The sequence below is a fragment of the Antedon mediterranea genome, chromosome 4, assembly GCF_964355755.1.
Source record: "Antedon mediterranea chromosome 4, ecAntMedi1.1, whole genome shotgun sequence".
NCBI lineage: Eukaryota > Metazoa > Echinodermata > Crinoidea > Comatulida > Antedonidae > Antedon > Antedon mediterranea.
In genome coordinates, this window is record NC_092673.1 from 17575816 (window position 1) to 17647904 (window position 72089).

At 32.1% G+C, this 72089-nt stretch overlaps 4 protein-coding genes and 1 long non-coding RNA gene across 5 annotated transcripts; 2 read left to right on the plus strand and 3 right to left on the minus strand.

Annotated features, from left to right (window-relative positions):
* The first annotated feature begins 17836 nt into the window (after positions 1-17836).
* Positions 17837-29103, plus strand: LOC140047627 (uncharacterized). The gene is made up of 11 exons (XM_072092664.1): positions 17837-17870; positions 18003-18095; positions 20756-20833; positions 21765-22291; positions 22894-23028; positions 23902-24043; positions 24184-24213; positions 24455-24484; positions 25735-26264; positions 26351-27622; positions 28419-29103. Exons 1-10 carry the CDS (start codon positions 17837-17839, stop codon positions 26366-26368), a joined length of 1617 nt encoding a protein of 538 aa, XP_071948765.1. The 3' UTR covers positions 26369-27622; positions 28419-29103.
* A 2503-nt stretch (positions 29104-31606) lies between these two features.
* On the minus strand, positions 31607-32668 carry LOC140047628 (uncharacterized). The gene has a single exon (XM_072092665.1). It carries the CDS (start codon positions 32666-32668, stop codon positions 31607-31609), a length of 1062 nt encoding a protein of 353 aa, XP_071948766.1.
* Positions 32669-40071: 7403 nt separating this feature from the next.
* Positions 40072-42292, minus strand: LOC140048056 (uncharacterized). The gene is made up of 3 exons (XR_011845043.1): positions 41724-42292; positions 41336-41387; positions 40072-40942 (listed from the first exon to the last, which is right to left on the minus strand). It is a non-coding gene; the product is annotated as an uncharacterized lncRNA (long non-coding RNA).
* Positions 42293-55757: 13465 nt separating this feature from the next.
* LOC140048057 (uncharacterized) lies at positions 55758-62425 on the plus strand. Its single transcript, XM_072093061.1, has 5 exons — positions 55758-55873; positions 56679-56786; positions 57334-57441; positions 58044-58128; positions 60649-62425. The coding sequence occupies exons 1-5, from the start codon at positions 55862-55864 to the stop codon at positions 60702-60704; spliced, it is 369 nt and encodes a 122-aa protein (XP_071949162.1). The 5' UTR covers positions 55758-55861; the 3' UTR covers positions 60705-62425.
* A 1548-nt stretch (positions 62426-63973) lies between these two features.
* LOC140047629 (uncharacterized) lies at positions 63974-69257 on the minus strand. The gene is made up of 2 exons (XM_072092666.1): positions 67714-69257; positions 63974-64025 (listed from the first exon to the last, which is right to left on the minus strand). The coding sequence occupies exons 1-2, from the start codon at positions 69255-69257 to the stop codon at positions 63974-63976; spliced, it is 1596 nt and encodes a 531-aa protein (XP_071948767.1).
* Between the last annotated feature and the right edge of the window lie 2832 nt (positions 69258-72089).

The following is a 72089-nucleotide window of genomic DNA, read 5'->3' on the forward strand; positions in this document are numbered from 1 at the left end:
TATTGGATCATGCATCAATAAGGCTAAACAAACATTGTGATGTCATCGTATGGCCACACGAATGTAAAATATAGGATTTTTATCTTTTTCGTTATTGCTCATCACATTCAATGGAGCGCATCACGCTTATCCGTATTCCATTTTCTCCAAGATTTTAAAATTGTTTAGGTCAATCAACTATCTTTCGCATGAGTTAAAAATATTTTAATTTTTATGACGTCATCATGTCTAAAAATGTAAATAACGTGGGTCACTTTGATTAAAACATTTTCTGGAAGCTATTGGATTGTAGATACAAAATCATGAGAACATTTTGCCAATTGGATATTGTGACATCATCATATGACCAGTTAAATAAAAAAAGTTGTGTTTTCGTCTTTTGCGTCATAGTTCACTACATTTCAAAGAGTGCGTATCAATATTTCACGTATTCAAATTTCTTCTACACCTTAATATGTTGTTGCTAAGATAATTTCCTTCCGAAATTGCTACCTTCGTGTTTCATTTTGAAACCGTCAACATGTTAAAAATTTGAATAAATAGCGGGTCCCGTAATTTCACCTATTCTACAGTGTATGTGATATGTATACAGATTATACTGTGTATAATATGACACAACATAACAGAATTCAGCAATAAAAACATATCATATTCTTCAGTTCAGGTCATAATAATTTTGATATTGAAAATGTGTGTAGTTGGTTGCTTTCTTGTCGATGCTTTTATTGTAGAACGTAATTTATTTATTTTTCTCTGTTCTGGGTTGACCAACTAGCATGGTCTTTCCGTGCCTCCTTTTATAATTGTTTTGTCTTTTTTGTTATGTATATGGCTGAAATTGAATAGATAAAAAATAAAAAAAATTAAAAAATAAATAATGCGGATAACTAACTCTTCAAAGTGACGAGTTTCATGTCTAGTTTTTTTATTCATATTCATTAAATCAGCCATCATAAATAGGCTAAGTGTAGTTTCATTTACAACATAATAATGATATTTAAACCTATTTTAATGAAATATCCACTTTGGTAATATTTATTATTTTTCAAAAAATCTTAGATATCAAAAATATCCTATAATTTGTTTTATTACATATAGTCTATGTAAATACATGAACGTGATTGGTTGAAACTGCATCACATGACTACCGCTGCGAGGATCGTAAATCGTATATATCCTCGAGTACGATGATATTGACTGAGTAATTTTCACGTAATTATCGTGTCCCTGTCATTAAACATATAAAACCCAGCAAATTCTCGAGTACGATGATATTGACTGTAATTTTTGTGTGGCAACACTCGCGTCATCTACTGGGTCTTGAACTCGCGATGAAATTGTCATTCCATCGCAAGACAACGCCTCATGTACTGCGCCACGGAACTTGCTTGAAGAAATTAATCAACTAAACTATTTAAACTATGCATACATAGCGCCTTCATTTGTTATTAGTCCTCCCTAGATGTGATGAAAGACCATTTGTGATTGATTAATACTCACAGTAGTAACTCAGTATGCGCGTGACGCGGTGAACATCCGGTGATTCGACACTAAGAAGACGAATTATTATTTATTCGGCCTACCTGATTATAATATTAATGTATAGGCTTATTGGTGGAAATTCTTCTGTTATTATTTAAACGACCTAGGCTAGTGATTATTTTATTGCCAAGGAATCAGTAATTAGTAATTACTGTATATATTATTCTTCGCAAGGTAAGGTGTCTAGGCAGCTTGTTTACATACAATAAAAAAAGGAGGCCTAGCCTAGCTACCAGACCCAGCAGATATTCTACTTGTTGTTGGCTATGTAATATAACAGATATCGCCTTTTATATCGGTAAAATATAAGATTTGACATCCATCGGGAATGATATTATGTTCTCGGGGAATTATATATTTCCCTCAGCTGGTGCTTCAGGAAATATATATTCCCTCGAACATAATATCATTCCCTCTTATATGTTACCTCTAAGCAGGCAATATCTGTATAATAATGAGTTACAAATTATTATATTATTATTATTGCTTTTAACTTTGATGAAACTGAAAAAAAAATGAAAATATTATGAGGATAATTACAGCATGATTGACAAAGCTAATATGCACACGCACTTTTATCAATCATACTTTGACTTTTGACAAGATCGCCTACATTTTTAGTATTACTTTACAATACTTGGTGTTGTATATTCTGGAACAGCCGCTCCATAATCTATTCTTCCTTATATCTTTACTCTTATTTTAAAAGTTAATACTAACAAATTTAATTAAATGAATGTATCTAATGATCAAATAACTGTTTTCTCATCGTAATTTATTTACAAAATGTAAAAAACCATCAACAATTTTTAATAAACATAATGTACATTATACATCGTACATTCCTATCATAACAAACTATTCAAAACTTTCTATTATTTAAAAATCAAAGAAAATCGGGTCTCAGATCCATCCTATATGTGTTTCTCGGAGACTTGGTTATCGGAGGGAAAGTCGGATGAACGTTTTGAGATTTGTGGGTTCCAGTTATTTCGAGGAATTCCCTGCTACAATTGTAAATAATAGTGCAATGGTTTTGCACAATAATAAAGTTAAATAGCCTAATTAAATTGCACAAGAGAAGCTTTTGCACAATTTGATACCACAACAACCTAATGAGGAACATACAGTACATAGCCAATCCAATCACTCACTGCACAGCCAATCCCATAACTCACTGCACAGCCAATCCCATAACTCACTGCACAGCCAATCCCATCATTCACTGCACAGCCAATCCCATAACTCACTGCACAGCCAATCCCATAACTCACTGCACAGCCAATCCCATCACTCACTGCACAGCCAATCCCATAACTCACTGCACAGCCAATCCCATCACTCACTGAACAGCCGACCACTTTTCTATCCAAAATTCTCCTCCACAATATTAGTTTGTGTGTGATTTGTATTTATTTCTTCTAGGTTGCATTTGCTATGTATTATTTGTATGGCATTTGATAGACTTGCCCCAAGTCTGTATTATCTTTTTTTTTTAATTTTTTGTTTTTATTTCAACCGCGATTTTTGTCTGAAAATACAGACTTGTGAAACACGTATAGAAATCGATTTGCAGACCGCAAACATACGATAAGAATGACGTAGGTTATCATACCGTATTTGGCTATATGGGGCGGGCGGTATGTAAATATGGATTTCGAATCAACCAATGATCATTTTGTTTCAAAATGAAAGAGATCGAGTACGTAGGCCTACCAGTGCTTAATGTACGATCGAGACTGTTGAAATATAAAATAGTAATGCTAAGTTGTTTTGTTTATTAATTGTTTAGTCCTTGGCCTAGGCCTCTTTCGTAGGTCCTACTCAACTCGCACGTATGACCTGCCAAATAAAACGCCAATGAAGTAGGCCTACATACCACCGGCACACAACAGGGCTACACCACCACACAGAACAAGACAGGGTCTGGGTGGGAATTAAATCAAAATTATCTCCGCGTAATAAATGATCCATTCAATGTTTGATTTGCGGAGAAGCTAGCCTATCATATATCAAGACGAGTTTTCATGTTTCAAAGATCCCATCAAATGTTTACCAGACTACTAGGCATATAAAATAATTTCTAGCCTTCAGAACTTTCATAAATGTACCCAAGTACACATTGTCTAAACGTAACATAGCGCATGCGCATCATCTTATTTGTTGAGTCTTTGAAATTCTTAAATATGAATATTTAAACGGTGTACGAGAGAGTAGCCAATCGCATGCAGCTGAAACTAGTCAACCGGATAATCGTATGCACCAAGAATTCTTGGTGTCAAACCACGTGACTTGTGCGTGTTTCCCCAGACGGAGTATCCAAAATCAAGTAGTATACGTATGAACGCCATATGTGCCAAAATATTTATCTTTTAACTAATATTAAGACAAAACTCCGTCTGGAACCCAGACTAGGCATTTGATTGAATAAATGTATGTTGAATTGAATTGAAGTCCTGGGTGGGCTATTGCACCATTGGTGACCTCTTAAGATCTAAAACTTTGGCATTTCTACTATACTAGTGGTACAGTAACTCACTGACACTGACAGACTATAGTAATCTACAGTTTAAATTCTGCAGACACAAGTTTGGACTGAAATATTGGAATCTAACAATGAGTAATCTAACCAGGCAGTTTTCTTGGGTGGTTTATAAGTTGTATTAAAGTCCAGTAATTGTTGTTACAAATAACTACATATCAATATCAATCTATGTGTTATTACAAAATAGAAAGAATGTTGTAAACATTTTAAAATAAAGATTATAGATCCAATATGTGCTTCTACATGTTCACAAGTATTCCTTACATCATTGACAATCAATTTAATCATTATCATCGTCAAATTGACCTTTCACCTGCATTTAGATTAATATTTTTTCAAATTTTAATTTTTCATTTTTTCTTCATGTCAAGCAATTTCAGTTGTTATAAACTGCTGTGTGTTCTATTTATTATCTTTGTTTAACATTAGAATACAATGTTAATATTAAATCTATGGTAAAGATTATCTGATAACAAATTGTATTAACAGGAACTCAATAAAACAAAACAAACTAATCAATTAATTTTTTTAAATAACAATTTTTACCCTGGATTTCTGTATAAATGTTATAATGAACTTTGACTTGTATTAATTGAGAATACCTGTTTTTAATCCCACTATCAGAAAGGATTACATAATTGCAGCCAATAAAAATCTAATTCAAACCAAATTAATAATAATATGTCTGAGAACTTACTTACAGTAGACAGATTAATTAACAATTGCAAAATGATTTTTTAAGCATTTTATAGCAATTATTTATAATAAAAACTAGATTTGAACTTATCATGGTAATGAGTTAGGCTATTGCACAACGCATTGTAACACACACATACTATTATGTGCAATTGTACGAACAGCATAGCCATAGGCCTAATCCATTTCAGTCGATCAAAGGGGTATTTCTACCGTTCAACAAGCGTCAACATTTGACTGTAATAGCATTGTAAACAGTTTAGTTGATGGTTAGTTTTTATTTTACGCAACTCGCGTTTATATAAACATTTGAATATGATGACTTTTTCAAAATGAAAAATAAATTCATATGTCTGAAAGATACTTGTTTGAGTAAATTGGAAGAAAACTGATAAAAATTAAGTAAGGCAATAAGATGATGTAGCTGCTCACAATTAAAATAGTGAGATAGATAGTAGTTTTTGTTTCATTATGCAATGATAAATAAAAAAATAAAATTAATGTGATGTGAAGTAGGATTGCCCTCCCCATGGATATCTTTTTTCCTTCTTGATATACCTTACCAATAATTAACCAGTATATAGGCCAATAAATAATATTATCAATACTAATCACAATATAAAATGGCATAGTAGGCCTCTACTAACCAAACAGAGTCTCCCTAATTAGCCTTTAGTGAAAATTGTTTTTTATACCTAAACAATTCCTTCAAAATACACATTATTATCCTAAAGCACAAAATATTATTAATTTGCACTTTTTTTTATAAAGCTAACATTATTATTATTGGTAATTTGTGAATCTTTATTTTACAGTTGCAATTCTACATGTTATCCTATTTCTTATAGAATTACTTTACATTTACCTACTCAACATGCAAGGTGTCCTTTAAATTGAGTAAATGGCTCAGCCCAGAGATATATAAAGAGTTACAACATTGAATGATTACATTTACCTAATCAACGTGCAAGGCGTCCTTTAAATTGAGTAAATGGCTCAGCCCAGAGATATATAAAGAGTTACAACATTGAATGATTAGAAGCCATTTTTGTGTCAAAGAATTTGCACGCTCCATGCACACTTGTTTATTTTGTATAGTGTTTTCCTGTAGTTCATGCATTATTTTTAGATCTATGAAATAATGCTTAGATTCTGTTTATATTTTAGTAATTTATTTTATTAATGGTCTTGATTCGGTAGCCTATATGTATTTTTTATAATGAACAAAAAAATAAATTCTACATGCAAGTTGGGATAAATCAAAGCTATAACACACATATTCATCCCTCTTTATGGCTCTGTGTTTTTAACACAAACTGCTCCACCAACTTTATTAAAGATGTATTGTCCCTTGAAACACAAAAAAATGAAGGTCAAAATATTCTAAATTTAAATTGGCCATATCAAAGTAATATTAAAGTTATACACTTTAAGTCGAAAATTTTAGCCAAAAACAACAATTTTGCGTAATTAACAGGTAAATTAATTTGATTACATTTCGTCTGGAAGATCGTCGCGAGCGAAAGATAAACAAAGATTTCAAACCATTATGCATGATGCTAATTAGGATTGTTTACAACTCGTCACGGTTGAGAAGGTGTTCTCACACAGATCGCGAGGAAGTTTTATGATTATGCATACAGAGTAGCCAAACATGCGCGTTGCATTATAAGATGTGTTTTGATCGAAAACTTTGACTGGAAGTCAAAGTTATTTTTTTAACAAAAAAACGTCTGTATTTCAGTTAAATGATTGAATTTTTTCCGACTAATTTTTGGTGAAAGTTTAATAACTATTATGATACTTCAAAATGAACCACTTTTTTTGGAAATCTTTTTTTAAATATTTTTTTGGAATTGGTCAAAGGGAGAATACATCTTTAAATTTCCAAGACTCGTTCATCATTTCATTTGTAATAATTTGCCTTTATTATTTTAATATTGTTTATACCCTTTTCAGTATATTAACCAATATATCCACGACACTTTATTATTTTATTTAGTCATCAAAGCATGCATTATGAATTAAAAAATATTACATAGTTATGTTCCAAAATCAATAAATCTTATAATGTACTAGCCCAATTATTTATTCTTTGCCGCAAGTACTTCCAGTGTTCTCCCCAGGATTCACATCAAGCATCACGCTTCCGCCCCCCCCCCCCCGATTTTTGGTAATTGACACCCTAGATGGCCGGAAATTATCATATAAATTATTAAAATTGTCTAGAAACATAATCAAGGGTTACATTTAAAATCACTTGAAATAAAAAAGGGCTACACATTTATATTAAAACTTATACAGCATATGTCACACAAATATAAAATACAATTGTAAATCGTAGGGAGAGAGATCTCCAGCACATATATATTTTAATTATTCAATAAGTCAAATATCTTGTCTTTACTATTTTTCCATTTCTGATCAGCAGTATAAAAGTCATACGAATACTCATTATTTATGAGGTTTATAATTTCATTTTTAAATAGACCCCAAATATTTGCAAATTCTTTTTTTTCTGTCGTTTCTAGTTCTTTATATATTATGGAGGATTTATATATATACAAAATGTAAAAACTGAAATTAATTCGTTTACAAGTTTGTTTGTTGTTCCCAAAATTACATTAACCCACTTTGGGAAGTCTTGCTGTACTGTAACCTCATTTGGAAGACACTGAAACTTTTTCCAGACTGGTTCAATAGTTTTACATGCAATTAATAAGTGTTCTTCATTTTCTATATGATTTTTACACTTATTACATTTGTCTGTTGTGGATAATTTCCACCTTTTTAGTATTTTTTTACATATAAGGATTCGATGTAACAACTTAAAATTAAATTGAGCTACTTTTACCATGTGTTTCATTCTACATACTTTTCTATTCCATATTTCATTCCTGTCAATAATTTCATCTCTAAATTCTATTTCCCATTTCATTTGAGGAAAGGACACTTCATAGCGCGCTAGCAAACAGCAGAACAATCGTAGCCTTCTTGATTGGAATGCAAATGTATGATCGATTCAGCTAGCAAATGAATTGCGCCTAGCAATTTAAGTTTTTTTTATGGTGTGTGCATACGTAACCGACGAAAGAGTAATTAAATTTTACCAATCCATAGAGAGTCAATTAATTCAGTGTGGTATTGAAAATATCATTAATAATTTATTTGTTAATGCACATAACATTTTTACAAGAAAATATAAATACAATCATTATTTTAACTTTATTTACAATATACAAGTTACTGCATTTTAAACGATTCAGGCAACAGCCAATACTAGAGATCAAAAGAGAAACATCTCTCGGTGGTGGCCGATGAAAGTGCGTCTCAGTCGCAGTAACACTTTGTTACGCAGTCTTTTGTTTTTCGTAGTGGTCATGTCACGTGTCTCGTATGCATTAGGCACTTTATGCATGCCTCAGCTCTAGAAAGTACCTGCCTGTTATTAATCTATTTTTAGAAAGGTTGTGGTTGATATTTTGAAGCGTCACGGATAAGGTTTTAAGCGTCACAGCCGACCGTAAAGCGTCACGGCAGAGAACCCAAGCGTCACGATACGGTGACGCTTCAAGGGCCAGGGGAGAACACTGAATTACATTTTTTTAAATATAAGAAAACGTTTAAAATATTTTGTTGCTCCTAATCTATACTTTACATGGGTTAATGGAGATAATTTTGACACAATTTGATCTGTATATCACATGACTTTTAAGTTTAACCCAATGTCGTAACTCTTTGTATGGCACTGGCTCTGCCCATAATTTGTTCGTTTACATTGGTTAATAGGAATTATGATATCTTCCTAACACTATCTTTGTTTATATGAAGATAGATAGGTAAACACGATTTATATTTTCTATTTAATAGGCTAGCATGCAAGACTGATTGGGAAGTCATGTGACTCACAGAAGCAGTGACAATTATAAACACCCTATAGTCAAGTAGCGTCTGTTGATGTAGAGCTGTTCAGTTGGACTGATTTACCAGTGGATGGAGGATTGTTTCCAGGGTAGGGTACCAACAATTCTGTTGTTCAGATTCAGTTGTAGTGTGAGTTTTTATATTATTTATTTAATATTTAATTTGACTTACAGAATTGTGCTTTGTTTTATGACAATTACAGGAATAGCAATACTTTGTTTGGAAATGTTGGTTTATGGCAACCCAGTTGCATCCATTGAAGTGTTTCTCAACTATTTTATTTTTACAGCAAAAATTGCAATACAATAAAATTACAGATTTTAATTCGAAATTCAGAGGCTTAAAAGGTAATCTTGGTGAACACTACAAGGGTGATCACTATCTTTTGCTCAAATTCTGCCTATGTTATCACTTACCTTTTAGGATTTTCATTTAATAGCACATAAATTGTTCAATAAACTTGTGTTAAAATGTTAATATCAAACGTACTAATGTCTGTTGTTGGAGAGTACAAAGGTCACAGAAGTTAGGCTGCTGAATATCTTGTAGTACTAAGTATATATTGAACGAAACATGTCTGACATGAAAATAAAAAAAGGTGTATTAGCCTGATAGTACAGTGATACGCCCGTATTCTTAAACCGGACTTTAGTCGTAGTTTGAACTTTGACTTCAAAAAGTGTTAGTTCGAGCTACAGGCTCTAGACCCCTTGATTTCTATGCTACAATTTACCCGATAAATATAGGCATATTTTGAACTTTAAAGGTCACTTTTTAAAATTGAAAAAATGGATTGACACAGTTATTGTGCATCGGTTTTTTGCACGCAGTATTTTATTTATGCATTATGAAAAATGGAAAAAGTGGCTACCCTAAATCTGATTAAAATTGCCTCAAATGACGCTAGAACGCGTTGCTTCCAGGGGCTTCGCCATCTGGACCCCCACCGGGGGCCCTTGGCGGCCCCTCCCTGACACCCAGCATAGAGAGAGATTAACCAAATTATTAACCAAATAACTGATACGTTTTTCTGATACTCACAATTGCCTAGAGGGATGTTTTTGCTGTTTTTTTAGGGTATAAAGTATAGCGGCCAAACTGAATGGCAGCCATTTGTTGTGTATTAATTAAAGAAAAGTCATAATTGCCGTTTGGGAAAATGAATCCACAAAACAATGTTTCCAGTTGTTGATCTTTCAATCAATTATTATGAACAAAACAATAATCTTCATTCAGTAACGCCAGCATACAAGTCATCTTCATTCAGTAACACCAGCATACAGGTCGTCTTCATTCAGTAACGCCAGCATACAGGTCATCTTCATGTAGTAACACCAGCATACAGGTTGTCTTCATTCAGTAACGCCAGCACACAGGTCATCTTCATTCAGTAAAACCAGCATACAGGAGTCATCTGCATGCAGTAACACCAGCATACATCTCATCTTCATTCAGTAACACCAGCATTTATACAGGTCATCTTCATTTAGTAATATGCAGACATACAGGAGTCATCTTCATGCAGTAACACCAGCATACAGGTCATCTTTCATTCATTTAATGCAAAGGTTTCTGTCTGATGGAATTATGTTTTACATTCATATTTTCAGAAGAGAATGTGTAGTCTTACTTTTACACTAGAAGCTATCGGCATTAAGAATTGTTAAATGAAGACACTGTATTTTTGCAATGGAAAGGTACGTTTTTAACAATTATTTCAAACAAAAATAACCAGCTCCAATATGTGTTGATATTATTGAAATATGTAACTATTAAAAACAAATTAAAATGTTTGAATAGTTATATTGACATACATATATATAACATACTTTATAATCAGAATTTATAGTTCAAACAAAAAGAAAACACTTTGATTTTAAGATATTCTTTTGAGAAAAATACTTCAAACTTTCTTAAAAGATTATAAAATCCAAAATTATTTCTTTCTTTCTTTAAAAATTATGAAATCATAAATATACAATTAAAGCGCTTATTCTCATTAAATATAATAATAATAATATTTCCATCAATCATCATTCTCAATAAATACACGGGTATAAATGGATTATTTCTTACATTTTGACAGGAAACATTTGGTAGAAGCTTGGTCAAGGAATGATTTGAAAACAATTAAACAAATCTGTAAGACGCAACCAGGTCTTCTGAAATCTATCAATGAGGTATAAAAACAGATATATTTTTATAATATTATCAAAGAAGAAATTCTTTTCATTAAAGTTTAAAATTATAGAGGATGTAATTTTATTTAATAGTTTAAAGCTTTTTTACTTAATGAATTACAATTCTTTTGCATTATCACACTGATGATGGAGGTATAACCTGCATATACTGATTAACCACATTAGGCTAAAAATAATAATATAGATACACACTGATGATGGAGGTATAACCTGCATGTACTGATTAACCACATTAGGCTAAAAATAATAATATAAATACACACTGATGATGGAGGTATAACCTGCATATACTGATTAACCACATTATACACACTGATGATGGAGGTATAAACCTGCATGTACTGATTAACCACATTAGGCTAAAAATAATAATATAAATACACACTGATGATAGGGGTATAACCTGCATGCACTGATTAACCACATTAGGCTAAAAATAATAATATAAATACACACTGATGGGTATGGCAAGCCTCAGCTGTCTGGAGTATTCGAAATATTATATTATTAATAATGTGGTAAACCATTCTATTTTGTTCTACTCATTTATTAATAATGATAATTATGATTATTTACCACAATATTTAGCAGCAATTGTTGTTGTTTGTATTGACAAAAAACAAACAATTTCACATAATGTCTGTTGTCAATATTTATAAACTTTATTGTGATTCCTTTCCAGGATGGTGAAACTCCATTACATATATATCTGTGGAGTGGATATCCACCTAACTTAGAAATAGTGACGTGTCTCATTCAGCATGGGGCACCAGTAGCATTGCAAAATAAGGTAATGTACAGGGATTTGCTGGTGTAATAGGCTAACATTCTATAGATATGCTGTGGTAAACCATTCTATTTTGTTCTACTTATTTATTAATAATAATAATTATGATTATTTACCACTTTATTTAGTAGCAATTGTTGTTGTTTGTATTGACAAAAAACAAACAATTTCACATAATGTCTGTTGTCAGTATTTATAAACTTCATTATGATTCCTTTCCAGTATGGTGAAACTCCATTACATTCATATCTGAGGAGTAGATATACACCTACCTTAGAAATAGTGACTTGTCTCATTCAGCATGGGGCACCAGTAGCATTGCAAAATAAGGTATTGTACAGGGATTTGCTAGTGTAATAGGCTAACATTCTATAGATATGCTGTGGTAAACCATTCTATTTTGTTCTACTCATTTATTAATAATGATAATTATGATTATTTACCACAACATTTAGCAGTAATTGTTGTTGTTTGTATTAACAAAAAACAAACAATTTTACATAATGTCTGTTGTCAGTATTTATAAACTTCATTATGATTCCTTTCCAGAATGGTGACACTCTATTACATTCATATCTGTGGAGTGTACGTACACCTACCTTAGAAATAGTGACTTGTCTCATTCAGCATGGGGCACCAGTAGCATTGCAAAATAAGGTATTGTACAGGGATTTGCTAGTGTAATAGGCTAACATTATATAGATCTGCTGAAGTAAACCATTCAGCAGTAATTGTTGTTGTTTGTATTTACCAAAAAAAAAACAATTTTACATAATGTCTGTTGTCAGTATTTATAAACTTCATTATGATTCCTTTCCAGAATGGTGACACTCTATTACATTCATATCTGTGGAGTGTACGTACACCTACCTTAGAAATAGTGACTTGTCTCATTCAGCATGGGGCACCAGTAGCATTGCAAAATAAGGTATTGTACAGGGATTTGCTAGTGTAATAGGCTAACATTATATAGATCTGCTGAAGTAAACCATTCAGCAGTAATTGTTGTTGTTTGTATTTACCAAAAAAAAAACAATTTTACATAATGTCTGTTGTCAGTATTTATAAACTTCATTATGATTCCTTTCCAGAATGGTGACACTCTATTACATTCATATCTGTGGAGTGTACGTACACCTACCTTAGAAATAGTGACTTGTCTCATTCAGCATGGGGCACCAGTAGCATTGCAAAATAAGGTATTGTACAGGGATTTGCTAGTGTAATAGGCTAACATTATATAGATCTGCTGAAGTAAACCATTCAGCAGTAATTGTTGTTGTTTGTATTTACCAAAAAAAAAACAATTTTACATAATGTCTGTTGTCAGTATTTATAAACTTCATTATGATTCCTTTCCAGAATGGTGACACTCTATTACATTCATATCTGTGGAGTGTACGTACACCTACCTTAGAAATAGTGACTTGTCTCATTCAGCATGGGGCACCAGTAGCATTGCAAAATAAGGTATTGTACAGGGATTTGCTAGTGTAATAGGCTAACATTATTTTCTATTTTGTTCTGGTTTACCACATTATTTAGCAGTAATTTTTACTGTATTGTCTCATATTATGGTATATCTGCAGCACTGCAAAATAGGGTAATGTAGGCTTACAAAGAATTGTCAGGACAATTTCACATTTTATTGTTATCAGTATTTATAAACTTCAACTTCAGTATCAATTAGCCTCCATATTAATCAATAGTATTACTACCTCAAAGAGTAGTATTATTTAATCAGACTTACAGATATAGAATTCTCAAGTGTTTGATTTTTTTCACATTTTTCTCTTTTTACACATAGCACATTCTAACAAGTTTGTTTTGATTTAGATATTCATTTATAAGTCAACTATAATTGTAATGTGTTGTTGTTGTTTTAATATTTCATTTGTATCTGGATAGTATCCAAATATTATTTTCTTTGAAAGTTTATAGTAAAACTATTTGTTGTTTTATATTATGGCTCAAACATTTTAACACATTTACCTACTGTTCCAAAGTAAACTTTTATTCAATTTATCTCTCTCTCTCTCAATGTTGAAGGCGGTAGACTATAAACGGCAGCGCTTAAGTTTTGGTTTGGATACAGGAGTTATAGGTGGCGCACTGTACAAGTTGATGTCATTTATTGGCAAATAGTAATTTCTATTCACGTCCTAATTTACAACCAATGTTAAAAAATAGTAAATCTACGTGTTATCACATGATGCTCTTTCATCCAATCTCTAGATGGTAAATGTTTGAGCCATGACTGTATGTATGTGATGCGTATTAAAGTGTGTTATATTGTATATCAATAATTTCTCAAAAACTACTAAGTAACTACACCCATTTTTTAATAGGATGGAAATACACCTGTCTCTGTTTTAGAAAGTAACAGGTGGATAGGGTACCAGAGAAAAATTGAAATTTTAAACTTCTTTAAAAGTAAGTGAAGTTTTAATTATTAAAATTTTGGAATCAACTAGTTTTCATTACAAACGATAAAGATTTGATTTTTTGTCCCAAATGAAGAAGACTGTCCAGATAAAGAAAATTAACATTTATGATATCATTCACAGGTTCAGATGGCAATAGATTAAATAATCCACTGGGATTGTAGTAAACATGGAAGTTGTGATATGTTGCAAGATGTAAAAACCTTATTTTTTATGATTTGAAAATTGCAAATAAATTAGAAAAATTATTTTGCCATTACGATAAAAATACACAAAAATGCAAACTTTAAAATTCCTTTGAATTAACAATATTGAATAAATTTGGCCACACTTTTTTTTTATGGAACGTCATTTTTCACATCAAATCAATCTCTTTATTCATCAATACATCAAAACAATTATACATAAACAAATTAAAGATGTGAAGATGAAAGGGACCTCCAAGAAACCCAAAGGGACTTGTGATAAAAGGACCACTATAAGCTAGTTACAAAAAAAACATACAAAAAATAAATTAATAAAATTAATAAAAATCCTGTATAGACAAATACACGGGATGCGCATTGTTAAGGAATATTTGAACTTTATTAATTGCATATAAATGTAAATGTAGAATATTTTTTTTTTAAATGTAATCTATTTTATATATAATGGTATTATTTAAAATATGTATTCGCAATCGAGGCAAACAATTTACGATAGGAGGAGATAAATATTGAATTTAACAAGGCCATATAGATGTCTGCAGTCGCTTGCTCAAGTTAGTGTTTACCAACCGACCGACATAGTGAGTTGTAGAGTGGCGTTGCACGTGACTAAAAATCTAATTTTCTTGTTAATCCCATTTTTTGTTTCCACAATGAATGAATTTTCTTCACATACTTTAAGCCAGCTTAAGAATTCTATTTCTCTGTATGTAAAATTAAGCATCATACATAATGTATTTTACCTTGGCTCCTACAATTGTATTATCTTGCAACTTCTTATGCAAATAGGCACAAAATAATAAGTAATATTTGAGCATAAACGCTTAAATAATTGTAAAAGTTGTTATAAATTAATGAGCTTTCAGTAGAGTACTTATACACAGAATAATAGAATATTGCATTCATATTTTGTTTCTTTTTCTTCCCAACTTGTTGTTACTTTTTTCTGGGAGCCTAGGCTTAAAGTTTTATACTTTTAAGGTTTCCTTCCACACATACTATGTTTTATTAATTATTATCTTACATGTTTATATAATTATTATTTTATGTATTTTTAATATGTGTGAAGAATATTTATTCAATATCTATTGAATATTGCATAAACGAATTAAATTTCAAATATTTATCCTTGGCTTGGTGTAGGCCTACTAAAAAAGGTTGAGAATACAGAACCAAAACTGATAGTAATGTATGACAAAGTGAACAAACTTTTATAGTCTAAGGAACTTTCTTAGTCAATACATACAAGATTAAACCATTAGGTAAGAGTTCAAAATCTATTTCAAAGACCCTTTCCTTACAATTTTCGACGTTTTGTAAAAATAATGGAATATTACTTTAAAAACATTAAACCAGGTTATTCCTTGTCTTAGATGTACGTTTTATGGTAATTTATGATAAAATGAGAGAAAAAATGCACTACCTAAGTAGCTCGCAGTTTATTTATTATTATAAAGTTTATTAAAATCATTAATAAACTTATATTATATATTTGATACTTTCTGATCGTACCAGACGTAACCATAGCCAGTGGAACAAAGCAATGATTTTTAACCAATAACGAATAATAAAAATAAAGCAATCAATGTTTAAGGATAGTCTGCCTAATTCTGATCCGACAGCCACGCTGGGTGTGCTGTTTCCAATGCCTAAAATGAATCTTGAAAAACGTGTCTGTAAATGATCAATTGGTGATAAATTCGAAAAGCCCCATGTCTCACTCCCGTAAATTAAAATTTGTAAAACTTTGTCAAAAATGTGTTTCCATATATTCTCTGGTAGGTATTGTGTTTTGCTAATAATTGATTGTAAATAGTACGTACGTTATTTGTTTTTTGACAATTGTGTTCAATTGTGTTATTCCACTGACCATTTGAATTGAAAACCACTTCCAAGTAAGTATACGATTTAACAACTTCCATTTTAATGTTTATGTAATACCATTTTTCATATTTTCTTAATTTTTCATCTTTTTTAAATACCATTATTTTTATTTGTTTACATTACACTAAGACGTGTCACAAAATATTTCCAATATAATTATTAAATGTTGTAAGCCTTTACTGTGTCTGCGAATAGTAATAAATCAGCAGCATTATTACTTTCGTTATTTTGATTTAGCTAGTAATTCATAAATATATTAAATAGAGATGATGGCAGGGGTGACCCTTGTTGTATTCCAATTGAACATTCAAATAGGAGCGTTAATGAGTTTCCTATTTTTACATGTGCTAATAATTGGAAACTAAATAATAATATATATGACGTCATATAATATTATTGACGCCTATTCTTAATTTTAATAATAGAAAATTATGCTTTATACTGTCAAGTGCACGTTTTAGATGAACGAAGCAACAAAATAGTCTACCCCTTTTTTTACGTAGATATTTTTTAATTATCCTGTTAAGAATGAAAATATTATCTAATGTGCGGAATCCCTTGCGAAAACTTGATTGTTCTTATTAAATAATGTTATTGTTTTCAGTTAGTTATTCTAGTGTTAAGGATGTTTAAAAATATTTTGCCAAGAATTGGAATTAGAGAAATGCCCCTATATTAAATACTAGGCTAGACTTACCAAATATTTATTTTGTTTTCAAATTTAGCGCCAGCTGAACCGCTGCTTCAATAGGCTAAAATAGTCCTTGGCTGTACTGCTAATAACTAATTGTACTGTATATTCATTACATTGGTGGGGGGCGGGGGGCGGTGTTCTTCTAAACACCAAGCCCTTCAAAGTATAACTAAGCTCTACCAAGTGTATAAAGTGTATATTTTACAAATATTTATATATACAAACATTTAGAGTTTTTAATCAATTATGCAAGCAAGCAATTATGACACATTGTACATTCTAGGCTGATGTTTAAATTTTTTATTTTTTTAAATTAATATTTACAAAGTGTAGCGTACACACATAATGGGGAACTAACGACTGGGGACAGTGGGCACGTTTTCTGAGCGTGCTTTAGTAGGACCAGAAAAGCGCCCTTATTGTAAGCCTTTAAAGGTGCAATTCCAGGTCTATATTGGCAAAATTGTTTGACATCAGCCTAAACCATGGTGGGGCTCGAGTTATCTTTATTGTGTTTTGACAAACAGGTATAAAAACAAAATTGATTACTGGTCATAAAACAGAATATAAATTAAAATATTCAAAAAGTTAATTCAAAGCATATTGAAAACTTACGATAGATGTTTTTAATCGCATTTCCTACTGCCTAATGAATCATACCAGTTATTCATTTCAGGATTACTTTATTTTCACTTTACCCATTGAAACCATGCTAATCAACCGTATGTTGCTAATTTCAACGATTTAGATTCAGGATCGCTGTCAAAAAATGTTGCATAACGTCTATATGTTTGGATGAGTTTGAGTTCCACAATTTTTATTAGGACATAATTTAAATTAATAACAGTAGTTGTTAACTGTATACATTGTAGTTAAAAATATACATTATTATTATTATTATATTATATTCAGAATGAATGATTGCTTGTACACAGTCACCCACAAGTGTTTGTAAGGCTTTGTATCACACAGAGCCTTTATATAACCTTATACCATTGAAAAAAAAAGCTATGACTTTTAATATAGTGTTTTTTATGAAAATTAAATATGTAATATTTTGGTTTTGTGCATTTTTTTAGATTTACCAAGTACTGTTGATGAGCAATTTCAAACACAATTTCAGAAACAGGCAAGTGACGAACAGAAAACAAAACTTCTTAAGCCAGAGAGTGGTAAGTTTAAGAATAAGAGCTGCTGTATGTTTTATGATTGTATCTATATATAATTTAACAGAATTGTGATTAAAATGGGATTTCAGTAAAGAGAGAAGTAGACGCTAATGTTATTTAAAAAAACATTTCTGAGCGGTACTGTAAAAAGGCGAAAAGTGTCCAACTGATAACAAATAACAAATGGAGAGATTTTATTTATCATAAATAAAACAAACAGTTGATTGTTTCCATTTAAAATACTGTAATAATGCAATGAAGCTAGTTTGCAGATTTATGTGGCATGCTTGCTTGATTTTTGCTTGATTGTTGATTTTTAGGTTATATGCATTATCATGCGATCACGCACGTACAACCTTTCTTTAATAATATCATCATATTTTATTCACTTTTCAACTCGAATTTGCGTTATACGAGCACGTCAAAAGTGACAGGCTACGCACGTGTAAGTTAACAAAATGGTAAAAATATGCTAAATTTTAAAAATAATATAGATCGTCAGAATGCTCGGGAACACATATTTTTTATTTCATTTTCTTGAAGTGTATGTATCATATGTATGATTTATTATGAAATTAAGAGTACAAAAGTTGATCAAGTCATCATTAATTGCATTTTAAATTTAAAAAAATTTATTTCGACAATCAAAAAATTATGACATTTTCTTAGGCCGAAATAACAAACTTTAACTTTCTTCCTTCAAAATAAAAGTTCATATATTAAAGTTAAAAGTATATAGTTTGACAGTGCATGATTTTTTAACATTTTTAAAGATGTCATCATAGTAAAAAATACACGGAGGAATCTTTCTACAACTTTTAGTCAGTTGTGTATGGCTCGGTGGTCTGTGCTCGTGTCTATGGCATTCAAGGTACCAAGATCGAGTCTCATATTGGGAAACGAAATAATATTTTTTTTATTATCCATATTGTTTGTTAGTCATTTTATTTGTTAGTGTATAGATTATACACATAATTTATAATGAAATCTAGATAAAAAGTAAGTAATGTCTTTATTATTATGTAGTGGTTTATGACATTATACGCAGAGGGATCTTTGATCGGATTGTGATACAGAATATTGTATTCGCATTAGCAAGGTCCTATATCTATATATAAATTTACGTAAGGGCAAAATTCGCGGTTTATTTCTAGAATTTATACTCAATGGTATATAAAGTTGGTTCGTACTTTCGGTACTCATTTTAACCATCTGATGTAACCCTGTTTACTAATTAAATTGAGTTAAATAATTAGTTATTGACAATTAAAACAAATTCAGGTTCAACGATTTGCCCCAAATAGGGGTGTTTCGTGGTTGTGGTATACACTGTATAATGGATGTCAATCTTAATAAATACCCACACACAATAATACGAGGATGCTTCGCATTTTCCTATCTCCTCCTCAATAATTGTTTTTAATAGCTGAAAACTGGTTGAACAGCTCGAGTACAGCATCATAATGTTGAAGATTTTCTTTAAAAAATACTATTTTGATAGATTTAATAAACGTTTATACAAATGTTTTGATCTGGGATAAATGGAACATTCCAATCTCTGTTCCACAAGTTTCTATTCCCTTAGGCGTCGTAAAGACAAGTACAGTCATAACAGAAATTCGATCCATTTTTTTTCAATCTGTGCGGATTACCAATAAAAAAAAAAACCAAAATTCATATCTTTAACAACGCATTAACAGGAATACTATCAAGTTTCCAACTCTTAACCAACGGAGGAACTACTTTTATTGTATTTGTCTCTATAAATGTATCAATGTGTCATTTGGGTCCTTTCTCCTTTCTTTATTTGAATGAATATTCTTAAAAACGGATTTACCATTTTATGGGCCCTCAACAAGACAAAACAACAAACAACAACAAAGAATTATAAAAATTAAAATAAAGATATGAACAAGATGATAATGACAAAGAAGTTTGTGTTAATAAGAATGATATTACTCTAACATAATAATTAGTATCATATTTTAACACAAAGAATATAATGCTGATTATTAAGATAAACATAAAGTGTGTAGTTTTGTTGTACTGTAGTTGAATTTCTAAAGCTGATTATAGATATAGAAAGTTATTATAATGTTTCACAAATCTTTCTGAAAACAATGATTTCAACAATAAATATAGCATAGCATAGTTAAATGTAGACAGTGAACAATTTTATTCCCTGGTGGTAGTGTTTTCTCTGCTTTGGCCCTCCTCAGCACTCCACATTTTGCTGAAACAAATAAAAATTGAAATTTACATCATTGTGTGAACAGGTGCCATGTTAAAATATATTAAATATAAATTAGACAAATTTCATATATATCTTGTTTTTAAAATAGACTTATATATATATTATATAAAAATCATAGATAAAATCTCATTGATTAGATGATAAGTGAGAGTACCAATGCCTATTATTGTAGATAAAGGTTATATATAATAATATGATACCATGATGATGATCAAGATATGATAATGACACTCGGGCTATGTTCAGACATAGCCTCACCAGCCTTTGTAACCTACACCAGTATAAAAATAGATAAATTATTATTATATGGTAGCATTATGAACATTAACAATTTTTGCCAAGTTGTGTCTTTTAATATTTCTTTTTATGAAAAATATGTGTAAAAGATTTTGTATGTTACATTTTTTAGATTTACCAAGTCTTGTTAGTAAACAGTTTGAGAAACTAATGGTTGAAGAACAGAAAACAAAGCTTAAACCAGTGATTGGTGAGTTTAAGAATCGTATAAGGAGTTGTATGGTTCAATGTAACATATTGTGATTAAAATGGTATTTCAGTAGTGGACTTGTAGTAAGAATTTCATTCATTTATTTTATCATATATTATATAATATACAAATTCTTATAATTGCGTGCAACTTCAATAGCTTAAATTGTCCTTGGCTGTACTGCTATGATTATAAGTTTCTCACTCATGGTTCAAAATTTGGCACAAAACATTTTCAATGAGTTGAAAGATTAAGAGAATAATTTAATTGGTCAGATGTTTTGTCTTATTCTGACGTAATTGCACTGTATACTCAGTTCAATGAGAACACTTTGCGAACAAATTTAAAAGTATTTGACAGATTGGACTCAAACCCATGACCTCCAGATTACTAGCATTGCGTATATACCTCCAGACCACCGAGCTCAGTAGTATAGAGAGGTTTGAGTCCCATCCACACACTCATTATAGTGTAAATATCTTTTTAAATGGTTACATATTATTTTAGTTACTGTTCATGTATTTATTACAACAGATGGCATGGTAATGATACCACAACCAAAGTTGGCTGCAATAATATTAAAAACAGGAAAAACTATTTTTGTTATAAAATTAAATAGAACTAACACTGTGCAATTCAAGTTGAAATAAATGAATTGAGGAAAATAGACAATCTTACATTGCTGTATATAAATTGTTCTGCTAGTTAACTTAATGACATGTTCAAATATAAGCTGTATTACTGTATCTACTACTGTACTGTTAATATAATCTTGACAATAAAGATGATTTGGTACTATTTTTGTTAAGGAGTTATACTCTAAAGAGAGCTAACATTGTAACTTTGTCATGGAAGAAAGTATAATTGTATTATGAAGGAGATTGCAACAATTACTATATAAACACAATTCAAATAATATTTCATTCTGCAGATCAAATGGAGTTAATTGTGGACTCTACAGGTGGAACTCTTCACCTTAAGGATGAAGACATCAAGTTGGAGATACAACCTGGAGCAATTGAAGAAGGAAAAACAGTTAAAATATCACTAGAAAATATTTTGGAGGAAACAGACATGCCTGTATTTCATCCACTTGAATCAATAATATCACCTATTGTTAAATGTGGACCAGAAGGCACCATCTTCCACAAGCCCTGTTTACTGTCATTTCCACACAATGCTGTAAATGAAGAGTTTTGGGAATTCACTTTACTTTTTCAAAAATGCTCTCAAGATAAATGGAAAAAACTGACAGAAAGTAATGAAAAGGACATCAATTTTACATTAAAGAATGGTCGATGTTTTATAAATTTAATTCACTTCAGTGGTTTTGCATTTATGGGTCGAATAAGAAACGTTTTTCATGCTAAGAAAAGTATAAAATTTGGAGTCTTTGGAAAGATGATTGTAAATGAATATCAGCTTCGAGTAAAATTTTGGATGCCGGAAAAACAGCAGGTCATTTTAAATTTGTTTAAATATTCATATTCTTTATTTCAAATCGTACTTACAGTGAAACACTGAATTACTGTAATTTTTACAATGTTAAAACATTTTAAAACTATTAAATTAAATTTTAATAGTAAGTAACACCATATAAAACTAAACTACTGTACACATAAATAACAGAAAAAAAATAAAGTTGCTGTGATTTTCAGCTTCCTAAAAAAATTCAGTTGCACTAAACAACACAAAAGAAATTTAATGGAAAATCAGCCTACAATTTGTCTGAAATTGATGGCGAATTAAATACAGTAATTGTATAAAATCTTCAATACTTCAAAGAACTGCAGTTTTACCACACTGCCGTCATTCTAAAAGCTGTATTTAGATTATTATTATTTAACTTTATTTATACTATATGTATAAATTTTATTGATTGGACTAATCATTATAAATACACTTAAAAAATGTAAACAACATTTTTAAACTTGAAGCAGATCACAAGTGCTTGAATTCAGAGCGGAATAGAAGATTCAGAGACATATGTACTGTACTCATAAAACAGCCTATAGTTGATCAAAAATGTTCAGTTTAAAAAAATCTTGTCTGAATTTTAGGAGGTTGATAAAGAACAAGCATACCAGGGAGAGAAACTTTTAGAAGGAGGTACAGTACGGTCTTTGTATAAAGACTTGGAAATAAGTGTTGAAATACCAAATCAAGAATGGAGAATAGTGGATAAAAGAAAAAAAGTAAGAATATTTATTTTGTTTTTCTTTGTAATAATTAATAATTGAAAATTCTATCTATCTATACAAAATTTAATATCATCACAATGATTCCAATTAAACAGGATATTGAAAAAATCTCTAAACCCCACCTTAACATTTCTGAAATAAATAAAAAACTTGAAGTGAGTAAAAAACAATAAGAATTTGTTGATTATTGGTACTGTACTACCAATGGTCTGAAAAAACCCATTAAACTAGGCCTACTAGACTCAAGCCTCATTTTTTGTTTATTACTCGATAGTTTTACTTGTAAATGTTTGAATTCAATTCAATTAAATTCATTTATTTTCCAGAAAGACATAAAAAACATATATTTATTTGTAAACACTTTTATTTTCATTTATCCGACTCATCGTCAGGGCTTAATGTATATATATTACTGTATTTTCAATTGGATTTAATTGATTATGAAATTAAAATATAAGATTTTTAAATAAATTGGTTTTCTTGTTTGATTTTCCTGAACTAGGGTAGGCTCCATCCTACTGGAAGATAACTGGTTCCCAAAAGATAGAGTTTTGTCATTTTGCGTGTGAATTAATGATTAGCTTACTTCTAACTATAGGCCTATGTCTGAATCGATTAATACTTTGCTCGGAGCGCTTATGTCAACTGAGTTGAGTTTGAGCCCAGGTTTTTGAGAATTACGGCCCACCACTGTTGAAATGAAATTTCTTTGATTTGAAGATAACCTGGTTTGATATTGACCTTAATCTAATGACCTTACAGTATTTGAGTATTAAAAATCTGACTACAGTGCCCATCTACAAATTCAAAATCAGTAAAAACTAACTACTGTACTTTTTAAAATTTATCACCATACTTTCTTTTTAGATTATTCCTGCTGAATACCTATCGTTCGAAATATCATATGAGAAATTTTTTTTAAAAAGAAAGAATTCATCCACAAATCTTCTAAAGGCAAAGTTATTGCTTTCACAAGATTCAAATTTTATTCCCGAAGTGGAAGTGGTTTGTAAGTACAATTTAAGTAGCAAAAATCTACATATAAAACACATTATAATTTATAAAGTACATTGTTCTTTTTGAAAACTATTGAATCTGTGATCTTGGACATGTATCCTAATTAAACCACAAATCATATTTTTTTTCCAGGTGATATTGGAACATTGGTTTCAAGCCAAAGTATGTATTTTCAGTAGTAACTGTTTATATTATATATTTCCTTCATGAAAAACTAATAATTCGTCCATCCAAAATAGAGCAACTTTTGTTTTAGTTAAATTTTTAGTAACATAAAAAGAGATTGTTTGCATGAGGTACAGTATATTTTTTTGTTTTTAGTCAGAATTCAAATTAACATGCTACATTCTTCACATGCAAAAATAATGTTGTTATAACCACTTGAATGTATTGTTTGTTACAGGTAATGTTGTACCATCAAGATCAAATTCAGGTATAATTATTATATTTTTATGTTCCAATTTTTTTTTTGTACAATGATGGTGACAGTGAATGGATTAACATCAATAATCTAAATCAACAGTATTAATTATAAAAGAAAGTGTGTATTAGTCATAACAGGGACCAGTAAGTAAGTATATCAAAATAAAGAAATTTAAGTAAACCATTCAAAATCATTGTAATTAATTATGGGTAAAAAGACATTTATTAACACACAAGAAGAATAGGCCTACTTCTTCATATAATTCAAAGAAACCTAATAGAATTATCAACTGTTTCATTCCAACTTTTCAAAATAAATCATTTTAATACAGTTTTTTTTATATGAGTGTGCAAATGTAATTGTTTATTTTTTAATGAAAATTGGTAATTTAGTGAATAACTAGAGGGTACTCCGAGAGTACAAACCTCCGCCTACTGTAAAATTCCCCTACATAAAATTTTCCCGGAAAATATATATAGTTCTAAGTGTAAATAGGCTAACTGCACACTACAAAGTTGTGGATGAGAGTTTGGTGTAATGGTTATGTATCCAGCCTCTCACAGTTGAGATCGCTGGTTCAAGTCCCACTGAAGTTATTTTTTTTTAATTATTATTTTTTTATTTCTTTTTTTGTTTTGTTTTTTGTGGACCTTAATGATCTTTGACCCTGACCCTTCAAAATTTAACCACAATTATATGATGAGTCATTGATCATTGTGGCTAAGTTTGGTGAGATTTGGATAAAAACTGTGGTCTCTAGGCAGTAAAATAGTTTTTTGTTAGTTGTGACCTTGAACTATGACCTTTTCCCCTCAAATTCAAACTCGTCCGAGCTTTTGAGGAATAGATCATTGTAGCCAAATTTGGTGAGATTCGGATAAAAACTGTGGCCTCCAGGCTGTTCACAGACACACACACACACAAACACACAGGGGTGAAAACCTCCATGGCGGAGGTAATAAAATAGTATTACTCAAAAGATAATGCTACTTAAATCTATTATAAGCAAATTTAAAAGGTTTAGCTCTTTAATAATTAAAACAAAATTGCACACATGAATGCATTTCAACTTGTAAAGATTTGTTTTTACAATCTATATATAAATTATGGTTAATTCTGACATAGTTGAGGACAATGGAAAAACTTCGGTATAAATCTAGAGAACCATTCGGGTACAACCAGTGGAGGGTGCGCGAGCGAACCCTCTAGTAGTGATAATTGTAATTGTAATAAAGAGGACTACTTTTTTCTTTTTGCAGTCACTGTAAATCCATGGCAAGTAAGGTTCAACAAGTTGAAACATGATCTTAGTCTAGTCTATGTTGGTGATAAATTTCTCTTACTGAGATGCTGTCTCTTTGACCACATAGATCTACATCACCTTACTGATCCAGGTAGCATCGCACATTACCTATTTAACAAACTCCATGAAAAGCGTTATATCACACCTACTAATGTCAGTCTATTGTTAGACATTGCTAAAGTATCAGATTTGAATGATGTTGAAATTCTTATAAATCAGTATGTGATTGACAACAAGGTTCCAAACACTGATGAAGAAAAACTTTCACCATACAGGTCAAAATTGTGTGAGGCATTGAAGCAATTTGACCAAAATACTTTAAATGGTGTAATTGCTTTCTATGGATTGGATTCAATGAGAATGCAATTGCCAACCATTTGGGATTTAGTGTTTCACCTGGAGAGAACTGGAAAATTAGTAGAAGAATCAGAAAGGAAGATTTTTGCTGAGCGTCTTGGAACAATTGCAAACAATATACTATTAACGGTATGTATTTGGTAAATTAAACATTTTTTTTATAAAAAAAAAACCCACAAAAATGCCATTCACTACCAACCTGTTTTTTCCTACAGGTACTTGCTGATGAATGAGAAGATCCACTTTCATCCAAGCAGGTACCATGTGAGACAATGAAGAAAGTAATTTACCATTACCATGTAAACCATTGCCATGTGAGACAATCTAGCAACTACCATTGCCGTGTGAAAAAATCAAGCACGTACCATTGCCATGTGAGACAATCTAGCAACTACCATTACTGTGTGAAAAAATCAAGCAAGTACCATTGCCATGTGAGACAATCTAGCAACTACCAGTACTGTGTGAGAAAATCAAGCAAGTACCATTGCCATGTGAGACAATCTAGCAACTACCATTATCATGTGAGAAAATCAAGCAAGTACCATTGCCATGTGAGACAATCTAGCAACTACCATTATCATGTGAGAAAATCAAGCAAGTACCATTGCCATGTGAGACAATCTAGCAACTACCATTATCGTGTGAAAAAATCAAGCAAATACCATTGCCATGCGAGACAATCTAGCAACTACCATTACTGTGTGAAAAAATCAAGCAAGTACCATTGCCATGTGAGACAATCTAGCAACTACCATTATCATGTGAGAAAATCAAGCAAGTACCATTGCCATGTGAGACAATCTAGCAACTACCATTATCGTGTGAGAAAATCAAGCAAGTACCATTGCCATGTGAGACAATCTAGCAACTACCATTACCGTGTGAAAAAATTAAGCAAGTACGGTACCATTGCCATGTGAGACAATCTAGCAACTACCATTATCGTGTGAAAAAATCAAGCAAATACCATTGCCATGCGAGACAATCTAGCAACTACCAGTACTGTGTGAGAAAATTAAGCAAATACCATTGCCATGTGAGACAATCTAGCAACTACCATTACTGTGTGAGAAAATTAAGCAAGTACCATTGCCATGTGAGACAATCTAGCAACTACCAGTACTGTGTGAGAAAATTAAGCAAGTACCATTGCCATGTGAGACAATCTAGCAACTACCAGTACTGTGTGAGAAAATCAAGCAAGTACCATTGCCATGTGAGACAATCTAGCAACTACCATTATCGTGTGAGAAAATCAAGCAAGTACCATTGCCATGTGAGACAATCTAGCAACTACCAGTACTGTGTGAGGCAATCTAGCAACTACCATTATCATGTGAGGAAATCTACCTAAAAGTACCATTACCATGTGAAACAATCAAGCTAGTACCATCGAGTGACAATCAAGCAACTACAATTATTGTGTGTGACAAGCAAGTACCATTACTATGTGACAAGCAAATGCCACTGACTGATAAAATCAAGTGAGTACCATAAATACTGTGTGAGGTTTAAAAAATGCCACCAATCTTCTATCAGTACTGTAAATCACAACGCAAACAAATTGACCAATTAAAAACAAATTTATTATTAAATTATTATGATCAATTCGCTTGCATTGCGGTTTACGCCCTTGCGATGCGTCGTATTGAGAAATAAGAATGTTTCCAGTCACTTTGAACAAACATTTCGTTAGATCAAGTATAAAAATAAATGGTCTGAACAACTTGCATTCAGTCTTATGTTTTTAGACTTTTACTAGTTACCAAGGTTAGGTTATAATAAGATTTTTCAACAAAATGTTCATATTAGTGTATAGTGAATATAATAATCAAATTTCAAAACCGTTCAGTAGATTAAGTAAAGATTAAGCAATAATTTCTTCATGAAGAACTCCTTGTCACCATTTACAGCAAAGAAACTGTAAAAAGACATTCCTAAGTAAAGTGCCATGTTTAAATAAATGCCTATAAAGTACAGAAATAGGATCATAACTAATTATTGTGTTAATTTTAGGCAGTAGTAGTGAAGATGAAAGTGAGGGCACACCATTGAGTCAAAGTTACTAGAGTACATTTAATGTCTAATCTTAAGTTTAAGAATAAAACACATTAGGTATTAATTGTTTTTTCTTGTTTCTAGAGCTGAATATAGATAAACCACTAAAAAATTATATTCATAACCATATTCTTAAAATTTCAAGATAATTTATGATTCAAATGATTGCTATATTATACTGAATTCATTACATGATATGAAAACCTGTTTTTCTTCATATAGATTTCTCAGAGGACGGTTTTAAACAGTTGATTGCAGACTTTGCAAAATGGTTTGATGAACGTGAACTCCTTAACAGGCTACAAGTTCTATTTATAGAAATAAGAGACATTGAAGAAGTGAAAATTTTATTTTGGATCTGGAATCGCGAGGGTTGCTGAGTGAAGACCAAATTGAATCCATTGAGAAGTCATATTGTACACTACATTGCAGATTGTACACTATAGTCTATCTTGTGTGAGCAGCCATTTTTTTGTCAATGTAGTGTTAGCGTGTCATACCTCAGTGTGTGTATTGTAATACTGTACCACAATGCAGGTAGTACACTAATAGTTGAATGAGCAGCCATTTATTTGTCAATGTAATGTTAGCGTGTCATACTTCAGTGTGTGTATTGTAATACCACAATGCAAGTAGTACACTATAGTCTGAGCAATGAGCAGCCGTTTATTTGTCAATGTAATGTTAGCGTGTCATACCTCAGTGTATGTATTGTAATACCACAATGCAGGTAGTACACTAATAGTTGAATGAGCAGCCGTTTATTTGTCAATGTAATGTTAGCATGTCATACCTCAGTGTATGTACAGTATTGTAATATCACAATGCAGGTAGTACACTATAGTCTGAGCAATGAGCAGCCGTTTATTTGTCAATGTAATGTTAGCGTGTCATACCTCAGTGTATGCATTATAATACCACAATGCAGGTAGTACACTATAGTCTGAGCAATGAGCAGCCGTTTATTTGTCAATGTAATGTTAGCGTGTCATACCTCATTATTTGTACAGACACAGTTGTAGCAGACCTACCACTAAAACAATTCAACATTTACTTTTAATTTGATTATTTATACATCCTCTATATATCTCTTTATTTAACCTCACATTGACAGGTTACCTTCACTTTTCTAGCTAATGGATTTTAAGAATGTTAATGACTCTAACAGAAAACCACATTAATTCTCTTAATCCTAATTGGTCAGATGAGATGGGCCAAGCCCAATATTATCATGCACTGACCACATTATTAACACTCTTTTCTCAACTAGTCATGTAGCTACACCGTTTTATTGCTCTGTCTTATCAAACATTGTATATTGTATATTTTATCTGTTTATTGAGAATCCTCACTTAATTCACTTGGAATAAATGGCATACTTACTTTATACATTTAGTAGTTGTTTTATTTTACCGTTGCGCCAACAATTACTAAACAGTATTATATTATACATATTTTATGCAACCGTAAGATTAAAGTTTTGGTTTTTTTTATTGGTTTCCATTTTATAATAATTTAGTATTTGTTTGTTTAAATGAATTTGAATAACAATAGCTATGTATGTGTTTAATAGCCCTTAACATTTTTGGGAAATTGTTTTTAAATGCAAACAAACTACCGGCATAAAAACGATAATGCAATTAAGAATTCATTTTATGTTTACAATGAGATTTCAATTTAGCATAAATGACCCACCCTTTTATTTATTTGTTGACCTTTCACCTTTGAATCAGTGACACAAAAAGTGTTGCAGTCAAGTTTAAAAACAAACAGAAAATATGAAATTAAATAATAAAAAAGGGAAAATAAATGGGAAGTACCCATAAGTAAAATATGTTAAAATTAAAGCTAATCAGAAGAAAAATGACTTAAGTAACTTACTTACTTACTTGTTTACTTGTTTCCGGAGCTCAGCAATGCTGGGTCCGGAGTCGAGGCTAGGCTATGCCTATAAGCCCCTCTTGATAATTACATCAACTCTTGAATATGGCGCAAATTTAAGAGGGTGGTTGGACCATGCCCGTTCAAGACCGGACTTAAATTGATTGGTTGATCTTGAAGCTACTACATCCTCCGATAACGAATTCCATAATATAATAGCTTTTCGACCAAATGAGTCCCTCATCCAATTTGTGCGTGAGAACTTAAATTTTAATTTAAAAGAATGACCACGTGTTCTAACATCTTCATCACGCTCAAAAAAAGAATCAGCAGAAATACTATCCACTCCATGTAAAATTTTAAAAATCTGTATCAAATGAGCTCTTTGCCTTCTGTATGCGAGAGTAGGTAGGTTGAGAATTTTCAGCCTTTCTGAATAAGGTAAATGACGAATGGAAAAAATAAGCTTGGTGGCGCGTTCTTGGACTTTTTCCAATAGGTCTTCCTCCTTACAATGTAGCGAGTTAAAAACAACGTTGCAGTATTCCAAGGTCGGACGAATAATAGCTTTATATAAACGAAGAAACCCATCCATATTTAAAAACTTGAAAGCTCGATATACCATGCCCAACTTCCGATTTGCTCTCATTGCTACATCTGCCACATGTACATTAAAAACAAGTTTAGAGTCAATAGTAACACCGAGGTCTTTTTCATGATCAACTTCATTCAATAAGAAACCACGCATGGCATACAGATGTTTGTTGTTTTTCTTCCCAAAGTGCATTACTTTGCACTTACCCTCGTTAAAAGGTAATTGCCATTTGTCAGACCAGTCACATGCTTTCTCTAAATCTTCTTGTAGAACTTGAGCATCATTCACAGTGTTAACTACTCTATACAATTTAGTATCATCTGCAAACATGCGTACAGAGGAAGAAATAACAGAAGGTAAATCATTTATAAACATACAGTAATGAAAAGAACAGGTCCAACGACGCTTCCTTGCGGGATACCACTACGAACATCAGCCCAATCTGAAACACATCCATTGACACTAACCCGTTGTTGTCTATCGTTAAGAAATTCTTGAAACCAGTTTAGAAGTTTACCTCTAATACCCAATGCACTCATTTTCAGAAGGAGTCTATGATGAGGCACACTATCGAAAGCCTTCTTGTAGTCAAGGTAGATACAATCAAAACAATCCTGATTATCAAAATAAGAAAACCAGTTTTCAAGAACATCAAGTAATTGTAAAGCACAGGAACGACCTTGCCGGAAACCAAATTGCTCATAACAAATAAGTGAGTGATGTTCAAGAAAGTCCAATAATTCCTTCCTGATAATTCTCTCCATAATTTTACCAACTACCGAAGTTAAACTCACAGGTCTATAGTTGCTTGGGTCAGACTTCACTCCTTTTTTAAAAATCGGTACCACTGTAGCCCGTTTCCAACTATTAGGGACGGCTCCTTCTAGAAACAATTTCGTAAAAATAATATGGAGGGGGTAGCAAATGATATCCTTTACTGTAGTTCGACTAAGATGCGTGGGTGAATACCATCAGGTCCAGCTGTTTTAGTAATATTCAACGTTGATAAAATATTTAAGATTTCGTCACAAGGAAAGTCAACTTGAGATAAAAAATCCTCTGAAGTGTCATCAATAGCCGGTACATTCGAAAAATTTTCATCGACAAATACACTACTAAAAAACGTGTTTAGCAACTCAGCCTTGTCCTTGTCATCAGACACATGCCTTCCATTACTATCAGTTAAGTTGGGTATACCAGACTTTATATTGATCTGAGAACTGAGATACCTCCAAAAAGACTTTTCATTAGATTTGATCTCAATTGCTATTTTATTTTCGAAGTCAGATTTACTACATCGAATCAGATCTACTGTTTGATTTCTTACTTGGACAAACTTCGACCATTTTGCTGACACACATACTTTTTGTTTTCTCTTGGCCTTTACATACTGTTTCCAACATTTATTCTTTTTGGCAATCTGCTTTTCAATTTTTTTGTTCATCCAAAGAGGTTTTCTTCCGTGGCAAACCTTCCTCATCGGGATACACTCATCAATATTCTTCGCAAGAATATGCTCGAATTCGTCCCACGATTGAATACCTGATTTGTCATTGAAAACCACATCCCAATCTACCAAACCAATTTTCTCGCGCAGCAAATCATAGTTACCATGCCTGTAACTTCGAATATTTGGTTCAATTCTGTCATCTCTTACAAGATCCAATGAAAATTGTAACATCATATGGTCGCTTTTACCCAGTAGTGGAGACTGCATAATGCCATTTATAGTATTCTCTTTGTCTGTAAAAACCAGATCCAAAACATTGGGTGTTTCGCCTTCTCTGTATCTAGTAGGTTCCATAACGTGTTGAATTAAAAATAGATCGTTGATGGTGTCAAAGAAACTTCTGCTGGAATCTCCATCTTCCGAAGACACACAATTTAATTCCCAGTTAATACTTTTATAGTTAAAATCGCCGACAACGATTAAATCAGAAAAAGATGATTTATATACTTCACGGAACAATGAGTTCAGCTTGATATTATTATCCATACTACAAGTCGGGCTACGGTAAACACAACCTAATAAAAGATCCGTTTTTACTTCTTTTACTCTAACCCAAACTGACTCTACAAACTTATTCTTCTTAAAGAAAATTTGAGAAACTGAAATTCCATTTCTGACATAAATTAAAACACCACGACCAGAAGTAAAATCCTCATTCGAAAAAAATGCTTGGTAACCTTGGACACGAAATTCATTTATCAGTGGCGGGTACAAACAATGCAAAGTAACTCTGACTTCTTATTTAGAAAACCATCACAATTTGAGTACCAAAAGTTAAATTTCTGATTGGAAAACGTACTTTCTTTTAAATTAGAGAACTTTCTGTTTTTATTTTCTTTATTGGGAACGAAAAAGCTTCACAATCTTCCCACTTCGGATAACTATGTCTTTCTCACCTGCATCTAATCGCGTTTTTAATTCACCTTTTAACTTAGTGAATGCTTCTCTTTCTTTCATGGTTCTATCATTACTAACAGCAAAACCCTTTTGAATTGCTAGAGAAAAAACTTGACGTTTAATAGACTCCTTTCTGAAAACTAATTTCAAAGGCCTCTTAATATCCTTCTCAGCTTTTCCAACACGATAGATAACTTTCATTTCGGCGTCGATATCAACTGAACCGTTACAAAAAGAACGGATAACAGATAAGTCATGTTGTTTGCGGATTATGGGATCACTACTTGTATTTTCCTCAATATTATATAACATTAGGTTACACCTTCTTCTTTCCTTCTCAGCTTCATCTTCAAATCTCTCATTTATTGCTGTTAACAAATCAATCTTATCAGTTGAATCCTTAGCCTTGAGATCAGCAATATCACTTGAATTTCGTGTGATAGTTTCATCTATACGTTTTATGTCTTTGAGAATATTTTCTTGTGTTTTACCGATCGTCGACAACGCTTTCAAAAAACCACAAGCAGACTTATTACAGGTACGACAATACCAATGAAGGCCCTGTTCACCAGATGAAATAACATCAAATAAAGACTTTCCTACGTCTTGACATGAACAATGAAAACAAAACCCACACATGCCACACGTTACTGATTGATTGTCAACAGCTTTACTACAACTACCACATAGGCCTAGATGAGGAATCGAATCATCCCCCGCTGGGGTTAACGCCGACCTAAGCTTACGAGCTGTCTTAGGCCTACCACCACCTCCAATATAGCCTCCACTAGCCATCCTTAAAAATCACAACAATCCTTGAACAAAAAGGCTTGTTTTCTATGAATCCGTCAAGCAATAATACTAAAGAGCAAATAGCGTTATGTTTTTTAAATACTTGCGATCGAAAAGTGTAAAAATTATGATAGTAAAAAGATCTCCAGACTACGAAATCACAAACACGACCAACCACCGCTAGTGCGCCCTCTAATCGCTAATCGTAACTTTATTAAAATAACGATACTGGAATATTTACAAACATTAATAATACAAGCAATCATTGGGATTTGTTTATTTTAATTTTATATTACATAAAGCATAGAGATATTATAGTGAACTATATATAATAGTTCACTATAATATCTCTATGCATAAAGTGATAAAGCTGTGAGTTTTTCTTGTCAGAGAATAATAGAGATTCTCTGCTATTCTGTATACATTTGTACATTACAGTGATAAAATATTACATAAAATGTGAATAAAGATGATTTATTTTTGTATATAGAAAATTGTAACAAAAAATAATTTATATTTTGATTCATTGTATCAGTCATTGTGTTTTGTGTGTATAGCAATATAAAGGATTATTTGTGTGTTACATTGTCTGCTACATTGATTTGTAACTAAAATACAGTCAACTCTCAAACCCTAAACATTCATGAAAACTCCTGACAAGACCATTTTAAAGACCAGAATTCCTTTCTTGCTTTTATAAAATATTTTTAAAAAATCATACTTTTTAGCTTGGATGAAGTGTGTCTTGCTTCATTAAGGAGCATTGGCTCTATACTTTAATTAATATAATAGGTGTTACGTTACCAGTTTTGTCTACAATAAACATTTCTTGGTTTTCTTATTTTGCAATTATACATTTTCAGCCTTAAAATTGCTTTTTTTTCTACCCATAATACAAATATAAAACAAATCAATGCAAAATTTTGAGTAATAAGACTATAAAAAATAGAGAGGTAAAATACGCTGGAACTGGAATCTTACTGGAGGCTTACTTGTCTTGTAATCAAATTAATTTGTGTTATGTATATTGGAAAACCAAACAGGACAAGATAGACGCACAAAATCAAATGTAAAATTGGAAATTACTCTTTATAAAAGAAAGATTATATTGGAAGAGGTGATGTATTATATTATGATTGATATTTGATAAGAAATGTAGGCCTACTACAATTTATAGCAATATAATATTTGTATCCATTTTACCATGGAGAAATAATCTTATTAACCCGGAGTTTCCCCTTGATTACTGTAGGGTTTTTTTATGCGACTGTGGCCAATGTTCTCCGATTTTGACATGGACCTATTCTAATTTATAGGTCCTGGTCCATGATTTTAGGATTTTAGAGATAAACATTGATTGCGCCCTCAATAAAGTATAATTTCAAAAAACATAACACACCAACATCGAGGAGTGTTGACAAAGTGCGAGGCAGCGAGGCAAGCGAGGCATGCCAAATATTTGTGCGAGGCATCATTTTATCATTTCCAAAAGTGCGAGGCATATAGTTTACAATTTCAAAAAGGTGCGAGGCATATCTTAACGTGCTATTATGCTATATTATAGGCCTAATAATCAATCGATACAAGCGTATCTAAATAGATTCGTGTATACACTCATCATGTTGTTTATTTTTATGTAACGATTGTTTTTTTATTCAAGTCATATCGTGTCAAATTTTACTTTTACAAAAGTGCCCAAACTACGGTTCAAAAATCTGAACGACAGTCTTCAACTTTCGATAAACAATAATTGTTATAGCGACACACTCAGCAAATGACTGCAATGTTTGTTGGCATTTCGAGCGTGTTCACTCACATGTCTTTCGAACATAGCAGAGTGAAAGTAATATTTTGTCACACCCCTGCGCCTAGATCCGGTAGACCCGAGAGATGGAAAATCCCTCTTTACTATTTAGCAGGTAGCGGAATGATTCAGCCCTCAGCTCAGAGGATTGTGGTGCATTCCCCTCCTATAGCACGTGGTTTCAGCAGCAACGCACAGACTTCTCTCTGAGCGGCGTGCCAAAGACATTTTTGACATTCCATTCTCTAAGAACAACACGTGTACCTCTCTCGCAAATAAGGTGAACAGCGATTGCGAGGACAAGTTCAATAACTGGCGGTGAATAAAAGGTAACTGATATGCCGATCCAATAACATGCCGCAAAGAAAAAAATTGCGACAGAATTCTGGAGCGCGTGTGAAAAAAGACTTACGTCCGACAATTGTAATACTAGGCCTAAAATTAAACTTTAGCTAATATGCTTAGCCCCAACCTAGATAAAGGCCTATGTAGAAAATAGTTTAATCAATTTTGATAAAATAATAATTGGTGTAATATTTAATAATGATACACTATTCCTGTTTTAGTAAGCTAGGTATATTACGAACGATTTTTATTTATTTATACGATTTTACGTTAGGATACGTCTATAGGAGGCCTCCTGCACCTGTTTTTGTGAAACGATCCAATGAGCTATGCTCGACGCGATTATGAGATCATGTTTTCGAATATGAGCACTGTTTCTATAATTTGACAGTAGGATTCTATATATAAATTTACGTAAGGGCAAAATTCGGTAAATCTCGGTTTATTTCTAGAATTTCTACTCGATGGTATATAAAGTTGGTTCATACTTTCGGTACTGATTTTAACCATCTGATGTAACCCTGTTTACTAATTAAATTGAGTTAGGTAATTAGTTATTGACGATTAAAACGAATTTAGGTTCAACGATTTGCCCCAAATAGGGGTGTTTTCCGATCGTGGTATACACTGTCTAATGGATGTCCATCTTGAAAAAAACCCGCCACAAAAATACGAGGAGGCTTCGCATTTTCCTATCTCCTCCTACGATAATTGTTTTTAATAGCTGAAAACTGGTTGAACAGCTAGAGTACAGCATCATAATGTTGAAGACAGGCCAATTTTCTTAAAAAAATACTATTTTGATAGATTTAATATACGATTATACAAATGTATTGATTTGCGATGAATGGAACATTCCAATCTCTGTTTCACAAGTGTCTATTCCCTCAGGCGTCGTAAAGGCAAGTACAGTACTGTATACTCGAAATTCGATCCATTTTTGTTTTCAATCTGTGCTGCAGAGGTTGGATATAATTTTTTTTTAAACGGATAATGAGCTAGCGTTTTCACTCGCCGTATATTATGTACAAATCTTTATTATTGCAGTTAAACCACCCACATCATCACCTTTCCCTCACTGGCATGAGTAGCGTTGTAAAACCAGTAGAGAATAGGCCTACGGTACATCACATGCCCTAAACGCAGAACAACTTTGGTGGGTAGGGTAGGAACCAACTTAAGTATGAATTGGCTCTAAGAAACAATTGAAAACCATTAGGCCTACTAATTAAGTTGAGTTAGATAATTTAATATTTATTGACGATTAAATCGAATTTATGATTTTCCCCGAATAGAGGTGGTTTTCACAAATTGTTTTACATTATATTATAAACATATACACGTCGTAGTGATGTATCGTTACATGTGCTGTACTATTTCAATCGACTAGGACGGTGATAGTTTCAACAAAGTATTACATCGCAATGTTTTACTGTGTTTAGTGGTATATTATTTGTAAAACATGAAAGCAATTAATATTTCGTTACTAAATGGATAAAGAATATATTTTAACATTGTTCCTCTTTGCACCCATCCTCTTCCCCATCCCTCAACCCTAATGTTACATACAAAACACAAATTAAGTTTGTTTAAATTTGACTTAAACAATTGGTCTTATTTTGTGACAAGTTTCTCTTTCGGAAGTAATAGGGTGCTAATTTTAGTTGAGTACATAAATCACAGTGTCTATTTATTCGTTCCTGTACACGACATGTAATATTATTGTCCTGCGGTACGTACATTTGAAATCGCCAGTTTTTTAACGCTGAAATTATTATGTATTCGAGAACCATCTGTGGGCACGACCTAGATGGTACGCGAGCGAGCGACCGATTTCATCTGACACCTTTAGGGGTATCACAAATAATATTTTTTTAAAGTTAGCCAGCTTTAGATATAAAATATATCGAATCGGAATAGTAAAATATATCGATATTGATTGATATCACTACTACTAATTTTAATTTATTAATCTGAAAAATTTAGAAAAAAAGCATTTATTAAAACAATAATTAAAAGTTAATTAATGACTTTATTAATTAGTATACATGTAGAATACGTGCTTATGCGCTGCATTAAATTTTAATTACTCACAATACAAGCATCGGTGGCGCGCCATACAATTCGGCTTTTTAATCCGGCGGCCGAGATTGTCGGCGGCCGAGATGGATCTAACTCTTTAATATGGATCAAAACAATTGTATTATTGCTTTACTACTAATGTTTGCATCTCGTTTTCTGAAGAATAGTAGTAGATCAATACGCCTTTTTAGCGAAACGGAAGACATTTTCGATCGATGACAAACAATGCCGTGCAACGAAGCGTAACCAACAGAAATAACATAGCGTTTTCAGCGGGTGTCACGAAAGCTCAGACCACGAAAGCTCAGACCCCCTAAGACCTAAGATCACGAAAGCTAAGACCCAACACCTAAGATTACAAATATTTATCTTTCGCACCTGCCTTGTATTTTAACTCCCAACATTTATTCTGAATACCACACCTTAGAATTGGCACTTTCATGAAAAAGAATCACATAAAAAGTAACAAATACATTTTTAAATTGATGATTTTACAGACGTTTTTCTCGCACACAAAATGACTAGCCTACAGTACAGTAGGCCTACCCCATGGGCCATGTTCAATGTTTTTGTTTCTATGGAACGTCAAAAGAGCAAAAATTATATAGAGGGCTGAAAACTCTGTGGAGTCCATCTACAGTGTGGATGGATAATAGTATAATCATGCAAGTACGAAGAAATAAATACTGGCAAATAAATTTTAATTTAAAAATCATGATAAGTTTTTTTGTTTCGTTTTCTTTCTGTTTTTATACTTGTACTATTATTGTTGCTCTTTTGGCGCTCCATAGAAACAAAAACATTGAGCATGGGGAGCTCGAGGAGTTACATTGTCATTACAGTATACAAAGAAACACATCTGTAAAATCATCAATTTAAAGGATTTATTTATTTGTTATTATGTGTTTCTCCTTCTGAAAGTACTTATAAGTCCTAATTTTAAAGTGTGGTGTTCAGGATAAAGTTAGTCAACAAATTTGGAGTCAAAATACAAGAAAGGCAGGTGCGTAAGAAAAACATCCTCTGAAGCAACACAATGGAGTAAATATATACCAACAAACAACCCGTCAAGTTTGTTTGTTGTAAAGAAAAAATATACATTTACTCAACGGGCGAAAATAATGTGAGTTTATCTATTAGGCCATAAGCAGTAGCTCAAAAGATGCCTAGAACATGGATTTCGTTCCCACCTCTTGGATCTACATTTTGAAAGTTGATATTGTGAAATGAATATGTTACACATACTATATCAAAAGTTCTCCATGAAATACTTGTACACTTTTGAGCAATGGCCTCTCAAAGGTACCCCACTACTGCAAAAAAGGCACTTTTTGAGGTCTGGAGGTACTTTTATGGGCCAATATCTTTAAAAGTCTTTGTCCAAATGCAATTGTCTTTTCTCTGTGAGTAGTCCAGTATATTGTGAACACTTATCCAAAATTTAAAATTTAAAAAATAAGTATTTTGTATGTGAAGAAAACTGAAAAATTACAATTATTTAGTTGTAATTGCACTTTTCAAGATGTTTAAGACACAATATCTTACCATACCATATTTATATTTTTTTCCCAACTATTTGAGAGGGTTGTTAAACAAGATTCAAAGTTTCAGCTTGTCAGCTTCAGGGAGGTTTTATTTATGAAGATGCAAAAACTGAGATTTGGCCAATTTTATAGATAATTTTGATATCTTTTAGTCGTTTTTTGAGCAGTTATATTTTAATAATCAACTCTCACTATGTATTTATATTCATGCAATGGGTATCCTAGTGAGTTAGTGACACACAAGTGAAGTTTCAATGCAAAAGAAATTATTATGCAATAATATGATAGTAACTTACATTGCATTTTTGTTTGTTTTTAGTGCCAATTTTGTGTGAACTCGACTCAAACAACCGTAAAAGGCGCCTGAATAAATACTATGCCTTTTCTGTACAACTACCCGAGAGGGTTGATAAACCAGCTTGATGATTTTTTTTATATAGGATGATTTTTTTTATATAGGAAGATGCACTGCACCAGCTGAGAATTTGCTAATTTTATAGATAATTTTGATGTTTTATTTGTTTTTGAGGAGTACGTAAGCCTACATGATTTCTTAGAAAATGACTTGCCATAATAATATTTATATTCATGCAATGGGTATGCTAGTAGGTTAGTGACATCTGAGTAAATTTTCAACACAAACAATAAATGATTATGCAATAACTTATTTATTGTAACTTAAATATTGCATTTTTTAGGAGTTTTTAGTGCCAATTTAGGCCAGGAGCTTCCATAAAAACAACCCATTTTTTTCTGTGAAACACCAGATAAGTAGGCCTGCCAGCCCATTTTTACTGTTTTTATATTGATAACATGAATGTAAGTCTTGTGGAGAGAACTATTATTATTGATAATGATATGAGATGGACATATATACACACAATATACAACAAATACCTTGTAATGTATTTTCATTTATTTTTTTTTTTATTCTTTTGGATTTGTGTTTTTTTACAACCCTACATGTTGCCCAATATACAATGTATATAATCCTACTCTTCTCTAGATACGTTGTACCAGCATAACTAGTAGTCAAGTAGAAAAGTTGTCAATTTCAGGTGCGGCGTGGCCAGTGTACAATGGAAATAGCAAATATACTTTAACTAATTAATAAGTAATAATTACTATGTGGAATATCCTTCAGATACAGTATGTACATACTACGTGGTAGGTAGGTACAATTAAACATAGATTCAGCAACATTTGCAGTAAGTATTTTACATTCAGCCAGTTGATGGTTTTGAAGTTTATGAAAAATTCAAGATGATGACAATTGTTTTGAAGTTGGTATCATTTCTGTAACAAATAATCAAGAATAGATTATTTAATTTATATCGATTACTTAATATTTTAGTTAAACTGAATATTATTAAATTACAATGAATCTTTTTGGTTTTATATTTAAAAATTAGTTCAGATTTGTGGTAAACCATACACAGCTAGAAATGTTGAAACATTTTCAACTTTACTTACTCTACCACACACTTTCCATTACTATAGTGTTTATTGACAATGCAACCTGGTATATAAAACATTTTTAAAGTAATGGATGTTTTTTCAGCTATTTCTTGCATTCATTACTATTTTTAACTTTCATTACTAATTTTACTACTATTGTATATAATTATAACAAAACATAAATCATTTGGCATTTCTCATCTCTACATTAAAAAAGGATCCAAAACTTACCAGAATCAGTGAACGTGTTCAGCATTTTTGTGCCTCCTTTCCACTAGACAACCTAGACATAAATAATTGAATATAAATTGAATTGAAATGATACAGTTGAAATGAAATAAATTATTTTTTATTAAAATTAAGCATTTATAAATAAAAATAATACCGGGCTGATGTATGAATACTAGGCCTAGTCTTCGGACCAGGCCATCAAAATGAATGCATAATACTAAATAGGATAGCCTAGGTACAGTATAGGGAAAGCCTGCTTACTCTAGGCCAGACCAAATTAATTATTTCAAACAATTGTAATTATTAATAATAATAAATAATAATATATTAATTTTAATGTGTATTTATTATGTTTGCTCAAAATGTACTAAAATTATGCTATCCTCACCTGTGTCTTTGTATTCCGTTTGTCACCGTTTTAACTTAATAATAGCCCATTAAGTTATAGTTTAGTAGCAGGCCTAACTGTACTGTGCTGCTGCTGGGCCTACCTAGCCTATGCCATCTTGAGAGTAGCCTAGTATACACCTCCAGACCTAGGCCAGTGTGCTACCAGCCTAAAGACGTAGCTAGCTAGCCTAGCCTTTCTGTACGAATATTATTAATATAGCACACTGGTTTAAGTGGTAACATTCTAAAAATCCCATTTCTTATATGAGCAGGAGACTATTTCAATACAATAGGATGATCATAAGATGCATCATTTCTTCGTTTACAGTAGCATTTGTTCGGTGGGGAATCAAACAAATTTTCCTCCACGTCTAGCTCCATTCATCATGATTGAATATTTTTGTCCACGTGTGACGTTGCCGTGTGTGAGTTTTGGGGATTCCCCTCATCTGTAAACAGAGCATGATTGGTGAAATACGATCACGTGGTACAGTTTTTAAGACGTTGCGGATAATTTGAACGTGTAACGTTCGGCCCGACCAAATCACTCACGCGGTGTATATTAAAATAAAGTACCAAAATACTGTAAAACAGTAATTTCTCAAAATTGTCTAACACGATTATGGAGAACTTTTGATATGTTGTTATTTATAAAATTATTATTCTAAATATGTAAAGAAATTGTAGATCCATGACATCGGAACGAGATGAAACGTTAGAATTTACTGCTTATGGCCTATATGTTTTGCGGTAGTATTAAATTATATTTATGGTTATAAATGAAACCTACTGTGTTAAAATTATGTATGGATAAACAAGTATTGTTTTTAAGCTGTAGTATATCTTAGTATTTGTAATCTTAGGTGTTGGGTCTTAGCTTTCGTGATCTTAGGTCTTAGGGGGTCTGAGCTTTCGTGGTCTGAGCTTTCGTGACACCCCGTTTTCAGCCTATTTTCTGAGGACAAGTTACTCCGTTAATTCGTAACTCCTCAACGGACAGCCGTATGGACAACATATTTACTGTAAAATGTTCTTTAAAGATTAGCATACATAACTGTATGATTGAAAAAAATTAGAAAATTTGTTTTCACTTCAAGGCCATCGAAAAAAAACACCACAGTGTATAAGCATAGGCGCCGCATGGTGTCCTGAAATCCCCTGAAAACGCTATGTTATTTCTGTTGGTTACGCTTCGTTGCACGGCATTGTTTGTCATCGATCGAAGATGTCTTCCGTTTCGTGAAAAAAGGCGTATACATCTTCACCAATTTAATTTCAATGAAGAATTCCCGTTCATCAGCAATAAGTTTCGTAAACTTTAAACTAATGGTTGACCCATAACGTTCATTTTATGACCACGAGTGTTTACACTATACGAAGTGCCGGTGTAAGATTGAATTGTGTCCAGCATTCAAAAGTGTCCGGGTGGACACTTTTCAGCATTGGATAGTGTCCAGTTGCATTTTTCAACGGGTTCGTGGGCGTTTTTCAACAATTTAATGCTGTCCGGCCCGTTTAATAATGTCTGACCCATGGATTGAAATGCGTCCACTATTAAATACTGTATCATACGTTTTATGATAGGTGGTTGTTTTTATCACGCCTGCACTTGTCTTGTCTTCTTTTAATAACCAATAATACTTAATGATGCCAAACAAATTTTTTTTTCTAATTAAAGATCGCTTTGCCTAAACACCTCCAATTAGGGACCATTATATTATTTGGTATGTGAAAAGACAAGAAGAATAAATAATTGTTAAGTATGTGACAAAAACAAGTAAATGAAGTGGTCCTCTTCCAATTAAAAATCACTTTACCTAAAACACCTCCAATTAGCGACCATTTTATTATTTAGTATTAATAAAGCAAGAATAATATATAGTTATTAATTATGTGACAAAAAACAAGTAATTGTACTGGACCTCTTTCAATAAAGGACCACTTTATTTAAAACATCTCCAATTAGCGACCATTTTATTAATTGGTATGAGTAAAGACAATAATAATTAATAGTTTTAATTATGTGACAAAATTAAGTAACTGTACTGACTGGTCCGCTTCCAATTAAAGATCACTTTACTTTAAGACACCTCTAATTAGTGACCATTTTTATTAATTGGTATGAGTAAAGGCAAGAATAATTAATAGTTTAATTATGTGACAAAATTAAGTAAATGTACTGGTCCGCTTCCAATTAAAGGTCACTTTACTTTAAGACACCTCTAATTAGCGACCATTTTATTTATTGGTAGGAGTAAATACAAGAAGAATACATAGTTTTAATTATGATAGTGACAAAATTAAGTAACTGTACTAGTCCTCTTCCAGTTATAGATCACTTTACTTAAAGAAACCTCCAATTAGCGACCATTATATTATTTAGTATGAATAAAGACAAAAAGAATACATAGTTTTAATTTTGTGACAAAAACAAGTAATATTGTACTGGTCCTCTTCCATTAAAAACCACTTTACTTATAGACACCTCCAATTAGCGACCATTTTATCAATTGGTATGAGTAAAGACAATAATAATTAATAGTTTTAATTATGTGACAAAATTAAGTAAATGTACTGGTCCGCTTCCAATTAAAGGTCACTTTACTTTAAGACACCTCTAATTAGTGACCATTTTTATGAATTGGTATGAGTAAAGACAATAATAATTAATAGTTTTAATTATGTGACAAAATTAAGTAACTGTACTGGTCCGCTTCCAATTAAAGATCACTTTACTTTAAGACACCTCTAATTAGTGACCATTTTTATTAATTGGTATGAGTAAAGGCAAGAATAATTAATAGTTTAATTATGTGACAAAATTAAGTAAATGTACTGGTCCTCTTCAAATTAAAGATCACTTCAGTTTAAGACACTTCCAATTAGCGACCGTTATATTATTTTGTATGAATAAAGACAAGAAGAAGAAATAGTTTATAATCATGTGATAAAAAACAAGTATTTGTACTGGTCCTCTTCCAATTAAAGATCACTTTACTTTAAGACACTTCCAATTAGCGACCGTTTTATTATTTTGTACGAGCACAGACAAGAGGAATAAATAGTTTATAATCATGTGATAAAAAACAAGTAATTGTACTGGTCCTCTTCCAATTAAAGATCACTTTACTGTAAGTACAGACACGACTAAAAGGTGAAATAATAATAACAAATAATAATAACAGGATTTTTATAGCGCACATACCACAGAGTGCTCAAGGCGCATTCAAAAAAAAAAATAATAAAAACAAATCATACAACTCTCCCGGTCCCGAGAGCCGCTGTTTTGAGGTTGACCTGACAATTGTGGCAATTACCAACTGGGACTTTACCCTTGCTGGACATCTGGTAAAAATAAATACTGATTATGCTGCCACTTTAGTACACAAAACGATAAATAAAAAAAAAATAATACAACTTGTAGCATTCCATTTAAACTAATACAGTAGGCCCTGTTCAAAACTGCTAGTGTAGAAAAGTCAAATCCACCCATATAATAAAACCTAGAACTAGCTAATGATGTAGAAACACCAACAGCTTATTTATTAAATAAAAATCAACATTATACTAATGTACAACTCAACAGGCAATGTAGTAACGAATTGCCTCACAGCTAATGTAGTTAATATCGCCAGCTAATAAAATATTATATATTTTACAAACCTAAATGTCTAAATCATGTGAAAATGTATTTCTCTACTTGCCGTCAGTCTATCCACCTCTCGTAAGTGATCGGCTTTCAAAACTTAGCACTCTGATCGTAAGCAACCACCCTTGTTAGCGACCACTTTTAATATTTAAAAGGGACTACCTCTGTTTCCGCTTCTCACAATGGACAACCTCCTGAAAGGGTAACCACCTCTCATAACGGACTGCTTTCATAAACTACCACCGCTCGTAGACGACCACTTCTTTTACCGACTACACCTCCCGTAAGTGACCACCTCAATAGAGGTGGTAATTTGCGAAAGGTGGTCGTTACGGAATTATGAGAAGTGGTCCCTTAGGAGAGGTGGACGTTTTTTTTTAGAGATTATTCGAAAAAAACAAAAAACCGAAATACCCTTGAGTGAACGAATAATTATGATGCGCAATTAAGGTGTTTATTTTGCCATATAAAATATAAAAAAATAAATATTTTTTGGTAATATGCATCAACAATATTTTTCAAATGTATTTTAGATAAATAAATAAATAATGTAAAATCTCTAGAAACAAAAAAAAATATTGTGACTAACCATTCAATGTTTTATTAAATAAAACCAAAAATCAGGCATCTGTGAAAAAAAATATAATGAAAAAGAACTCACTTTAACAATGACGAACTTACTTGTTTAAAGCACTTTTGTTATCAGTTAATATTATTAAATTAGTAACAGTATTATGAATATTACAAAATAATATTTTGAGAACTGAAAAATATTTTGAGGGAACAAATATATTTAGGGAGAACAAAATAAGATTTCAAGAACTGAACAATATAAAAAACGAATTACTACTTCGAGACAAGGAATGATCGAGAGAACGAAATAATTTCGAGGGAAATTATTTCGTTCTCTCGCGAATTAGTAATTCGAATTCCAATGAAATAATATTTCGAGAGAACGAAAATAGGTAGGCCCTATGCCTATATGATTTAGTGATATTCATTCCCTAGAAATAATAATACAGTACCGGTAGGCTATATATTTTTTCAAGTTGTCGATTTACTTCAAATTGACAACAGGTTGTATATACTCAATCAAAAACAAACAATTTAATTTGATTAGACTATATGTCTCCAGATATAATAATAGTAATATTTATTTCAATCGACTTGATATTTTGCGATTCAAGTTGGTATATTCTAAGGAATTATAATTACCCTAACGGGAGTTGGTGACCGTCCAGTGCCCTAGTTTTTACGGGGTTAATATGATGTCGATGTCGATGGTCCTACTTTCTTATCGATGAAAGCTGCCCGGGTGGTTGCAGCCATTTTCAACAGCTGGTATTACACTATTCAATGCTGAAAATTGTCCAGTGGACACTTTCAAACACCGGACACATTTAAATCTTACACCGGCCCGAAGCCTACTCTAGACTAGAGTGTTTACACTTGTGCACTTTTGGCTCGGAGCCGGCCTCGGGCTCGCTAAAAGCTGAAGTGTAAATGGGGTCTTAGTGTTATATTATTAATTTAGCCAGAAAGGCCCCTCTTCTGCTTCCCAAGATAACCAGATAATCCACGACCGCGTTTGAAATCGGTCATGTTTCGAATTGGCTGCTTTTCGAATCAGTTAGGTACCCAATATATAATTTATTGATATTCTGGAAAAAATGATAAATTAAATAATGATATAGGCCTACATTCCAAAATTTATAAATTTTATAAAATTCATATAAATTTCTCATTTTTGGAAGAATCTTCCCACATTTTATATGTTTTTACTTGCTGTATCCCAACACTTGCATGTTTTGTTCATAAATAAAATTAACAGTTGACAGAATATAAAGTGGATGTGTAAACAATACGCACCTCGTGAAAAGTGCAGGTAATTGTTTATTTGTTGAGTTTGTACGTTACATCCTTATTGAGTCGCAATACTGGAGACCATTAACTGATATACGTAGATAAAAGTGGAATCCATCAGTAAAAACACATACGAAGATGAACCAGCTGAAGTAGTCGAAATGTGCAGCTCATAAAATCCGACATGAAAATGACATTGTTAATGATACATAACATTGCCCATTGTATTTTGGTCACTGCACCGCTTTTGCACAATTCAAAGTTACGAAAAGAATTCCTTGCTCAAATTGTAAATAATATTGCTGTGTTTTTTAATGAAGTTAAACAGCCTAAATAAATTGCACAAGAAAATCTGTTACACAACCTAATGAGGAACATACATGAAATCCCTATAATCACACAGCCAACCACTTTACTTTCCAAACATGGTAAATGCTCCTCAACAAGAGGAGTTGTGTGTGATTTGTATGCAAGTCCTGGGTGGGCTATTGCACCATTGGTGACCTTAAAATCTAAAACTTTGGCATTTCCACTATAAAGTGGTACAGTACAGTAACTCACTGCCAGTAATCTACAGTAAGTTCTGCAGACACTGGGCCACGGCAAAGTTTGTATCGTGAAACATTTGAAGTGCCACAGGGTGCCTTGAGGGACTGAAAATATTGGAATCAGTAATTTAAACCAGGCCGTTTTATTGGGTGTTTATATTAGTTGTATATTACATTCCAGTTGATGAAGTAATTGGTGTTAATATACTAAATAACTAGATATCAATCAATATGTTATTACAAAATAGAACAAAAAAAGTAATTACAAGCATTTTTAAATAAATCAGTCTAACTTTAGGCATAATACTGTCCATGTTCACAAGTATTCCATGCATCAAGTACTTTAGTACACTTTGGACATTAAAAATTTAATAATTATCATCGTCAAATTGACTTTCCACCTGCATTGAAATTAATATTTTGTCAATTTTTAATTTTCTTTTTTTCTCTAAGTTCATGTCAAGCAATTTCTGTAACTATTTCATACACATCTGTCTAATGAGTGTTCTTTTTGAATTACTTATCCTAATTTAGTAAATGTTAACTTCAGATATTTGGGTAGTCTAGGTTCTAGAATTATGTAATTACTTAATGTTAGTAAAAAGATAACTGGTATAGTAGATCGGAATGCCCGATAATTATAAAACGTATATCCACTGGCTTCTATTGTGCTGACTCACGCGAAGGCAGCAATCGTCAGGTTTTTATTCAATCAATGACAATCAGTAATTTGCATACATATTTACATGTGTGACTAATCACTACAATTGCCACAATGGCGTTTCATACATATAAAAGCACAAAATCAAAACGCTGACTGGTGGACTAACATAAAAAAAAGAGAATAACTACAGACTTGGGGAAAGTTTAATAATTGGGCAACTAATCTTTGTTATATGGATATGCTGTAATAAAATGGTATTAGTATAAAGATATTCAAAGTTCATCCTATTTATTATCACTTTGGTATGTACAATATTGACTGATTGACTATTGACAAAGTTTATTATCACTGTGCGTAAATATAACCAAAAAAATGTAATTGTACCGAACAGTAATAAACTGCTGTGTTCTATCTAGTAATACTATCTTTGTTGAACATTAGAATATCTCATATTTCACAGAGCAACGTAGGCCTAAAGACAGAAATAAATAAATAAGTATTCGTTAAAAAACAAAGTATCTCTTTATTATATGTTGAAGATTCATACTGAAGACATTAGTAATACACTTTTTTTTTACAAGAAAGCACATTCATCAAATATAATCAGAATGGATGATAAACTGCTGCTGTGTATTGACAAGTTCACTGTATTCATTATCACTGTGCATTTTGAAGAAAGCAGGAATCTTAATTAATGACCTGTTGACTGTTTATATGGCGTATATAAGACCTATTTTAGAATATGCTGCCCCTGTTTGGCATGGCGCTATCACTAAGGACATGTCCAAGTCTATTGAAAAGGTACAAAAGAGAGCATTGCGTATCATGCTATTTAACAACTATTTGTGCTATGATCATGCATTGTCTGTTACTGGTTTACCTACTCTTGTTGAGAGAAGAAACAAACTTGTGTTGTCTTTCGGGGAAGGCTTATTACAATCCGAGCTGTTTAGAGAAATACTTCCCCCTCTTCATAAGCCAGCTCGGTCTCTCAGATTCAACCGCTTTCTAGAGGTACCTCATTGTAAAACCAGCAGACTTAGGTCGTCTCCAGTTCCCACCTTGGTGGATATAATTAATAGGCACCACTAGCTCTTTTTAGATATGTCATAAGTGAATGTTTTAAGGTTTTTTATTCATGTATGTTTTTAATTTTATGGTACGATATATAATTTTAATAAGATGTTTCTATTTTTATAGCAATTTTAACTAATTTTTAGTCATTTGTAATGCAATTCATTTCAGTCCTTGACTGTCGTTTTGTATTTTTATATACCGAATAAATAAATAAATAAAAAAATATAATATCTCATCAGAATTAATGCATCATATCATTAGCATCACTTCCTTTTATCACAATCACTATTACCAAAATAGAGATTGTAGTGTTGTACAATGAAATCTGTGGTGTTTAATAATTGGAATAATTAGTCATTGCATTATCTTTATTATCATTGTTGAACATTGAAATACAATGCTTAAATTTTAAATCTCTAAGATTATCTGATAACAAATTGTGTAGCAGGAACTCAATAGAATAATTATATAAATTTAATAGTTAGTTTTCTGTATAAATGCACTTATATTGAACTTGTTATAATTATCAACATAATTGGTTCCTTTTAACTAATTGTATTCATTAATCATTGCATTATCTTTGTTGAACATTGAAATACAATAGTTATATTAAATCTCTAGTTAAGATTTTTGATAACAAATTGTGTAGTAGCAGAAACTCAATAAATAGATTACCCGGGCGTTTATTCAGGGGAGGCATTTTTTTTTTTTTTATGTAATTTGGTAATGTGTATAATCAAATAAATACCCCAGATATGAAAAAATACAATATAATTTATATAAAAAACTGATAAACTACACTAAAAATTGTATAAAAATGCTCAGTAAATTGTAGATCATGTCAATCATTGAATTCTACTGCAAATATAAATGTGTTGTAGAACAATATTGTATATATAATGCATGCGGCGGGCGTTTATTCAAGAAAATAAATACCACAGGGCATTTATTCAAAATTATGTTCTATTATATGTTTATTTAAAGCATGGCATATATTGGAATAAATAAATTAGTTAGTTTTCTGTATAAATGCACTTATTATATTGAACTTGTTATAAATGGTCACATCAGTGTCACATTATCAATTTCATATCTCATAAATTTTTACTAATTGGATTCATTAGTCATTGCATTATCTTTATTATCTTTGTTGAACATTGAAATACAATGCTTAAATTAAATCTCTAAGATTATCTGATAACAAATTGTGTAACAGGAACTAAATTTCCTGATACACAAATAATTGTTTTATTAGTTAATGTTGATAATGTGACACTAATGTGACCATTTATAATGATAACAAGTTCATATAAGTGCATTTATGCAGAAAACTATCTGATACATTTGAATAATGAGGGTTTGTTGAAGTAAACTGACAGATACTGCGATATAATATAATTTTGTATTTAAACAGAAGATAAAGTAAATATCACCTGATTGTTTTACAACAGGAATAAGACTATAAATGTTTGGTTTGGTGTTTTGATGTAGTACTGCAATATCAGACTGCTAGACCAGTGGATGGAAGAATCTTGAAATCCATAGCCGACAATTGTAATTTTGTGGTTACCAACAACTTTTTATAAATTCACTTGTGTGAGTTATATATTTTTTTTAAATTTCAGTAGATCCACCTGATTCCCAGTGCTGTATCTCCACATACTATCTATTTCCGAAGTATCATAGGAATATTTGGTAATACAGCATCACATGTGGTGCCTGTATCGTGTAAGGACGTTAAGGGTTAGGTTACTCTAGATACATGTGAAACACATGTGATGTTGTATTACAAAATATTCCTGATACTTCGGAAATCGATACAGATACAGTACCGAGAATCGGCTTGTAGATTAGTGATGTTAATTCTTGTTACAACTATACATTATTTGGGCTGCTTTGTGAAATGCGTATTAGACTCAATACTCCAATATGCCTCTTCAAAGTTAGCTTGGATATTGCTATTACTAGATGTATGTTGATATAATGTATTAATCCTCAACAAGTAAACAAAAGCTGTTGAGTGATAATGTGTTTGTGTATGTCATGATCTACTGTATAAACACTTTTTAACAGGCCTACGCAGTTAGTTAAAATATACTGTTTAAATCTAAATGCCCTAAAAAAATTATTTCAGTTAGATATTTTAACAGGAGAGATTTAATGTTTACTATTTTTATTTTAAGAGAGGCATAATTGACTTGATTGGTAAATGAAGACGGTGTATTTTTAAAATGGAGAGGTATGGTTTTTCAAATTTATTTAAAATACGAATAAACTAACTTTCAATTATTTGTTGATATTTATTTTACTTTTTTAAATTTCATTTTTATGGCGCTTTTAACAAAGTGTCAACAAAAAAATATATATCAAAAGACCATAGAGATGTATTGTCCTCAAAAAACATGACAAAATGAAGATTAATTAAATCAGACTTTGAATAGGTTATTTTGTAGTTTTAATAAAGTAAATCTCTTCCATAGAAAAGAAAAACAAACAAAAAAATGTTTTCACTTACAAAATAAATGGTTAAATTTAACTAAAAACCTATTGGCTGGCTGCCAGCCAATTTGACTGTTTTTTGGTTTAAATTACAGTTGTTTCAGGTAAATAATGTTTTTTTCTATTCAATTGTGGATAACTATTATGTGACAATAAAATGGCGTATTCAACAAAAAAATGTTTAGAATTATTTTTTCAGGGGGACAATACATCTTTAAGTATGAAAAAAATTCAAATTTAAACATGCAATCAGGCCTGTCATGAACACTGACATCATCTGGCATTCATTTGGTCATCTCACTTTCTAGATCTTAAGAGATCTTAAGTTGACTTTTTGAAAGTGTAAAGTTAGGTTGACTTACAGTAAAGGGCAATTTGTATATTATTTCAATATGGAAATAGGTAATTCCAAACCTTTTAGGATAATATTGAAGTTTATAACTTTCATTTTGACAGGAACAATTTAGAACAAGCTTTGGTCAGGAATGATTTGGAAACAGTTGAACGACTTTGTAGGACGCAACCAGATCTTGTGAAAACTATCGATGAGGTATAACTAAATATAATCAGACTTTAAATAGGCAAATTGGCAGTTTTAATAAGTTATTCACTTCCGTAGAAAAAAAAATTATTTCTCTTCACTAAAAACCATTGTCTGATGGACAATTTGACGATTTGTTACTTAATTAAATTACAGTTTTAATTTTTTTTATGATCCAATTTTGGTCAAAGTGATCTGAACATTCTTTTAAATACAATTTTATGAAATATATATTTTATTGATGTTCAATTCATTTTCCCTCTTTCCTTTTCTATATTAAAAAAATTGTATTTAAAGATGTATTGTCCCCCTGAAAAAAATTATTATTAAAACTTTTTTGTTGAATATGTCATTTTAATGTCACATAATAGTTATCCACTTTGACCAAAAATTAGATTTAAAAAAAATATATTTACCTGAAATAACTGTAATTTAAAGCAAAATATAGTCAAATTGGCGGCCAGCCAATGGATTTTTGGTTGAATTTAACCATTTATTTTGTCATTTTATTTAATTTTTTTTTTCTACGGAAGTGATTAACTTGATTAAAACTACAAAATAACCTATTCAAGTCTGATCTAATTAATCTTCATTTTTCATGTTTTCATGTTTCTAAACTTTACTTAAAATGACCTCAGTGATAATAACTGATAATTTATCAATAAAGATGACAATTAAGATCATTTACTACAGAGTGCATTATTTAATAATTGTTGTATTTACAGAAATCCAATTTCACACAATGTCTGTTTATGATTATGATTCCTTTACAGGATGGAAACACTCCACTGTATGTATATTTGTGTGATGACCTAATTAACCCTACTTTAGCAATCGTAAATTGTCTCTTAAATCATGGTGCATCAACAACATTGCAAAATAAGGTAATTTACATAGATTTTCGTGAACCATTCTATTTTTTATTTCAATAATGACGATTAGAATTAGAATTGTTTACTAAATTACTGTATTTAGCAGTAATTGTTACTATGTTGACAGAATAAACATCATCTCTGTTGTCAGTATTAATTATAAACTTCATGATTATGATTCCTTTACAGGATGGAAACACTCCACTGCATGTATATCTGAGTGGTGATAGACAAATACAACCTACTTTAGAAATAGTGGCATCCCTTGTTGCATCAGCAACATTACAAAATAAGGCAATTTATTTTCTTTGAATAATGACAAGATTATTTGTTACATTGTTTAGCTGTAATGGTTGCAATAATTTCCATTGACAGAAAACCAATTACACATTTGTAATGTAAACTCTAAACTCTTTACTATATTTTATGTTTATTTTTATATACCTCTTTATCAACTCAAACCTATGATACTGTACCTTTAATACAGTACCTATATTACCATGTTGGTAATGATTTTTCTTTTATGTTTTTGCAAATAGTTTAAGAACCTGTATCCGTCATATAATGTATTATTTTGATGTATTATGTTAAATTGGATGCACCACTTCTGTGTGTGCCACCGATGCAAAGGTGTCATTTCCTAATAAATTATTATTATTTTTTTTCATTTTTTTCATTTATCTTTTTTATTTCGGAATATCATGGTGACATAATATAAAATCCATAGCAAAAGAGAGAAAAAAAAATCTTAATCTAACAGCTCATAGAACAAAAACAAAGATATGTAAATAAATAAAGTCAATGCAACAAAGCATTCCATTGTATGTGCATTCTTGACACATTAAGAACGTGGCGATTAATGGCCATGATCAACGAATTACTACTTGCGTTCACACGATTTTTAAAACTAAAAACAGATTTTCTAATGAACTCATCAAAGGATGGGACGTCATTTAAGACAAACATCATGCTTGCACTACAATGTCTAGGCTGCTTCAGCAGCAGACGTAAGGCATTGTTATAACATACTTTCAGTGATCTCAGAGTGCTCTTATTATATCTACACCATAAGGTTGAACAGTACATGCTGACACAGTAACTCTTAAATAGATAACATTTAGTCTTAGTAGAACATTTTCCAAACTTTCTATTTAGATAGTTGGCCCTAATGCAAATAGATCGATATTGACGTTTGATGTCACCTTCATCACTCAGGTTATTACTGATCACATGACCAAGATAGGTTATTGAATTATCAACGATTAGAGGTGCCCCATTTAAGGTAATATGTGGAACACCTTTGAGGTTGCGGACTTTCGGGCAAAATAGCAAGCATTTGGATTTGGTTTCATTAAAAGTAATATCTTGGTCACTAGCAAAACCTTTACAGAGTCCAATTAGGCTTTGTAAGCCAGTCACTAACGGAGCCAAAAGGACCAAGTCATCAGCAAAGCTTAGGCAATTCAGTTTAAGACTGTTAATTTCACAACCTTCTTTTGACTTAGTCAGTTCAACAGTTAACGGATCAGTGTACACATTGTAAAGTAGAGGGGACATAACGCCTCCCTGGCGAACCCCATTACGAACAGTGAAAGAATCGGAAACGGAACTTCCCCACCTGACAACAAATTCCTGGTTCCTATACCATGACCTCAGTATCTTAACTACAGGTGAAGGGGTACCCCTGTCAATTAGGGTCTTGAAAAGTGTCCAGTGGTTCACTTTATCAAAGGCTTTGCTAGCGTCCAAGAAACAGCAATAAACTGGGCTACCATGATTGTTGTAATGCTCGATAATCTGTTTAAGAGCAAATATACACAATTCGGTTGAGTGACCAGATTTGAAGGCAAACTGGTTGTCATGGGAGTCCAGTGAATTACCACAATGTTGTATCATTACAGACTCTAGAAGTTTAGAAGCTACACATGCCAAAGCTATTGCTATTATTATTATTATTATTACATAAAAGCTATTATTAGTATTTATAAACCTCATATATTATGATTCTTTTACAGGATGGGAACACTCCATTACATGTATATCTGAGTGATGGATTCAATCATACCTTAGAAATAGTGACTTGTCTTGTACAGCACAGTACATCAACCACATTGCAAAATAAGGTACTTTAAAATTGCTAATGTAGGCTAACATTCTTTATCTACTGCAGTAAACCCTTATATTTTTCTTTTATATCAACAATGACAATTTACGATTACTACATAATTTAGCAGTAATTGTTGCTATAGTTTGTATTGATTTTTGATTTTTTGATTTTTTGTCTGTTTTCAGTATTTATAAACTTTATAATTATGATTTCTTTACAGGATGGGGACACTCCATTACATGTATATCTGAGTGATGGATTTAATCATACCTTAGGAATAGTGACTTGTCTTGTACAGCAATGTACATCAGCAACCATGCAAAATAAGGTAATGTACAGAGATTTAGATCTGTTGTGGTAAACCAGTCTATTGTTTAAAAAATGACAATATTATTTACTAAATTACTTATCCAATAATTGTTGTATTTAAAGAGAAACAATTTCGTTCGCTTACCCTCTAGGAGTTCACAAAAACATGACCACGACCCAGGAAATCAGAAACCCGGGTCAGACCTATGCATATTACATATGATTACTGAATTAGACATTTCATGAGGGGTACCCAACTTATGTACAAAAACCAAAATATAGCGACCTGGGTAGTAAAGCTAGTTTTATTTTTTGGAAGTAACAGAGTTGAGATGGGTTACAGAAATGCTGTTTAGGACTGTTGTTATGACATCTTGATGACGTCGTAAGAATGTTAAAATGCAGGTTTTTCTTGAGCATAGTAAAATTAGCGATATTACAGAAAGTATGATTAGGGAAACAGAAACTATAATATTTGGCAGTGTATGAAATTTGAGCCTGCTACTGAGAATAAGTACGATGAGACGCGAAATATCATTTATTAATAATTATATCTACTGACCACACACATCATAAGAATATAATTTTAGAAGTTTTGCAAATTGATAATGTGTTACCTAAAACATAAAATAATAGACTTTATGGTACACAGGAGGGAAAGTCAATGCATCAATCACTGAGTGGTTATGTTATGTGCAATTTGAATGACTTGCACAATTTGAAATTGCTTATTTTCTTAAGTATTTGATTATCAAAACACATCTTACATATTACAGATGTCTGTTATCAATATTTTAAAAGTCATGACTATGATTCTTTTACAGGATGGAAACACTCCATTACATGTATATCTGAGTGGTAATTATGACCCTACCTTAGAAATGGTGACATGTCTCCTAAATCAGGATGCATCAACAACATTGCAAAATAAGGTAATTTATAGGAAATTGTCAGTGTAATAGGCTAACAATCTATATCTTCTACGGTAAACATTCTCTCCCCCCCCCCCACTCATTTTATCATAGGCCACAAGAAATTCTATTGTTTCTGATGTTATTCTATAATTTGTTAATGTTATACAATGTTAATTTTATGGTTCACATCTCATCAAAAGTTCTCTAAAATGTGTGGCAATTTTGATACCTTTTATACCCCCTTTGCTCATAGGGTGTACAATTTGTATATTTAATTCTCTGACACATATCATTATCTCTATGATTCATTGTACAAAATTAAATAAATTATTGAGGTGCCCATACACCATATTTGTAGTGGGCCCTTTTAAGCCTCAGTTGAATTACACAATCAAAAATGGCAACTCCTGTGGCAGGCCATTGCTCAAATAAACTGGATATTTTGTGGAGAACATTTGATATAGTCCACAATATCAACTTTCAAAATGTTTACTGCTATTGCAAACAATTCACATAATGTCTGTTGTCATTATTTATAAACTTTATGATTATAATTCCTTTCCAGGATGGAAACACTCCATTACATGTATATCTGGGTGATAGATATCACCCTACCTTAGAAATGGTGGCTTATCTGAAACAGCATGGTGCACCAGTAACATTGCAAAATAAGGTAATGTAAAAAGAATTGTCAGGACAATCAGCTGCGGAAACATTTTTTTTGTTTCGTTGTTTATCAATAATGGCAATTATTATTATATTATTTAGATTTACATATGTGAACTTTATTCAATCAATCGTACATTTGTTTAGGTGTCTAGAAAACTCAGATCTCGAATATACCTGAGTTTTCTAGATCTAGAAAACTCGGATATCTGACTTTTCTAGTTCCAAAATGGAGTTTTCTAGACACCCCATTTTTTTGGTATTATAATGGTAAACATAATAAAGTGTATTTACAGTGATTTTTACAAAAAAAAAATTAATTATAAAATATATATAGTGATTATTTACAGTAATGATAATAATAAGAATGAATTTAATTATATTGACTATTATTTTTTTCGGTATTTATTTATAATGGTAACCATAATAACGTGTATTTACAGTGATTTTTACTTTTAATAGAAATAGTAAATACTATTCTCGTCTAAATTTAATATTTTGTCCAACGCAGCCAATGATGCTCTATCAACCAATCACTAGACAGTAAATGTTTGAGCCATGATATGATACTGTATCAATTAAAAAATATTCTGATACTCATTTTTATAGGAAGGAAATACACCCATCTCTGTTTTGAAAAATAACAAGCAGATACAGGACCCAGAAAAAAATGAAATTTTAAATTTTTTTGAAAGTAAGTGAAGTTTTAATTATCAAGATTTTGGGGTAAACCAATTTTCATTGCAAAGGACAGATGTTCAATTTCTTTTTCCAATGCTTTGATAAACTGATTTTGAAAATGTTCTCATACTGATCATATGATGAGCTCTGTAAAGGTTGTGCATGTGTAAGGTATCCATGCATTGTGCTATTGAAAAACTCTTTAAACTTATAGAGAATCATTGTGAGGATGTATGTAATTTAATTATAATTTCTGAACCATGCCTTATGTAGATGTGAATGAATTATGCACATTTACAGGTTTGATAGTTTTCTTCTTTCATTAGCATTGACTATAATCACAAATGATACAGTCATTAAAAATACAATTCACGGGGTAGGGGTACAAAAACGGTTTTTAGAGTCAAAGTAATATTGATGGATAATATGGTGCATAATTAGCAAGCAAGGTGATTGTTTACAACTGGAAATGTTTTGTGATCGATTAGGAGCTACCTGTTTCAGAGCATAGATTTCATTTTTATGAGTTATTATAGGGGTCAAAAGGCTAATGATGACCTCTCAATAATTTATTTTGGGATCAATTGCTTACCCTGACCAACCTGTTTCTGTGTATAATCATCAATGCACTATGACGAAGAAGAATGTCCAGAATCCAACTACAAAACCAACATAAGGTATATTAGGGACTTTTAGATTTGAGTGAACGTGAACTAAATCCACGTGCGTCCACATGGGTCGTAGTCGACTGTTACTCGTCGACAGATATATGAACGCAACCTTTTTTGACTCCGACCCCATGATCCTATTTTGGTAATTCTCGCGACCCAACATTGCGTATTTGAGCCACAGACCCCCCCCCCCCCCATGTTAAGTGACACCTACTGTATAGATGGCCGCAAATGGTACTCTTGCACGTAAAAATCCATATAAATGGCACCTCTAGTCCACTATAATAATAGTTGCTCGCAATTGGAAAAAGGATCGTATCCTACTTTTTCCGCCGGTAAAGACATTTGTGTTCAATGCTAACATCCCGAACCATAAAAAGTCCCCCTCCCCTGGCTAGGAACAACATCGCTATGAGTGTAATTTGAGAGGGACCTGTTTCTATTGAATGTTAATTGTAAATGTTCCCACCGCCGGTACATCAAAGGATGCACTTCAGTCAAGTTACACACTCATTGCAAACTACAGAACATAGTGTCATAGAACCAGTTGGTAGATTATTAAATCCACATCCTAATGGGGATTCCCCACTTGTATATTAGCAACAAACTATGCGTCAAAAGCGTCCATTGGCCCGTTGTCGATTCCCAATTGTGTGTACGCTACTCGCCTCAACATAGGGAAAAACTGTAGATATGTAAAATATAATTAGCCTTTGTAGATTCTACAAAACTGAGAACATTTCACATCTAGATCAGTTTATACTTGCTAAAAAGTTTCAGTATCTGAAACATTCACGATCCATCAATTTGTTTTCGCGACTGAAACATTGGGTCTTGACCCATACTGTAGGTTGCGGAACGGCGGTTTAGATTAAGTGGACATTTATGTTGATTACATTAGCTGGCGATAATAACTACATAAGCTGAAAGGCAATTTTTGTTAATACATTAGCTGTTAACCATTTGCTGGTAGCTGGTGTTGATTTTGTATTCAAATAATTATTATGATTATTGAGCTGTCGAAAAAAAATTAATAAATCCAATGTGCTTTATAAAAAATAATACTATAGAGTTCTTGCACTCGGGTATTAATAGAATATTTCAAAAGTTGTAACTTGAAAGTTTTATACATTACTGTATGTGAATTGAATTGATATTCTACAGTGAGTGTACTGTATGTAAATGAGATTTCTAGCATACTGTAAAACATGGAAAAGAAGCCCATAGGCTTTTTTAGGACTCCTGGATGGGCGTCTTTTTAAGATATATGATAATATGATCAGGATGATAATGACATAGAAGTTGGTGATATTGAGGATATTACTCAAAAATTTAGGATTTATAAAACAAAGAATATAATAACGTACCTTATTATTATAGGAATAAAATAATTAGAGTGAGTAGGTTTTTGTTGTTGTTGTTTCTAAAAGCTGATAATAGATATAGAAAATATTATTATATTATAATCATATTCAAATAATGATGATTATTAAACAATACTTATAACAATGCTGAATTTATTACTTGAAATTTGAAAATGATTTTGTGGTTTTTCATGAATTTTTATTCATAAATCTTAAAACAGTAATTATGATAAGAATGCTATCTACTGAATTTATTACAAGAAATTGGAAATGATTTTGTGGCGTTCCAGGAATTATACTGCAAACTTATTCAAATAATGATTATGATTTCAACAATATTTATGATGCTATCTACTGAATTTATTACATTGGAAAATATTGTGGTGTTTTATGAATTTATATTCATTATTCATAATCTTAAAAAAACAATTACAATTTCCACAATAATCATGATAACTGTTATACTAAATTGATTGATACTGTTTTTCATTCGTATAGATCTCTCAGAGGATGTTGAAGACTTAAGTCACAGACTTAGCCCAATGATGCAATAAACATGGACGTTCTATTCATACAAGAATTAGACAAAGTGTTAAAGTGTTGAAAACTGGTACCAGTACAATCTACCTGTTAACTCTTTTATCTGTGAATTGAGTAGCGATTTGGTTGCGATGTAATGTTAGCGTGTCATACTAAATTTCCCCTTGTTTTATGAGAAAGTATCCCCTGAATAGGGGTGTCCTAAAGAAGGGATTTACTCCAGTAGTAAAGAGGAGGGATGTGTCCCCTGAATAGGGTTGTCCTAAAGAAGGGGTTTGCTCCAGTAGTAAAGAGGAGGGGTGTGTCCCCTGAATAAGGGTGTCTTAAAAAAAGTGATTTACTCCAGTAGTAAAGAGGAGGGGTGTGTCCCCTGAATCTGGATGTGTCCCCTGAATAGGGGTGTCCTAAAGAAGGGGTTTACTCCAGTAGTAAAGAGGAGGGGTGTGTCTCTTGAATAGGGATGTGTCCCCTGAATAGGGGTGTCCTAAAGAAGGGGTTTACTACAGTAGTAAAGAGGAGGGGTGTGTTCCCTGAATAGGGGTGTGTCCCCTGAATAGGATTTCAGTGTACTAAACAGTACATGAATGTTGGTAACAAAGAAAAGACGACAAAACAAATACTGGAACATTTACAAAAAATAACAGTAGGTCTACAAGCATGTGGGTATAAAACATTGCTACTGTTCCTGTTGCAGACATTACATATTGCTATATTTAGAGATAAGACCATTTTAACTGTTTTTATATTTTGTTGTGCATTTATATTAGAGTCTCTATGTTGAGATTACAGGCAAAAATCAAATGACAAACATACATTTTTTGAATAAGAATTGATTTAAGTAAGAAGAATATGTGCTACCCCAGCCCTCATGCCATAAACGAATAATATATTAATAAATTAATTTTAGATTATAATTAGAATGTCTTGAGGAACAAAATATCTCAACTTAAATAATATGCCTATTTTCTTACATTTTGAAATAAACTATGAATATTATTTTCCCATGAAAGAAATTTATCAAACAAGACTAAGTTTCTCTACTTCATTTATTACATTCTATCCAATTAAGAGATCCAATTTTGTTTAAAATGTTCCTTCTGTTTTGAAAAATAATTTAAAAAAAATAAAAATAATCCACTCTTGATTCCCCTTTTTATAAAAAAAATATTTTCCCCTGAAGGAATTCAACCTTGCTTGTCAAATGAAACGACAACATTATAGTACAGTACAGTAAATGAACTGAGATTAGATATTAATTCAATTTTTTTTTTAACTTCAGAGAATATCCAGTTAATTATATAGTTTTATATGCAGAATTACAAAACCAAAAATATATGCAAATGAGACCAGGTAAACGGAAGAACAGAATCAGAGCCATATATATAAAGTCGTAACTATATATATATGGCTCTGAACAGAATTAAATCCTTGCACCCTCTAATCCTTCCCCTTACCACACTAGACATAGACACAACTGTTAAATCTCACTGTGTTACTAAACGCCACTTCTCTAGCCCAGTTCCATATTTGATCCGATTATTAAACAAACAATGCTTAAATCTAAATTAATGTTTGATTAATTGTTTATACAGTAGTGTTCAATTTTTTTGTACAGTACTAAATTATTATATTTGTTATGAATGAATTTTATAATGTCTATTTGTTGAATGAATATATTTTGATGTTTTTTCACTTTTAATTCAATTTGAATTAAACTCAATTCAGTATGCTGCTATGTTTTAATGTTATTCATATTTTTTAATAAATACTAAATTATGAATGAAAAACTTATTTGTTTATTTGTAAGGATAGTGTTTTTTGAAGGGGGAGATTTTAACATCGAGGATATAAAATTATACGTTCTAGCTATTGTTAAAAATGTATTGTATATTATAGGAATAATAATATCCATTTCAACAACCCGCTGGAGGTCGAGTAATAAAGTTCTTCGATAATATTGCAGCGATAAAAATATGTAGACAAATTGTGATTGCGCCCTCTATAAAAAATAAAGTTTTATAAACATCACACGCATTTTATACAGAAAGAATGTCCGAAACAAGAAGTAAGTTTTGTTTCATTATTATCATACCATATCATATACGGAATTCTTTATAATGTGTTGTTTTAATAGCAGGTCTTTTTTTGGATCTTATATTCGTATCCTAGGGCTAGGCTATAGGCCCTACCTAGCTAGCTAACAAACTAGGCCAGGTCAGGTCTAGGCTAGGCCCTAGAATAGTAGGGCCTAGCTAGGCCTCTACTACTACTACTAGCTCTAGGCCGAACCATCTACGTACTACACTACTAGGCCTAGGGGCGCTAGTTCCGTTTCGCACCTGTCTTTTATTTCGACTCCAAATGTGTTAAAGAACTTTATCCTGAATACCACACTTTAGAATTAGGCCTAGACCTCATCCATAAGTACTTTTACAATGGAGAATCACAGAAAAAGTAACAAATATATCCTTTAAATCGATGAAATATACAGACATGTTTCTTGCATGTGGTTTGTGAATTTCGCACACTCCATGTTCAATATTGACATTTCTATGGAGCGCCAAAAGAGCAACTATAATAGAGGGCTAAAAAGGCAGTGGAATGCGCATATTTAATGCATCTATTGGTGAAAATTACGTTCAATTTAAATATATTTTATCAATGTTAATACAACTAAACTGTTGATACTGTACATGGTTTTCGACAAATCGACAAATTCATCATCATAAGATGTACTGTAGGTTATATACCTCAATGATCTAAATAATATCCGTTGTAGTCCTGGACATAGACCAATTAGATGCTGATTTAGAGTCGTTTAATAATGTTCTTTGAAAACAGCACATTATCGCCAGTAACATGTAACAATTGACAAAAAATTGTGAATTAAAACGTGTATTTCGTAAATAGATGCATTAAAAGTAGACGCATTCCACTGAATTTTTAACCCTCTATTATAGTTGCTCTTTTGGCGCTCCATAGAGACGAAAAAAATGAACTTCGTGTATGCGAAATTTGCGAACGGTGTGCAAGAAACACGTCTGTAAAATCATCAATTTAAAGGATTTACTTGTTACTTTTTATGTGATTCTTCTTCATACAAGTACTTATGAGGCTCCAATACTAAGGTGTGGTATTCAAAATAAGTTTGGAGTCGAAATAAAACAGCTAGGGCCAGGCATGGCCCAGGCGATCGGGGAGCCCAATAATGTTGTAAGACGATTGGGACAAGAGACGATCGGGCACAAAATAAAAATGTAGGGTCTCACAACTAAATGACAACTCAAGTCAAACAAATGTTTGTGCTCCCGAAGCCATCTTGCAGAGATGACCAGCTGAGAGTAAAAACGGAGAATATATAACAAGAATGAGTAATCTGCGACTTTTGCATTAGAAATTTGTAACAGAGCGTGGATGCCCGCCCTCATGAGAGCGGATGTATACAGACTAAAGAAGACTTCATTTGACAGTATATTATGTCATATTATTAATAGAATTATGATAATACAGTAGTAGAACCTTCATTTTACGTACGGTACGCGTGAGACCAAAAGACATACGTAAAACATGGGATTCGTAAAATCCAGGTTGACCTTAAATTGACCCCAAATACGTAGATTATAGCTAAAAAGGCTGCCATGTTTGCCTACAGTACTTGCACAGCATGCATGTGGTCACTAGCTAGGCCTTGCCTAGACTAATCTAGGCCAGGCTAGCAGGCCTAGCAAGATGTGAGGCCTAACTAGAAAAGTGCAGTATATACAGGCTGTGCGATGTTTAAATAAAAGTTTTAAAAATAAAATATCAATGTTCTTGTATTTTCCATAATAAAAACAGTCAGTGCTGTAGGTGGAATGCACATGTGTAGCTGAGTTCCTCACACATCCATGGCTTTGTGCTTGTTGTTAAATTGCGCCCTCAATGTAAGAAAATGATGATGTCATCAGTCATTTTAAGCGTACATAAAATCCAGGGAACATAAAACAGAGGTTCTACTGTATATTTAAATTTGATTTCTTTTAATTTAATTTATATTGTTACATGTTTATGTCTCGTCATATTTTTGTGAGGGTCCCTAATGGTCAGCTTCGGCTGGATGGACCACCCTCATAAAATATTGTTGAAATAAAAATAAATAAATAATGCATTTTATAAAACATATTTAATAGCAAACTATGGGTACATTCACTTCTACAAAAAATTATTAAAGATGTATTGTCGCTTGAACACAAAAAAATGAAGGTCAAAATATTCTAAATTTAAATTGGCCATACCAAAGTAATATTAAAGTTATTCACTTTAAGTTGAAAATTTGAGCCAGAAACAAAAATTTTACGTAATTAACAGCTAAATTAATTTGATTACATTTCGTCTGGAAAATCGTCGCGAGCGAAAGTAAACAAAGATTTCAAACCTTGAGTATACATTTGCATGATGCTAATTAGGATTGTTTACAACTTTTCACGGTTGAGAAGATGGTGTTTTCACACAGATCGCGATGAAGTTTTATGATTATGCATACAGAGGAGCCAAATAAGCGCGTTGCATGAGATATGTTTTGATCGAAAACTTTGACTTCCAGTCAAAGTTATTTTTTGAACCAAAAAACATCTGTATTTCAGTTAAATGATTTTTTTTTCTACTAATTTTTGGTGAAAGTTAATAACTATTATGATACTTCAAAATGACCCACTTTTTTCGAAATCTTTTTTTTTTTTTTTGGAATTTGACAAAGGGACAATACAACTTTAAATTAGTTCACAAAGAAAGACCGAACCACAACAACAAACATCTACCAAGCGTTACTCAGCATGGTCTATTCTTTGCTGCGTAATAATCTATGCCTGGTAAATTAAGTAATTTATTTATGATATATATATGTTACATTTAATTAATATTTATTTTTTCTACTAGAAACAAGTTAAATAGATATATTATTAAACTATCCTTCGTGAAAACAAGTCAACAACAATCTATCTGCTATGCCAGGGCTAGGTAGTGCCATTGTTAACCCACTCACTATAGTTCATCCTCATTATCACTTTGGTAATAGTAGTGTACAATGATTGACAGAGTATTGACATATTTCATTTTATTATCACTCTGTGTAAATATAACCTAAATGGTAATATTACAGAGAGTTATAAACTGCTGTGTTCTATTTATTATCTTTGTTTAACATTAGAATACAATGTTAATATTAAATCTATGGTAAAGATTATCTGATAACAAATTGTATAACAGGAACTCAATAAAACAAAACAAACTAATCATTAATAACAATTTCTACCCTGGTTTTCTGTATAAGTGTTATAATGAACTTGTTATCATATAAACTGTCTGACCAGAGCAATATGTAAAAAAATATATTTAGATTATAAAGATAATAAATGTTTGCTAAAGTCTTATGACTGAACCAGACCAGATCAAATGTGAGATAACAAATTACCTACAGTCTTTAATATGACTATGTATAGTCCCCTGAACCAGACCAGATCAAATGTGAGATAAACAAATTACCTATCAGAGGTCCCTGTAGCCCAACAGAAGATTAACCAAAAATGAAATTTCAAATAAAACCAATTTTGACAAATATAGTCAGGGCCGTACACAGGATTTTATTTGGGTGGATGCTGATTAATATATTTTGGACCATTTTCATAATATTGATTGAAGACGATAAGACCCTATAAAATGTGGACCTTTTGCAATTGGGGGGGGGGATGTCATCCCCCCCCCCCCCCTGCGTACGACCCTGATAGTGACCCATGAAACCCAAAAAAGAGAGCACATCAACCAGATCTAACATGGGATACCACATAAGACTAATTCAATTCAATTCAATTCAATTCAATTCAAAATTCTTTAATCATCCCACACGGGGCAATTCAAATAAAAAGGTCTGGATTAAAATGATCTTACAAAATATACAAAATATCACAATACACAGAACAAAAAAAAAAAAAAAAAAGTCAAGTCAAGGTTCAAGAATTTAAGAGTCGAATAGCCACTGGCAAAAAAGAATTCCTTTTCCGGTTTGTTCTACATGCCGGGCATCGAAAGCGACGCCCATGATTCATGAGCTCGAAATCACTGAACAAGGCATGGTTAATATTTTTTAGAATAGCTCTACTTTTTTCTAGAGTTTGCATGTCACAGAAAGAAGATAAGCTACGAAGTTGACAACCTATTAATTTAGAACTTAAGTTAACAATTCTTTGTAGTGAGTTTTTCTCTTTGACCCTAAGACTAAAAAACCAGCATATAAAGGAAAAAGTTAAAACGTTCTCAATAAAGGAATTATAAAAAACCCTAAGAATTACTTTATCGACATTAAAATGGTTCAGCTTCCTTAACAGATAAAGTCTCTGGTGTCCTTTCTTTACTATTGCCTCTGTGTTTAATTCCCAGCCGAGATTGTCCTCAAATATAGTACCTAGGTATTTAAAGGAATGGACAATATCGACTGGTTCGTCATTTATAATGGATACCCGGGGGTTGCGTCCTTTCTCCTTCCTAAAATCTACAATCATCTCCTTGGTTTTGGTCACATTGAGTTCCAAGTAGGAGTTTCCACAAAATTGGATAAAATCATCTAAAGCGGAACCATGGCCGTCCTGTGAATTTTGAAGGAGAGACAGCAAGACAGTGTCGTCAGCAAATTTAACAAGATGACTATTGTCCTGTTTGCTGCGACAGTCATCCGTGTATATAATATACAGGAGAGGAGAGAGGACGCAACCCTGGGGGGATCCAATACTTGTCATACGTACATTCGATTGTCTTTGGTTAACTAAGACCCTCTGACATCTGTTCGTAAGAAAACTTATAATCCATAATACAAAATCACGTTGAAAACCAAAATTCGAAATTAATTTGTTTGCTAAAATATAAGGGTGCATGGTATTGAAGGCAGAAGAGAAGTTGGCGAATAACATTCTGGCGTGAGATCGAGGCAGTTCAAGGTGCTTGTACAATGTGTTTAATAAAAAAAGCTTGGCATCCTCAACACCTCTTCCAGACCTGTATGCAAACTGCAGTGGATCGAGTTTAGACTCTACAACAGACGTGATGTAGGTTTTAACTATCTTTTTAAAGATTTTCATAACAAGAGATGTCAGCGCAATAGGGCGCAGATCATTCAGTTGTTTTATGACAGTCTGTTTAGGAATAGGTTTTATAATCGATTCTTTCCAAAGATTAGGAACTACACACTGGTTTATAGAGGTCTGGAAGAGGTACCGAAGGACACCACTGAGCTGATCCGCACACGACTTTAATGTTCTGCCCTCAATACCATCGGGACCAGAACTCTTATTTACATTTATATTCCTGAGTAATGTTCTAACATGATCCTCAGAAATAATAATTTCATCTACATGCGGATCATTATTGCCAACAGTGTCGTCTTTTAAATTGTGTTTTTCAAACCTAGCAAAGAAGTCGTTTAATCTATCTGGCAATGCCTGGTCATCAATACCCTCTACATTTATTTTATTTCTTTGTGTTTTATCAGCTGTGTTTATAGACGCCATATGTTTAATTCCTTGCCAAGCACTACGAATACATCCACTACTAAACTTATTTTCAATTTTTCTCTTATACATGTCTTTAGCCTTACGGACAGCTACTTTAACTTCTTTATTTATTTGCTTATTATCATGAGTGGTGCCTTGGTAAAAAATCCGTTTTTTCTTATTTAATATGTCTTTCAACTCTTTCGTAACCCACGGCTTATTATTTGCAAAAACGACAACCTCTTTTTTCGGTATTACTGAATCAACACAATAATTTACATATGATGTTATAACATCCGCCATTTCGTTTAGATTTGGTGACGACTCATAAAATACTTGCCAATCAGTGCATTCAAAACACCCTCTTAAACGTTCGATACTGTCCAAAGTCCACAATTTAACAGTCTTGACTATTTTGTCCTTCCTCTGGATAACTGGGACATATTTTGGAATCAGATTCACACAATTGTGGTCCGACGCACCAAGCGGTGGTAATGCCACGGACCTATATGCGCTTGGAACTGTACCGTAGCATAAATCTATTGTTTTATCTTTACGAGTAGGGCAGGTTACATATTGGTGGTATATTCTGAGCACTTTACCAAGCTTGTGTTGGTTGAAATCGCCCAATATGAGCCTGGGTGCATCAGGTGACAATGTCTCCAACTTGTGCGTATTTTCAGACAAGATTTCAGCTGCTCGTGTAGAATTAGCCTTTGGGTGTATATACACAACTGTAACAAATAACTGTGGAAATTCCCGCGGACAATAGAATGGTCTCAGTGAAATTGTCAACAATTCAATATCAGGTGTACATTGCTTATCGCGAACAATAGTTATGTTGCACCATCGTTTGTTTACAAATAAGCATACACCACCGCCAATGTCTTTTCCGGATTGTTTTGTCCTATCTCCTCGAATTAGGGTGAATCCATCAATTTTGACACTTTCATTAAGGACATTTTCGCTCAACCACGTTTCTGTAAAACATAATAGATTGGCTTCTCTAAAAACCCTATCATATCGAATATTTGTCCAAACCTCATCCATTTTATTTTTTAATGACCGAACGTTTGCCAAAACAATTGTTGGCAAGGGTAAGCGATATTTATTTTTCCTTATCCTCTGTCTTTCTCCTCCTTTCTTACCCCTCTTTCTTCTTTTATGTCTGCTATTATTGTCGTAGTTGTTTCCTTTGCTAATTATATCTAGGCTTAGGCGTGTTACATCTTGTATTGTGTCGCTCTTCGATCTAAGGCTTAGCAGCGCTTCCCTGCTGTAGACCAGTCTACCGTGACCGATACCATCGACGCTAACACAAAAAACACAACATCGTATGAACAGTAAAAGTGACAAAACTCCACAAACCACGTAATTAGATCCACAATACATTCTTACAAGTGTCAATCAACAAGATTACTCCAAAAAAGTTACTAATTTAACAAAAATCGAATTTAGATCACAACAAGAATCCAGCCTTAGACATCGCCACTGAGCAGCGCCAGGTATTCATTGTGAATACCTGTTTTAACACCCACTTAGCGTATGTGGACTTGTATCAGAATGGATGACACAATTGCAGTAAATGCATAACTAAACAATTAGTTAATGATATGACTAGAAACCTACTTAAACAAATTAATTTCAAAAAAATAAAAGTTACAGTTATTTGGCAAATATAATTTGTTATAAACTAGAAATCTAGTTAGTCAACAGCAAAGTAAAAGATTAGGTCTCTTTAGAATACAGTGTGTGGTATTATGTTTGGACACTAAGAAAACTAGAAAGACACTCCGAGAGTGCATACCTCCGCCTACTGTGAAATTCTCCTACATAAGATTTCTCCGGTAAAAAAGAAATATATATATTATATTTGTGTGTGTCTAAATGCTGTTTGTGATTTAGGCTAATTTCACTACACTAGATGGCACGCTCGCTTCGCTCGCGTACCATCTAGGTCGTGCCCACAGATGGTTCTCGAATACACAGTATTTCCAGCGAGAAAAAAATGGAGATTTCAAGTGTACGTACCGCAGGACTATAATACATTGTCGTTTACAGAAACGAATAAATATACACAATGATTTATGTAGTCAACCAAAATTAGCACCCTGGGAATTACTTCCGAGAGAGAGAGAGAGAAACAAAATGAGTCAAAATTTTTTATTTGGACTCATTTAAACAAACCCAATTTGTGTTTTGTATGTAACATTAAGGGTTGAGGGATGGGGGAAGAAGATAGGTACAAAGAGGAAACATTTTAAAATATATTCTTATCCACTCAGTAATGAAATATTGTTTTTAATGTGTTATAGGCCTATAAATAATATACCACTAAATACAGTAAAACATTTACGATTTGATACGGTACTTTGTTAAAACTCTCACTGTCATAGTCGATTGAAATAGTAAAGTACATGTAACGATACACCACTACGACGTTTATATATTTTTAAATTATTAATTAATACAAACGTTGAGAAGCAACTGTCAGTAATAACGTTTATTTATTTGTATATTATATGTTTATAATCTAACAGTAGGGCCTACCCACACTCACAGTAATAAAGTTTATTTGTATATATTTTTATATTACATCTAAAGCTCGAGTCCCACGATCGGGTTTTTTCTTCCGTCTTCCAAAGGGACTTGTATTGATTGATAGGACGTCAGGAGAAGAGTGTTGCAATCCCACAGTCATTTCTTCACTTGGTCACTAATGACCTACTTTTTGAATAGAATGTCATAAGCTTGCAATTTAGGGACAATCTTTGTATATTGTAGGTATTCAAGGATTGACCTTGTCAACCATTGTGTAAATACTTTCTCTGCTCTCTGCTTTGCTATTCTATTTATCATTTAGAATTCAATTGTGATATTGTATTCTTAATACAAATCAAAATGGATTTAGTGTTACTTTCGAAAGTTTTGATCATTTTGTATATGGTAAGAGAACTAAATAAACGCAAGCAGAAGAAAAAACGATTGCAAAAGAAACGCAGTGTGTGGGTGAAAACATGGATACAGCGGCAAAAATCCCATGGAGCATACCATGATTTAATAAAGGAACTGGAAGTAGAAGACATAGAAAAATATAATAATTTTATCTATAATTATATATAAATATATAATATATTATGACTTTTAATAACACTTTATAATCTTTGTATTCCATTCAACTCCTAACTAAAGTTATTTCAGGTATCTATAATCAAAAGATATATAGTGAACTATATTATCTCTCTGCTACAATATTCAGATGTTGATCCCTACCAAGCCAAATTCCTGCCCATCTGATTGGCTATTGGTGTAAAAAACTGGTGTCAGTTTCGTTAATAATAGGACATGCACTAAAACTTATAAGTCACTATTTTCTCTCTTTTATACACAAGGGAGCAGTTAAAATAATAGATTTGACCCTAAAGGTGACTGGAAACAGGCACTTTCCATCAATCAATACAGTGTCCCTTTGGAAGACTGAAGAAAAAACCCGATCGTGGGACTCGAGCTTAACAGTACCAACACTCACAGTAAGAAATTTGCGATTCAAATTGCCATCAAAAGTGGTTAATACCTTAACAGTATTGTACAGCATTGCAATACTATTTATGTTTATTCTCCAAGGGGGCCCATAAATCTAAATCTATACCTCTATGGTTAAACCAAATAATTTGGAATGTTTATTTGTATATTATATGTTTATAATCTAACAGTAGGGCCTACCCACACTCACAGTAATAAAGTTTATTTGTATATATTTTTATATTACATCTAACAGTACCAACACTCACAGTAAGAAATTTGCGATTCAAATTGCGATCAAAAGTGGTTAATACCTTAACAGTATTGTACAGCATTGCAATACTATTTTTGTTTATTCTC

Excerpts from the sequence above, each read along its gene's own strand:
- LOC140047627 (XM_072092664.1), top strand. The coding sequence starts at position 17,837 with ATGAATGATTGCTTGTACACAGTCACCCACAAGT. Across the intron at positions 22,292-22,893 it reads GGATGCCGGAAAAACAGCAG|GAGGTTGATAAAGAACAAGC; the intron begins GTCATTTTAAAT and ends TCTGAATTTTAG. Across the intron at positions 23,029-23,901 it reads TAGTGGATAAAAGAAAAAAA|ATTATTCCTGCTGAATACCT; the intron begins GTAAGAATATTT and ends CTTTCTTTTTAG.
- LOC140047628 (XM_072092665.1), bottom strand. The coding sequence starts at position 32,668 with ATGGATAATAATATCAAGCTGAACTCATTGTTCCGTGAAGTATATAAA.
- LOC140048057 (XM_072093061.1), top strand. Across the intron at positions 56,787-57,333 it reads CAACAACATTGCAAAATAAG|GATGGAAACACTCCATTACA; the intron begins GTAATTTATAGG and ends ATTCCTTTCCAG. Across the intron at positions 58,129-60,648 it reads AATTTTAAATTTTTTTGAAA|ATCTCTCAGAGGATGTTGAA; the intron begins GTAAGTGAAGTT and ends TCATTCGTATAG.
- LOC140047629 (XM_072092666.1), bottom strand. The coding sequence starts at position 69,257 with ATGGATGAGGTTTGGACAAATATTCGATATGATAGGGTTTTTAGAGAA. Across the intron at positions 64,026-67,713 it reads CCACTGCAGTTTGCATACAG|CTGGTCATCTCTGCAAGATG; the intron begins GTCTGGAAGAGG and ends TTTTACTCTCAG.